The 72,089-nt window shown below is 37.0% G+C and overlaps 1 protein-coding gene across 1 annotated transcript; it reads left to right on the top strand.

The window, feature by feature from the left end:
- The first annotated feature begins 30,965 nt into the window (after window positions 1–30,965).
- On the top strand, window positions 30,966–40,625 carry LOC127957635 (uncharacterized). Its single transcript, XM_052556258.1, has 4 exons — window positions 30,966–31,546; window positions 32,444–34,087; window positions 35,180–39,773; window positions 40,522–40,625. The coding sequence occupies exons 1-4, from the start codon at window positions 31,520–31,522 to the stop codon at window positions 40,623–40,625; spliced, it is 6,369 nt and encodes a 2,122-aa protein (XP_052412218.1). The 5' UTR covers window positions 30,966–31,519.
- The last annotated feature ends 31,464 nt before the right edge of the window (window positions 40,626–72,089 follow it).

Raw genomic sequence — 72,089 nt, forward strand, 5'->3', positions numbered from 1 at the left:
ACTTGGGGTGGAAGAAGAAGAAGAATAAATATAGCTGCAAGCAGCAATCACGGGGCCAAGCATTCCAGCGGCAACATCAGGAGCTAAGCATATGTAGCATCAGACCAAATGCAACAATGAATAATGAAATTAATAATTGCATGGTTGTAATTGAAATGGCTGAAAATCGTTAATAAAAGTTCCACAGCGAGGAGCTAAGCATGGCATGGAGCATCAGACCAAATGCAACGAGTAAGAAAAGCAATTATTGGAAGAGTGTAATTGAAACAGCCAGTAAAACTCCAGTAAAATGATGCATTATCATTTTTGGAAAATAGTTGGCGCTGTAATCAAATCGCTTTGTTGTGTTCTGTGGGAGGTGACAATGTTGTGGGCAATTTCTTTCAAAATACTTACAGACCTTTAGGGCAATGAGTCGAACATGCCCACCGAGTTTCGTTCCGATCGACTTCCATTAACCTTGTCAAATAGGCGCTTAAAGTTGTTTGGCCAATGGCGGCCATGTTTTTTAAGATAAGTGAAATTCCTCATAGACACTTGTGCCACATTGGGCCATACCAATTTTCAAGTTGATTGGATCAACGGTTGCTTAGTTATAGCCATTTGATTTTTTTTCATCCTGTAGCGCCACTAAGTGGCAGATATGGAAAAAAAATAATAATTTGACTAAAGTTTTTGTTCATGCATATGAGTTCTGAGTTTGGTGAAGATATCTCATTTTGTTCCCGAGTTATAGCCTTTTTCGTAAAATTGGTCCACGAATTTGAATGTTTTGGGTCACCTGGTTTTTTGTTCAGTCTTGATCAAACCACTGCAGTAATATTCTCAGGACTCTCTAGATCAATAACTTTGAAAAAATATGTTGTATTTTGTCCTTTGGTTAGATAACATTTAAACAGGCCTAAAAAACAAAAGATTTCTGTTGTGAATGGCATTAAACTGCAAAAAAAAAAAGGGGGTAATATAATCACACATGCATTAGATCTGTATTTTTTCTAAACAATCATGCAAAATTTAACAGAGATTAGGTAAAAAAAGAACACTGTAATATTTATAAAGCTTCAAAACCCAGTGTTGAATAAAAAATTGCAATTATAACCACTAGATGTCACCGGAAGACCACTAATGAGCTCACTAAAGACTAAAACATTACAGTTTATGGGCTTGTTGAGGGATTCATCTAGAAAAAATTTATATTACTATTATTTAATATTACTGTTCAAGCATTTCAGATCACATTGAGTCAAAGTTTACCAATTTATTCATACAGATATATCTAATGTTTATAATTATGCCAGATTATGATTGCAATGAAACCTGGAAAAAGACATAGAAGCCCATAAAAACAGAAGACTTGCAATAGGTTTTATCACCCATCATTTATTTTAATTATCTATATATATAACAAAATGTGTGCATCTGTGTGTGGGTTTAAGCATGCTTATTGAGTATTAATATACTAGTTTAAACATTTCATGTTTGTGTGTGTCTGTAATTCTGTTCTATTATTTTACTGTCAGCCATATCTAGGTTATTTAAAATCAGTGCAGTACTATTATCTAGACTGTGAAATTATACATAAATTGCGTATGCTTCTTTGGAATGAAATTAAGACAACATATAACAGTTATAAAGGTTAAAGAGACAGTGTTGTATGATAAATTGCATTTACGACCACTAGATGTCACTGGAAGACCACCAATGGGCTTTGCAGAGATATAGCCTCAGACTCATTTTGTGAAGATGCCTGACATCTGAAGCAGCGCTGTACAAAAACGGTTTCGTCTATTGACACGAAATCCATAACTTTTTGTCAGCACGGTCTGAAGATGATCTGATTCAATTTTGGTGAAAATCAGACAAACGGTTGAGGATGAGTTTAAAAAAAAAGGTTTTCAACATGAATCAAAATGGCGGACAGGAAGTTTTGCTTAATATGACATAATTGGTATGTATGTTGTCGGCATGTCCCAAGGAACATTTTGAGACATGTTTCATGATAATAGGCTAATGCAATCAAAAGTTATTAGCATTATTGGAAATGTAATAATTAGCGGTTATTGATTGGTTTATTACTCTTGACCAATAGGTGGCGCTGTGACCAAAATGATGTGGCGTGGTCAATGTGATGTGACAATGTCACATATTAAGTTTTGTGTAAATATCTCCAACCTTTGCAGAGATACAGCCTCAGATGCAGTTTGGCATCTTTCCAGCAAATTCGTTGGTACGCTAATTGAAAACGGTTACGTGTATCGACACAAATTCCATAACTTTTTGCCAGCATGGTCTGAAGATGATCCAAATCAAATTTGGTGAAAATCTGAGCAACGGTCTAGGAGGAGTTCGAAAAAGTAGGTTTTCAACATGAATCAAAATGGCGGACAGGAAATTTTGCCAAAATTGACAAATGGGGTATCGGTGTTCTCGGCATGACCCAATGAATCTATCAACATCAGCTTTGTTACAATAGGCTAATGTATGCAAAAGTTATTAGCATTTTTCGAAAAAATCGTTATAACTATTGACCACAAGGTGGCGCTGCCCCCAATTTTTTTGTGTACATTCAGGGCATGGAGCCGGACATTTTTGTAATTATTTGAGAAACGATACGGAACTTCATTCTTAAGATACAGCAATTTACAACTAAATCCAAAATGGCCGACGCCCAAAATGGCCGAATTGGGAAAATTCGGTATCATTCGACTCGGAATGATGCACTGAATCTAAAGACACCACTTTTGTGATTTTTGGCAAAACCGTTCAGAAGTTATGAGCAAAAACATGCATTTTTCATATCTCCTGACCACTAGGGGACACAGCGCCGAAACACTGCAGGTAGTCCCAGGGAATGGTTGTTATAAGACCCACCAAGATTGGTCTCAATAGGCCAAACCGTTGCGGAGATATAGCCTCACGTTCACGTTTGCGTGCTTTTCGAAGAATTCGTTCATGAGCTAATCGGAAACGGTTTGAGAAATCAACTTGAATTCCATAACTTTTTGCCAGCATGGTCTGAAGATTATCTGATTCAATTTTCGTGACAATCGGTGCAACGGCCTAGGACGAGTTAGAAAAAGTAGGTTTTACGAACAATTGATGATAGCGAAAAAACTAAGCCTTGCGATTTTTGAATTTCGGTGTCTATTCGACTCGGCATGAGCCAAGGAATCACGGGAAAAAAGAATTTTCATTTTGTGGCTTACGGTTCAAGAGTTATTAGCATCAAGTTTTTGAAAGTTTAGACAATTGGTGGCGCTAGAGAGTTTGAGTTAGAGACTTCAAATTTGCTATGGTTAATGTTCAGACAGTCCTCTATAAGTGTGCCAAATTATACAACTTTCCCGCAATCGGTTCTATGGGCTACCATAGACTTGGGGTGGAAGAAGAAGAATAATAATAATAAATATAGCTGCAAGCAGCAATTACGGGGCCAAGCACTCCAACGGCAAATGTAGGAGCTAAGCATGGCATGGAGCATCACACCAAATGCATTAATGAGCAATAACAGCAATTTTAGGATGATTGTAATTGAAATGGCTAAAAAAATCATAAATACAACCTCTAGTAGCATGATTTACTGGCTTATCAAAATTGACCAATAGGTGGTGCTGTTATCAAGTCAATTTGGTGTACTCTGTGTGACTTTTCAATGACACAAACAAAGTTTGGTGTCAATATGCCAAAGCATTGCAGAGATACAGCCTCAAGTGTCATTTTGGCATTGTGCCTCAAATTCGTCGCTGTGGTATGCGAAAACGGTTTTGTCTATCGATACAAAATCCATAACATTTTGTCAGTACAGTCTACAGATCATCTGAGTCAATTTTGGTGAAAATCGGACTAACGGTTGATGAGGAGTTCGAAAAAGTAGGTTTTCAACATAAATCAAAATGGCGGACAGGAAGTTCGGCTTACTCTGGCATATATGGTATCTATGTTGTCGGCATAAGCCAGGGAATATTTTGAGGCCAGTTTCATTACAATAGGCTAATGCAATAAAAAGTTACTAGCATTTTTATAAGTGTAATTATTCATAGTTAATGAATGGTTCATTACTCTTGACCAATAGGTGGCGCTGTTACCAAATTTATGTGGCATGGTCAGTGTCAGGTGGCGATGACACATACAAAGTTTGGTGCAAAAATGTCAAAGCGTTGCAGAGATACAGCCTCAAATGCATTTTGGCACCCTTCCAGCAAATTCGTTGATGCGCTAAATCAGAACCGTTTTGTATATCGACACGAAATCCATAACTTTTTGCCAGCATGGTCTGAAGATGATTCACGTCAAATTTGGTGAAAATCGGACTAACGGTCTAGGAGGAGTTCGAAAAAGTAGGTTTTCAACATTAATCAAAATGGCGGACAGGAAGTATGGCCAATTTTGGCATAATTGGTATCTATGTTCTCGGCATGACCCAAAGAATACGGGGAGACCATTTGCATTTCAATTGTCTAATTTACTCAAAAGTTATTAGCATTTTTGTGATAATTCATTATAACTCTTGACCACAAGGTGGCGCTGCCACCAAGCTTTTTGAGTACATTCAGGGCATGGAGCCGAATATTTTTGTAATTATTTGCGAAACGATACGATGCTGCGTTGAAAAAATACAGCATTTTAAAACATAATTCAAAATGGCCGACGCCTAAAATGGCTGACACGGGAAATTTGCATATCATACGACTCAACATGACTCACTGAATCTAAAGAGACCAGTTGTGTGATTTTTGGCCAAACCATTCAGAAGATATAAGCCAAAATATGCATTTTTCATATCTCCTGACCACTAGGTGGCGCTGTGTCGAAACACTGCAGGTAGTCTCAGGTCATGCTTATTATAACACACACCAAGTTTGGTCTCAATATGCCAAACCGTTGCTGAGATATAGCCTCAAGTGCATTTTTGCGTGCTTTTCGTCAAATTTGTTTACGTGTCATTCGACAATGGTTGGACGAATCAACTTGAATTCCATAACTTTTTGCCAGCATTGTCTGAAGATGATCTGAGCCAATTTTCGTGGCAATCGGACTAACCGTCTAGCACGAGTTCGAAAAAGTAGGTTTTTCGAAAAATTGAAAATAGCGAAAAAACTAAACCTTGCGATTTTTGAATTTTGGGGTTCATTCGACTTGGCATGAGCCAAGGATTCAGAGGAAAAAAGAATTTCCATTTTCTGGCTTACGGTTCAAAAGTTATTAGCATACAAACATTGAAAGTTTGGACAAGTGGTGGCGCTAGAGAGTAGGAGCTAGAGACTTCAAATTAGCTATAGTTAATGTTGGGACTGTCCTCTATCAGTGTGCCAAATTATACAACTTTCCCGCAATCGGTTCTATGGGCTGCCATAGACTTGCGGCGGAAGAAGAAGAAGAAGAAGAAGAAGAAGCAGAATAATAATAACGCCAACGATTACAATAGGTGCCTACGCACCTTCGGTGCTTGGCCCCTAATAACGCCAACAAACACAATAGGTGCCTTCGCACCTTCGGTGCTTGGCCCCTAAATATAGCTGCAAGCAGCAATTACGGGGCCAAGCACTCCAACGGCAAATGTAGTAGCTAAGCATCGCATAAAGCATAACACCAAATACATTAATGAGCAATAACAGCAATTTTGGAATTATTGTATTTGAAATGGCAAAAAAAAAAACACCAATACCACCTCTAGTAGCATGATTACTTGGTTTATCAAGCTTGACCAATAGGTGACACTGTTATAAAATCAATTTGGTGTACTCTGTGTGACTTTTCAATGACACACACAAAGTTTGGTGTCAATATGCCAAAGCATTCCAGGGATACAGCCTCAAGTGTCATTTTTTCATTGTGCCTCAAATTCGTCGATGTGGTATGCGAAAACGGTTTTGTCTATCGACTCAAAATCCATAACTTTGAATCAGTATAGCCTGAAGATCATTTGATTCGAATTTGGTGAAAATCGGACATACGGTTGATCAGGAGTTCGAAAAAGTATGTTTTCAACATAAATCAAAATGGCGGACCGGAGGTTCAGCTTACCGTGGTATATTTGGTATCTATGTTATCGGCATAAGCCAGGGAATATTTTGAGCCCAGTTTCCTTCAAATAGGCTAATGCATTAAAAAGTTATTAGCATTTTAAAAAGTGTAATTACTCATGGTTAATGAATGGTTTATTACTCTTGACCAATAGGTGGCGCTGTTACCAAATTTATGTGGCATGGTCAGTGTGAGGTGGCGATGACACATACAAAGTTTGGTGCAAATATGTCAAAGTGTTGCAGAGATACAGCCTCAAATGCATTTTGGCACCCTTCCAGCAAATTCGTTGATGCGCTTAATGAGAACCGTTACGTATATCGACACAAAATCCATAACTTTTTGCCAGCATGGTCTGAAGATGATTCACGTCAAATTTGGTGAAAATTGGGCTAACGGTCTAGGAGGAGTTCGAAAAAGTAGGTTTTCAACATTAAGCAAAATGGCGGACAGGAAGTAAGGCCAATTTTCACATTATTGGTATCAATACTCTCGGCATGACCCACAGAATATAGCGAGACCATTTTAATTTTAATAGACTAATTTATTCAAAAGTTATTAGCATTTATGTGATATTTCATTATAACTATTGGCCACAAGGTGGCGCTGCCACCAAACTTTTTGAGTACCTTCAGGGCATGGAGCCGAATATTTTTGTAATTATTTGCGAAACGATACGATGCTGCGTTCAAAAAATACAGCATTTTAAATCATAATTCAAAATGGCCGACGCCTAAAATGGCCGACACAGGAAAATTGGATATCATTTGACTCGTCATGACTCACTGAATCTAAAGAGACCAGTTGTGTGATTTTTGGCCAAACCATTCAGTAGTTATAAGCCAAAATATGCATTTTTCATATCTCCGGACCACTAGGTGGCGCTGTGTCGAAACACTGCAGGTAGTCTCAGTTCATGCTTGTTATAACACACGCCAAGTTTGGTCTCAATATGACAAACCGTTGCCGGGATATAGCCTCACGTGCATGTTTGCGTGCTTTTCGTCAAATTTGTTTACGTGTCATTCGACAACATATGGACAAATCAACTTGAATTCCATAACTTTTTGCCAGCATGGTGTGAAGATGATCTGAGCCAATTTTCGTGGCAATCGGACTAACCGTCTAGGACGAGTTCGAAAAAGTAGGTTTTTCGAATAATTGAAAATAGCGAAAAAACTACACCTTGCGATTTTTGAATTTTGGGGTTCATTCGACTTGGCATGAGCCAAGGATTCAGAGGAAAAAAGAATTTCCATTTTCTGGCTTACAGTTCAAAAGTTATTAGCATATAAACATTGAAAGTTTGAACAAGTGGTGGCGCTAGAGAGTAGGAGTCAGAGACTTCAAATTTGCTATAGTTAATGGTGGGACTGTCCTCTATCATTGTGCCAAATTATACAACTTTCCCGCAATCGGTTCTATGGGCTGCCATAGACTTGCGGCGGAAGAAGAAGAAGAAGAAGAAGAAGAAGAAGAAGCAGAATAATAATAACGCCAACGGAAACAATAGGTGCCTACGCACCTTCGGTGCTTGGCCCCTAAATATAGCTGCAAGCAGCAATCACGGGGCCAAGCATTCCAGCGGCAACATCAGGAGCTAAGCATATGTAGCATCAGACCAAATGCAACAATGAATAATGAAATTAATAATTGCATGATTGTAATTGAAATGGCTGAAAATCGTTAATAAAAGTTCCACAGCGAGGAGCTAAGCATGGCATGGAGCATCAGACCAAATGCAACGAGTAAGAAAAGCAATTATTGGAAGAGTGTAATTGAAACAGCCAGTAAAACTCCAGTAAAATGATGCATTATCATTTTTGGAAAATAGGTGGCGCTGTAATCAAATTGCTTTGTTGTGTTCTGTGGGAGGTGACAATGTTGTGGGCAATTTCTTTCAAAATACTTACAGACCTTTAGGGCAATGAGTCGAACATGCCCACCGAGTTTCGTTCCGATCGACTTCCATTAACCTTGTCAAATAGGTGCTTAAAGTTGTTTGGCCAATGGCGGCCATGTTTTTTAAGATAAGTGAAATTCCTCATAGAGCACTTGTGCCACATTGGGCCATATCAATTTTCAAGTTGATTGGATCAACGGTTGCTTAGTTATAGCCATTTGATTTTTTTTCATCCTGTAGCGCCACCAAGTGGCAGATATGGAAAAATAATAATAATTTGACTAAAGTTTTTGTTCATGCATATGAGTTCTGAGTTTGGTGAAGATATCTCATTTTGTTCCCGAGTTATAGCCTTTTTCGTAAAATTGGTCCATGAATTTGAATGTTTTGGGTCACCTGGTTTTTTGTTCAGTCTTGATCAAACCACTGCAATAATATTCTCTGGACTCTCTAGATCAATAATTTTCAAAAATATGTTGCATTTTGTCCTTTGGTTAGCTATAAGAGGTCATTTAGGAAAGGGCCGTGGCCACATGTAACCTAAAGCCTATAAAACTGAAACAAAAACTCAAAACTTTATGAAACTTGGTTATAACATGTGAAAGATGACCCACCAAGCATGCAAAGTTTCATTAAGATCAGAAAATAGCTGGTGCTATAACAGTTAAAATGGCCTAAAAAACAAAAGATTTCTGTTCTGAATGGCATTAAACTGCAAAAAAAAAAAGGGGTAATATAATCACACATGCATTAGATCTGTATTTTTTCTAAACAATCATGCAAAATTTAACAGAGATTAGGTAAAAAAGAACACTGTAATATTTATAAAGCTTCAAAACCCAGTGTTGAATAAAAAATTGCAATTATAACCACTAGATGTCACCGGAAGACCACTAATGAGCTCACTAAAGACTAAAACATTACAGTTTATGGGCTTGTTGAGGGATTCATCTAGAAAAAATGTATATTACTATTATTTAATATTACTGTTCAAGCATTTCAGATCACATTGAGTCAAAGTTTACCAATTTATTCATACAGATATATCTAATGTTTATAATTATGCCAGATTATGATTGCAATGAAACCTGAAAAATGACATAGAAGCCCATAAAAACAGAAGACTTGCAATAGGTTTTATCACCCATCATTTATTTTAATTATCTATATATATAACAAAATGTGTGCATCTGTGTGTGGGTTTAAGCATGCTTATTGAGTATTAATATACTAGTTTAAACATTTCATGTTTGTGTGTGTCTGTAATTCTGTTCTATTCTTTTACTGTCAGCCATATCTAGGTTATTTAAAATCAGTGCAGTACTATTATCTAGACTGTGAAATTATACATAAATTGCGTATGCTTCTTTGGAATGAAATTAAGACAACATATAACAGTTATAAAGGTTAAAGAGACAGTGTTGTATGATAAATTGCATTTACGACCACTAGATGTCACTGGAAGACCACTAATGGGCTTTGCAGAGATATAGCCTCAGACTCATTTTGTGAAGATGCCTGACATCTGAAGCAGCGCTGTACAAAAACGGTTTTGTCTATTGACACGAAATCCATAACTTTTTGTCAGCACAGTCTGAAGATGATCTGATTCAATTTTGGTGAAAATCAGACAAACGATTGAGGATGAGTTTAAAAAAAAAGGTTTTCAACATGAATCAAAATGGCAGACAGGAAGTTTTGCTTAATATGACATAATTGGTATGTATGTTGTCGGCATGTACCAAGGAACATTTTGAGACATGTTTCATGATAATAGGCTAATGCAATCAAAAGTTATTAGCATTATTGAAAATGTAATAATTAGCGGTTATTGATTGGTTTATTACTCTTGACCAATAGGTGGCGCTGTGACCAAAATGATGTGGCGTGGTCAATGTGATGTGACAATGTCACATATTAAGTTTTGTGTAAATATCTCCAACCTTTGCAGAGATACAGCCTCAGATGCAGTTTGGCATCTTTCCAGCAAATTCGTTGGTACGCTAATTGAAAACGGTTACGTGTATCGACACAAATTCCATAACTTTTTGCCAGCATGGTCTGAAGATGATCCAAATCAAATTTGGTGAAAATCTGAGCAACGGTCTAGGAGGAGTTCGAAAAAGTAGGTTTTCAACATGAATCAAAATGGCGGACAGGAAATTTTACCAAAATTGACAAATGGGGTATCGGTGTTCTCGGCATGACCCAAGGAATCTATCAACATCAGCTTTGTTACAATAGGCTAATGTATGCAAAAGTTATTAGCATTTTTCGAAAAAATCGTTATAACTATTGACCACAAGGTGGCGCTGCCCCCAATTTTTTTGTGTACATTCAGGGCATGGAGCCGGACATTTTTGTAATTATTTGCGAAACGATACGGAACTTCATTCTTAAGCTACAGCAATTTACAACTAAATCCAATATGGCCGATGCCCAAAATGGCCGAATTGGGAAAATTCGGTATCATTCGACTCGGAATGATGCACTGAATCTAAAGACACCACTTTTGTGATTTTTGGCAAAACCGTTCAGAAGTTATGAGCAAAAACATGCATTTTTCATATCTCCTGACCACTAGGGGGCACAGCGCCGAAACACTGCAGGTAGTCCCAGGGAATGGTTGTTATAAGACCCACCAAGATTGGTCTCAATAGGCCAAACCGTTGCGGAGATATAGCCTCACGTTCACGTTTGCGTGCTTTTCGAAGAATTCATTCATGAGCTATTCGGAAACGGTTTGAGAAATCAACTTGAATTCCATAACTTTTTGCCAGCATGGTCTGAAGATTATCTGATTCAATTTTCGTGACAATCGGTGCAACGGCCTAGGACGAGTTCGAAAAAGTAGGTTTTACGAACAATTGACGATAGCGAAAAAACTAAGCCTTGCGATTTTTGAATTTCGGTGTCCATTCGACTCGGCATGAGCCAAGGAATCACAGGAAAAAAGAATTTTAATTTTGTGGCTTACGGTTCAAGAGTTATTAGCATCAAGTTTTTGAAAGTTTAGACAATTGGTGGCGCTAGAGAGTTTGAGTTAGAGACTTCAAATTTGCTACGTTTAATGTTCAGACAGTCCTCTATTAGTGTGCCAAATTATACAACTTTCCCGCAATCGGTTCTATGGGCTACCATAGACTTGGGGTGGAAGAAGAAGAAGAATAATAATAAATATAGCTGCAAGCAGCAATTACGGGGCCAAGCACTCCAACGGCAAATGTAGTAGCTAAGCATCGCATAAAGCATCACACCAAATACATTAATGAGCAATAACAGCAATTTTGGAATTATTGTATTTGAAATGGCAAAAAAAAAAACACCAATACCACCTCTAGTAGCATGATTACTTGGTTTATCAAGCTTGACCAATAGGTGACACTGTTATAAAATCAATTTGGTGTACTCTGTGTGTCTTTTCAATGACACACACAAAGTTTGGTGTCAATATGCCAAAGCATTCCAGGGATACAGCCTCAAGTGTCATTTTCTCATTGTGCCTCAAATTCGTCGATGTGGTATGCGAAAACGGTTTTGTCTATCGACTCAAAATCCATAACTTTGAATCAGTATAGCCTGAAGATCATTTGATTCGAATTTGGTGAAAATCGGACATACGGTTGATCAGGAGTTCGAAAAAGTATGTTTTCAACATAAATCAAAATGGCGGACCGGAAGTTCAGCTTACCGTGGTATATTTGGTATCTATGTTATCGGCATAAGCCAGGGAATATTTTGAGCCCAGTTTCCTTCAAATAGGCTAATGCATTAAAAAGTTATTAGCATTTTAAAAAGTGTAATTACTCATGGTTAATGAATGGTTTATTACTCTTGACCAATAGGTGGCGCTGTTACCAAATTTATGTGGCATGGTCAGTGTGAGGTGGCGATGACACATACAAAGTTTGGTGCAAATATGTCAAAGTGTTGCAGAGATACAGCCTCAAATGCATTTTGGCACCCTTCCAGCAAATTCGTTGATGCGCTAAATGAGAACCATTACGTATATCGACACAAAATCCATAACTTTTTGCCAGCATGGTCTGAAGATGATGCACGTCAAATTTGGTGAAAATTGGGCTAACGGTCTAGGAGGAGTTCGAAAAAGTAGGTTTTCAACATTAAGCAAAATGGCGGACAGGAAGTAAGGCCAATTTTCACATTATTGGTATCAATACTCTCGGCATGACCCACAGAATATAGCGAGACCATTTTAATTTTAATAGACTAATTTATTCAAAAGTTATTAGCATTTATGTGATATTTCATTATAACTATTGGCCACAAGGTGGCGCTGCCACCAAACTTTTTGAGTACCTTCAGGGCATGGAGCCGAATATTTTTGTAATTATTTGCGAAACGATACGATGCTGCGTTCAAAAAATACAGCATTTTAAATCATAATTCAAAATGGCCGACGCCTAAAATGGCCGACACAGGAAAATTGGATATCATTTGACTCGACATGACTCACTGAATCTAAAGAGACCAGTTGTGTGATTTTTGGCCAAACCATTCAGTAGTTATAAGCCAAAATATGCATTTTTCATATCTCCTGACCACTAGGTGGCGCTGTGTCGAAACACTGCAGGTAGTCTCAGTTCATGCTTGTTATAACACACGCCAAGTTTGGTCTCAATATGACAAACCGTTGCCGGGATATAGCCTCACGTGCATGTTTGCGTGCTTTTCGTCAAATTTGTTTACGTGTCATTCGACAACAGTTGGACGAATCAACTTGAATTCCATGACTTTTTGCCAGCATGGTCTGAAGATGATCTGAGCCAATTTTCGTGGCAATCGGACTAACCGTCTAGGACGAGTTCGAAAAAGTAGGTTTTTCGAATAATTGAAAATAGCGAAAAAACTAAACCTTGCGATTTTTGAATTTTGGTGTCCATTCGACTCGGCATGAGCCAAGGATTCAGAGGAAAAAAGAATTTCCATTTTCTGGCTTACGGTTCAAAAGTTATTAGCATACAAACATTGAAAGTTTGGACAAGTGGTGGCGCTAGAGAGTAGGAGATAGAGACTTCAAATTTGCTATAGTTAATGTTGGGACTGTCCTCTATCAGTGTGCCAAATTATACAACTTTCCCGCAATCGGTTCTATGGGCTGCCATAGACTTGCGGCGGAAGAAGAAGAAGAAGAAGAAGAATAATAAATATAGCTGCAAGCAGCAATTACGGGGCCAAGCACTCCAACGGCAATGTAGTAGCTAAGCATCGCATAAAGCATCACACCAAATACATTAATGAGCAATAACAGCAATTTTGGAATTATTGTATTTGAAATGGCAAAAAAAAAAAAACACCAATACCACCTCTAGTAGCATGATTACTTGGTTTATCAAGCTTGACCAATAGGTGACACTGTTATAAAATCAATTTGGTGTACTCTGTGTGACTTTTCAATGACACACACAAAGTTTGGTGTCAATATGCCAAAGCATTCCAGGGATACAGCCTCAAGTGTCATTTTCTCATTGTGCCTCAAATTCGTCGATGAGGTATGCGAAAACGGTTTTGTCTATCGACTCAAAATCCATAACTTTGAATCAGTATAGCCTGAAGATCATTTGATTCGAATTTGGTGAAAATCGGACATACGGTTGATCAGGAGTTCGAAAAAGTATGTTTTCAACATAAATCAAAATGGCGGACCGGAAGTTCAGCTTACCGTGGTATATTTGGTATCTATGTTATCGGCATAAGCCAGGGAATATTTTGAGCCCAGTTTCCTTCAAATAGGCTAATGCATTAAAAAGTTATTAGCATTTTAAAAAGTGTAATTACTCATGGTTAATGAATGGTTTATTACTCTTGACCAAAAGGTGGCGCTGTTACCAAATTTATGTGGCATGGTCAGTGTGAGGTGGCGATGACACATACAAAGTTTGGTGCAAATATGTCAAAGTGTTGCAGAGATACAGCCTCAAATGCATTTTGGCACCCTTCCAGCAAATTCGTTGATGCGCTAAATGAGAACCGTTACGTATATCGACACAAAATCCATAACTTTTTGCCAGCATGGTCTGAAGATTATTCACGTCAAATTTGGTGAAAATTGGGCTAACGGTCTAGGAGGAGTTCGAAAAAGTAGGTTTTCAACATTAAGCAAAATGGCGGACAGGAAGTAAGGCCAATTTTCACATTATTGGTATCAATACTCTCGGCATGACCCACAGAATATAGCAAGACCATTTTAATTTTAATAGACTAATTTATTCAAAAGTTATTAGCGTTTATGTGATATTTCATTATAACTATTGGCCACAAGGTGGCGCTGCCACCAAACTTTTTGAGTACCTTCAGGGCATGGAGCCGAATATTTTTGTAATTATTTGCGAAACGATACGATGCTGCGTTCAAAAAATACAGCATTTTGAAACATAATTCAAAATGGCCGACGCCTAAAATGGCCGACACAGGAAAATTGGATATCATTCGACTCGACATGACTCACTGAATCTAAAGAGACCAGTTGTGTGATTTTTGGCCAAACCATTCAGTAGTTATAAGCCAAAATATGCATTTTTCATATCTCCTGACCACTAGGTGGCGCTGTGTCGAAACACAGCAGGTAGTCTCAGTTCATGCTTGTTATAACACACGCCAAGTTTGGTCTCAATATGACAAACCGTTGCCGGGATATAGCCTCACGTGCATGTTTGCGTGCTTTTCGTCAAATTTGTTTACGTGTCATTCGACAACAGTTGGACGAATCAACTTGAATTCCATAACTTTTTGCCAGCATGGTCTGAAGATGATCTGAGCCAATTTTCGTGGCAATCGGACTAACCGTCTAGGACGAGTTTGAAAAAGTAGGTTTTTCGAATAATTGAAAATAGCGAAAAAACTAAACCTTGCGATTTTTGAATTTTAGGGTTCATTCGACTTGGCCTGAGCCAAGGATTCAGAGGAAAAAAGAATTTTCATTTTCTGGCTTACGGTTCAAAAGTTATTAGCATACAAACATTGAAAGTTTGGACAAGTGGTGGCGCTAGAGAGTAGGAGTTAGAGGCTTCAAATTTGCTATAGTTAATGTTGGGACTGTCCTCTATCAGTGTGCCAAATTATACAACTTTCCCGCAAACGGTTCTATGGGCTGCCATAGACTTGCGGCGGAAGAAGAAGAAGAATAATAATAATAACGCCAACGAAAACAATAGGTGCCTACGCACCTTCGGTGCTTGGCCCCTAATAATAACGCCAACGAAAACAATAGGTGCCTACGCACCTTCGGTGCTTGGCCCCTAATAACGCCAACGAACACAATAGGTGCCTTCGCACCTTCGGTGCTTGGCCCCTAATAACGCCAACGATTACAATAGGTGCCTATGCACCTTCGGTGCTTGGCCCCTAAATATAGCTGCAAGCAGCAATTACGGGGCCAAGCACTCCAACGGCAAATGTAGTAGCTAAGCATTGCATAAAGCATCACACCAAATACATTAATGAGCAATAACAGCAATTTTGGAATTATTGTATTTGAAATGGCAAAAAAAAAAGACACCAATACCACCTCTAGTAGCATGATTACTTGGTTTATCAAGCTTGACCAATAGGTGACACTGTTATAAAATCAATTTGGTGTACTCTGTGTGACTTTTCAATGACACACACAAAGTTTGGTGTCAATATGCCAAAGCATTCCAGGGATACAGCCTCAAGTGTCATTTTCTCATTGTGCCTCAAATTCGTCGATGTGGTATGCAAAAACGGTTTTGTCTATCGACTCAAAATCCATAACTTTGAATCAGTATAGCCTGAAGATCATTTGATTCGAATTTGGTGAAAATCGAACATACGGTTGATGAGGAGTTCGAAAAAGTATGTTTTCAACATAAATCAAAATGGCGGACCGGAAGTTCAGCTTACCGTGGTATATTTGGTATCTATGTTATCGGCATAAGCCAGGGAATATTTTGAGCCCAGTTTCCTTCAAATAGGCTAATGCATTAAAAAGTTATTAGCATTTTAAAAAGTGTAATTACTCATGGTTAATGAATGGTTTATTACTCTTGACCAATAGGTGGCGCTGTTACCAAATTTATGTGGCATGGTCAGTGTGAGGTGGCGATGACACATACAAAGTTTGGTGCAAATATGTCAAAGTGTTGCAGAGATACAGCCTCAAATGCATTTTGGCACCCTTCCAGCAAATTCGTTGATGCGCTAAATGAGAACCGTTACGTATATCGACACGAAATCCATAACTTTTTGCCAGCATGGTCTGAAGATGATGCACGTCAAATTTGGTGAAAATTGGGCTAACGGTCTAGGAGGAGTTCGAAAAAGTAGGTTTTCAACATTAAGCAAAATGGCGGACAGGAAGTAAGGCCAATTTTCACATTATTGGTATCAATACTCTCGGCATGACCCACAGAATATAGCGAGACCATTGTAATTTAAATAGACTAATTTATTCAAAAGTTATTAGCATTTATGTGATATTTCATTATAACTATTGGCCACAAGGTGGCGCTGCCACCAAACTTTTTGAGTACCTTCAGGGCATGGAGCCGAATATTTTTGTAATTATTTGCGAAACGATACGATGCTGCGTTCAAAAAATACAGCATTTTAAATCATAATTCAAAATGGCCGACGCCTAAAATGGCCGACACAGGAAAATTGGATATCATTTGACTCGACATGACTCACTGAATCTAAAGAGACCAGTTGTGTGATTTTTGGCCAAACCATTCAGTAGTTATAAGCCAAAATATGCATTTTTCATATCTCCTGACCACTAGGTGGCGCTGTGTCGAAACACTGCAGGTAGTCTCAGTTCGTGCTTGTTATAACACCCGCCAAGTTTGGTCTCAATATGACAAACCGTTGCCAGGATATAGCCTCACGTGCATGTTTGCGTGCTTTTCGTCAAATTTGTTTACGTGTCATTCGACAACAGTTGGACGAATCAACTTGAATTCCATAACTTTTTGCCAGCATGATCTGAAGATGATCTGAGCCAATTTTCGTGGCAATCGGACTAACCGTCTAGGACGAGTTCGAAAAAGTAGGTTTTTCGAATAATTGAAAATAGCGAAAAAACTAAACCTTGCGATTTTTGAATTTTGGGGTTCATTCGACTTGGCATGAGCCAAGGATTCAGAGGAAAAAAGAATTTCCATTTTCTGGCTTACGGTTCAAAAGTTATTAGCATACAAACATTGAAAGTTTGGACAAGTGGTGGCGCTAGAGAGTAGGAGTTAGAGACTTCAAATTAGCTATAGTTAATGTTGGGACTGTCCTCTATCAGTGTGCCAAATTATACAACTTTCCCGCAATCGGTTCTATGGGCTGCCATAGACTTGCGGCGGAAGAAGAAGAAGAAGAAGAAGAAGAAGCAGAATAATAAATATAGCTGCAAGCAGCAATTACGGGGCCAAGCACTCCAACGGCAAATGTAGGAGCTAAGCATGGCATGTAGCATCACACCAAATGCATTAATGAGCAATAACAGCAATTTTAGGATGATTGTAATTGAAATGGCTAAAAAAATCAAAAATACAACCTCTAGTAGCATGATTTACTGGCTTATCAAAATTGACCAATAGGTGGTGCTGTTATCAAGTCAATTTGGTGTACTCTGTGTGACTTTTCAATGACACAAACAAAGTTTGGTGTCAATATGCCAAAGCATTGCAGAGATACAGCCTCAAGTGTCATTTTGGCATTGTGCCTCAAATTCGTCGCTGTGGTATGCGAAAACGGTTTTGTCTATCGATACAAAATCCATAACATTTTGTCAGTACAGTCTACAGATCATCTGAGTCAATTTTGGTGAAAATCGGACTAACGGTTGATGAGGAGTTCGAAAAAGTAGGTTTTCAACATAAATCAAAATGGCGGACAGGAAGTTCGGCTTACTCTGGCATATATGGTATCTATGTTGTCGGCATAAGCCAGGGAATATTTTGAGGCCAGTTTCATTACAATAGGCTAATGCATTAAAAAGTTACTAGCATTTTTATAAGTGTAATTATTCATAGTTAATGAATGGTTCATTACTCTTGACCAATAGGTGGCGCTGTTACCAAATTTATGTGGCATGGTCAGTGTCAGGTGGCGATGACACATACAAAGTTTGGTGCAAAAATGTCAAAGCGTTGCAGAGATACAGCCTCAAATGCATTTTGGCACCCTTCCAGCAAATTCGTTGATGCGCTAAATCAGAACCGTTTTGTATATCGACACGAAATCCATAACTTTTTGCCAGCATGGTCTGAAGATGATTCACGTCAAATTTGGTGAAAATCGGACTAACGGTCTAGGAGGAGTTCGAAAAAGTAGGTTTTCAACATTAATCAAAATGGCGGACAGGAAGTATGGCCAATTTTGGCATAATTGGTATCTATGTTCTCGGCATGACCCAAAGAATACGGGGAGACCATTTGCATTTCAATTGTCTAATTTACTCAAAAGTTATTAGCATTTTTGTGATAATTCATTATAACTCTTGACCACAAGGTGGCGCTGCCACCAAGCTTTTTGAGTACATTCAGGGCATGGAGCCGAATATTTTTGTAATTATTTGCGAAACGATATGATGCTGCGTTGAAAAAATACAGCATTTTAAAACATAATTCAAAATGGCCGACGCCTAAAATGGCTGACACGGGAAATTTGCATATCATACGACTCGACATGACTCACTGAATCTAAAGAGACCAGTTGTGTGATTTTTGGCCAAACCATTCAGAAGATATAAGCCAAAATATGCATTTTTCATATCTCCTGACCACTAGGTGGCGCTGTGTCGAAACACTGCAGGTAGTCTCAGGTCATGCTTATTATAACACACACCAAGTTTGGTCTCAATATGCCAAACCGTTGCTGAGATATAGCCTCAAGTGCATTTTTGCGTGCTTTTCGTCAAATTTGTTTACGTGTCATTCGACAATGGTTGGACGAATCAACTTGAATTCCATAACTTTTTGCCAGCATGGTCTGAAGATGATCTGAGCCAATTTTCGTGGCAATCGGACTAACCGTCTAGCACGAGTTCGAAAAAGTAGGTTTTTCGAACAATTGAAAATAGCGAAAAAACTAAACCTTGCGATTTTTGAATTTTGGGGTTCATTCGACTTGGCATGAGCCAAGGATTCAGAGGAAAAAAGAATTTCCATTTTCTGGCTTACGGTTCAAAAGTTATTAGCATACAAACATTGAAAGTTTGGACAAGTGGTGGCGCTAGAGAGTAGGAGTTAGAGACTTCAAATTAGCTATAGTTAATGTTGGGACTGTCCTCTATCAGTGTGCCAAATTATACAACTTTCCCGCAATCGGTTCTATGGGCTGCCATAGACTTGCGGCGGAAGAAGAAGAAGAAGAAGAAGAAGAAGCAGAATAATAATAACGCCAACGATTACAATAGGTGCCTACGCACCTTCGGTGCTTGGCCCCTAATAACGCCAACGAACACAATAGGTGCCTTCGCACCTTCGGTGCTTGGCCCCTAATAACGCCAACAAACACAATAGGTGCCTTCGCACCTTCGGTGCTTGGCCCCTAATAATAATAAGAACGCCAACAAAAACAAGAGGGTCCTACGCACCTTCGGTGCTTGGCCCCTAATAAATATAGCTGCAAGCAGCAATTACGGGGCCAAGCACTCCAACGGCAAATGTAGGAGCTAAGCATGGCATGGAGCATCACACCAAATGCATTAATGAGCAATAACAGCAATTTTAGGATTATTGTAATTGAAATGGCTAAAAAAATCATAAATACAACCTCTAGTAGCATGATCTACTGGCTTATCAAAATTGACCAATAGGTGGTGCTGTTATCAAGTCAATTTGGTGTACTCTGTGTGTCTTTTCAATGACACAAACAAAGTTTGGTGTCAATATGCCAAAGCATTGCAGAGATACAGCCTCAAGTGTCATTTTGGCATTGTGCCTCAAATTCGTCGCTGTGGTATGCGAAAACGGTTTTGTCTATCGATACAAAATCCATAACATTTTGTCAGCACAGTCTACAGATCATCTGAGTCAAGTTTGGTGAAAATCGGACTAACGGTTGATGAGGAGTTTGAAAAAGTAGGTTTTCAACATAAATCAAAATGGCGGACAGGAAGTTCGGCTTACTCTGGCATATATGGTATCTATGTTGTCGGCATAAGCCAGGGAATATATTGAGGCCAGTTTCATTACAATAGGCTAATGCATTAAAAAGTTACTAGCATTTTTATAAGTGTAATTATTCATAGTTAATGAATGGTTCATTACTCTTGACCAATAGGTGGCGCTCTTACCAAATTTATGTGGCATGGTCAGTGTGAGGTGGTGATGACACATACAAAGTTTGGTGCAAAAATGTCAAAGCGTTGCAGAGATACAGCCTCAAATGCATTTTGGCACCCTTCCAGCAAATTCGTTGATACGCTAAATCAGAACCGTTTTGTATATCGACACGAAATCCATAACTTTTTGCCAGCATGGTCTGAAGATGATTCACGTCAAATTTGGTGAAAATCGGACTAACGGTCTAGGAGGAGTTCGAAAAAGTAGGTTTTCATCATTAATCAAAATGGCGGACAGGAAGTATGGCCAATTTTGGCATAATAGGTATCTATGTTCTCGGCATGACCCATAGAATACAGGGAGACCATTTGCATTTCAATTGTCTAATTTACTCAAAAGTTATTAGCATTTTTGTGATAATTCATTATAACTCTTGACCACAAGGTGGCGCTGCCACCAAACTTTTTGAGTACCTTCAGGGCATGGAGCCAAATATTTTTGTAATTATTTGCGAAACGATACGATGCTGCGTTGAAAAAATACAGCATTTTAAAACATAATTCAAAATGACCGACGCCTAAAATGGCTGACACGGGAAATTTGCATATCATACGACTCGACATGACTCACTGAATCTAAAGAGACCAGTTGTGTGATTTTTGGCCAAACCATTCAGAAGATATAAGCCAAAATATGCATTTTTCATATCTCCTGACCACTAGGTGGCGCTGTGTCGAAACACTGCAGGTAGTCTCAGGTCATGCTTATTATAACACACACCAAGTTTGGTCTCAATATGCCAAACCGTTGCTGAGATATAGCCTCAAGTGCATTTTTGCGTGCTTTTCGTCAAATTTGTTTACGTGTCATTCGACAACGGTTGGACGAATCAACTTAAATTCCATAACTTTTTGCCAACATGGTCTGAAGATGATCTGAGCCAATTTTTGTGGCAATCGGACTAACCGTCTAGGACGAGTTCGAAAAAGTAGGTTTTTGGAAAAATTGAAAATAGCGAAAAAAGTAAACCTTGCGATTTTTGAATTTTGGGGTTCATTCGACTTGGCATGAGCCAAGGATTCAGAGCAAAAAAGAATTTCCATTTTCTGGCTTACGGTTCAAAAGTTATTAGCATACAAACATTGAAAGTTTGGACAAGTGGTGGCGCTAGAGAGAAGGAGTTAGAGACTTCAAATTAGCTATAGTTAATGGTGGGATTGTCCTCTATCAGTGTGCCAAATTATACAACTTTCCCGCAATCGGTTCTATGGGCTACCATAGACTTGGGGTGGAAGAAGAAGAGGAAGAATAATAAATATAGCTGCAAGCAGCAATCACGGGGCCAAGCATTCCAGCGGCAACATCAGGAGCTAAGCATATGTAGCATCAGACCAAATGCAACAATGAATAATGAAATTAATAATTGCATGATTGTAATCGAAATGGCTGAAAATCGTTAATAAAAGTTCCACAGCGAGGAGCTAAGCATGGCATGGAGCATCAGACCAAATGCAACGAGTAAGAAAAGCAATTATTGGAAGAGTGTAATTGAAACAGCCAGTAAAACTCCAGTAAAATGATGCATTATCATTTTTGGAAAATAGGTGGCGCTGTAATCAAATCGCTTTGATTAATAATTTGACTAAAGTTTTGGGTCACCTGGTTTTTTGTTCAGTCTTGATCAAACCACTGCAGTAATATTCTCAGGACTCTCTAGATCAATAACTTTGAAAAAATATGTTGTATTTTGTCCTTTGGTTAGATAACATTTAAACAGGCCTAAAAAACAAAAGATTTCTGTTGTGAATGGCATTAAACTGCAAAAAAAAAAAAGGGGTAATATAATCACACATGCATTAGATCTGTATTTTTTCTAAACAATCATGCAAAATTTAACAGAGATTAGGTAAAAAAGAACACTGTAATATTTTTAAAGCTTCAAAACCCAGTGTTAAATTAAAAATTGCAATTATAACCACTAGATGTCACCGGAAGACCACTAATGAGCTCAGTAAAGACTAAAATATTACAGTTTATGGGCTTGTTGAGGGATTCATCTAGAAAAAAATTATATTACTATTATTTAATATTACTGTTCAAGCATTTCAGATCACATTGAGTCAAAGTTTACCAATTTATTCATACAGATATATCTAATGTTTATAATTATGCCAGATTATGATTGCAATGAAACCTGAAAAATGACATAGAAGCCCATAAAAACACAAGACTTGCAATAGGTTTTATCACCCATCATTTATTTTAATTATCTATATATATAACAAAATGTGTGCATCTGTGTGTGGGTTTAAGCATGCTTATTGAGTATTAATATACTAGTTTAAACATTTCATGTTTGTGTGTGCCTGTAATTCTGTTCTATTCTTTTACTGTCAGCCAAATCTAGGTTATTTAAAATCAGTGCAGTACTATTATCTAGACTGTGAAATTATACATAAATTGCGTATGCTTCTTTGGAATGAAATTAAGACAACATATAACAGTTATAAAGGTTAAAGAGACAGTGTTGTATGATAAATTGCATTTACGACCACTAGATGTCACTGGAAGACCACTAATAGGCTTTGCAGAGATATAGCCTCAGACTCATTTTGTGAAGATGCCTGACATCTGAAGCAGCGCTGTACAAAAACAGTTTCGTCTATTGACACGAAATCCATAACTTTTTGTCAGCACGGTCTGAAGATGATCTGATTCAATTTTGGTGAAAATCAGACAAACGGTTGAGGATGAGTTTAAAAAAAAAGGTTTTCAACATGAATCAAAATGGCGGACAGGAAGTTTTGCTTAATATGACATAATTGGTATGTATGTTGTCGGCATGTCCCAAGGAACATTTTGAGACATGTTTCATGATAATAGGCTAATGCAATCAAAAGTTATTAGCATTATTGGAAATGTAATAATTAGCGGTTATTGATTGGTTTATTACTCTTGACCAATAGGTGGCGCTGTGACCAAAATGATGTGGCGTGGTCAATGTGATGTGACAATGTCACATATTAAGTTTTGTGTAAATATCTCCAACCTTTGCAGAGATACAGCCTCAGATGCAGTTTGGCATCTTTCCAGCAAATTCGTTGGTACGCTAATTGAAAACGGTTACGTGTATCGACACAAATTCCATAACTTTTTGCCAGCATGGTCTGAAGATGATCCAAATCAAATTTGGTGAAAATCTGAGCAACGGTCTAGGAGGAGTTCGAAAAAGTAGGTTTTCAACATGAATCAAAATGGCGGACAGGAAATTTTGCCAAAATTGACAAATGGGGTATCGGTGTTCTCGGCATGACCCAAGGAATCTATCAACATCAGCTTTGTTACAATAGGCTAATGTATGCAAAAGTTATTAGCATTTTTCGAAAAAATCGTTATAACTATTGACCACAAGGTGGCGCTGCCCCCAATTTTTTTGTGTACATTCAGGGCATGGAGCCGGACATTTTTGTAATTATTTGCGAAACGATACGGAACTTCATTCTTAAGATACAGCAATTTACAACTAAATCCAAAATGGCCGACGCCCAAAATGGCCGAATTGGGAAAATTCGGTATCATTCGACTCGGAATGATGCACTGAATCTAACGACACCACTTTTGTGATTTTTGGCAAAACCGTTCAGAAGTTATGAGCAAAAACATGCATTTTTCATATCTCCTGACCACTAGGGGGCACAGCGCCGAAACACTGCAGGTAGTCCCAGGGAATGGTTGTTATAAGACCCACCAAGATTGGTCTCAATAGGCCAAACCGTTGCGGAGATATAGCCTCACGTTCACGTTTGCGTGCTTTTCAAAGAATTCGTTCATGAGCTATTCGGAAACGGTTTGAGAAATCAACTTGAATTCCATAACTTTTTGCCAGCATGGTCTGAAGATTATCTGATTCAATTTTCGTGACAATCGGTGCAACGGCCTAGGACGAGTTCGAAAAAGTAGGTTTTACGAACAATTGACGATAGCGAAAAAACTAAGCCTTGCGATTTTTGAATTTCGGTGTCCATTCGACTCGGCATGAGCCAAGGAATCACAGGAAAAAAGAATTTTCATTTTGTGGCTTACGGTTCAAGAGTTATTAGCATCAAGTTTTTGAAAGTTTAGACAATTGGTGGCGCTAGAGAGTTTGAGTTAGAGACTTCAAATTTGCTACGGTTAATGTTCAGACAGTCCTCTATTAGTGTGCCAAATTATACAACTTTCCCGCAATCGGTTCTATGGGCTACCATAGACTTGGGGTGGAAGAAGAAGAATAATAATAAATATAGCTGCAAGCAGCAATCACGGGGCCAAGCATTCCAGCGGCAACATCAGGAGCTAAGCATATGTAGCATCAGACCAAATGCAACAATGAATAATGAAATTAATAATTGCATGATTGTAATTGAAATGGCTGAAAATCGTTAATAAAAGTTCCACAGCGAGGAGCTAAGCATGGCATGGAGCATCAGACCAAATGCAACGAGTAAGAAAAGCAATTATTGGAAGAGTGTAATTGAAACAGCCAGTAAAACTCCAGTAAAATGATGCATTATCATTTTTGGAAAATAGGTGGCGCTGTAATCAAATCGCATTGTTGTGTTCTGTGGGAGGTGACAATGTTGTGGGCAATTTCTTTCAAAATACTTACAGACCTTTAGGGCAATGAGTCGAACATGCCCACCGAGTTTCGTTCCGATCGACTTCCATTAACCTTGTCAAATAGGTGCTTAAAGTTGTTTGGCCAATGGCGGCCATGTTTTTTAAGATAAGTGAAATTCCTCATAGAGCACTTGTGCCACATTGGGCCATATCAATTTTCAAGTTGATTGGATCAACGGTTGCTTAGTTATAGCCATTTGATTTTTTTTCATCCTGTAGCGCCACCAAGTGGCAGATATGGAAAAAAAATAATAATTTGACTAAAGTTTTTGTTCATGCATATGAGTTCTGAGTTTGGTGAAGATATCTCATTTTGTTCCCGAGTTATAGCCTTTTTCGTAAAATTGGTCCACGAATTTAAATGTTTTGGGTCACCTGTTTTTTTGTTCAGTCTTGATCAAACCACTGCAATAATATTCTCTGGACTCTCTAGATCAATAATTTTCAAAAATATGTTGCATTTTGTCCTTTGGTTAGCTATAAGAGGTCATTTAGGAAAGGGCCGTGGCCACATGTAACCTAAAGCCTATAAAACTGAAACAAAAACTCAAAACTTTATGAAACTTGGTTATAACATGTGAAAGATGACCCACCAAGCTTGCAAAGTTTCATTAAGATCAGAAAATAGCTGGTGCTATAACAGTTAAAATGGCCTAAAAAACAAAAGATTTCTGTTGTGAATGGCATTAAACTGCAAAAAAAAAAAGGGGTAATATAATCACACATGCATTAGATCTGTATTTTTTCTAAACAATCATGCAAAATTTAGCAGAGATTAGGTAAAAAAGAACACTGTAATATTTATAAAGCTTCAAAACCCAGTGTTGAATAAAAAATTGCAATTATAACCACTAGATGTCACCGGAAGACCACTAATGAGCTCACTAAAGACTAAAACATTACAGTTTATGGGCTTGTTGAGGGATTCATCTAGAAAAAATGTATATTACTATTATTTAATATTACTGTTCAAGCATTTCAGATCACATTGAGTCAAAGTTTACCAATTTATTCATACAGATATATCTAATGTTTATAATTATGCCAGATTATGATTGCATTGAAACCTGAAAAATGACATAGAAGCCCATAAAAACAGAAGACTTGCAATAGGTTTTATCACCCATCATTTATTTTAATTATCTATATATATAACAAAATGTGTGCATCTGTGTGTGGGTTTAAGCATGCTTATTGAGTATTAATATAGTAGTTTAAACATTTCATGTTTGTGTGTGTCTGTAATTCTGTTCTATTCTTTTACTGTCAGCCATATCTAGGTTATTTAAAATCAGTGCATTACTATTATCTAGACTGTGAAATTATACATAAATTGCGTATGCTTCTTTGGAATGAAATTAAGACAACATATAACAGTTATAAAGGTTAAAGAGACAGTGTTGTATGATAAATTGCATTTACGACCACTAGATGTCACTGGAAGACCACTAATGGGCTCACTAAAGACTAAAACATTACAGTTCATTGTCTCGATGATTGATTCATCTAGAAAAATATATATTACTATTATTTAATATTACTGTTCAAGCATTTAAGATCACATTGAGTGAAAGTTCAACAATTTATTCATACATGTATATCAAATGTTTACTATTATGTCAGAATATGAATGCAATGAAACCTGACATAGAAATGTAAGAAAAGAAGTCTTTCTGTGAGTTGTGTGTCACCTATAATTTATTTCAAATATCTACATACAACAAAATGTGTGGGCATGTACTTCTCTGTGTGTGTGTGTGTGTAATCATGCTTATTGATTATTCATATAATAGTTGAACCATTTCATTTCTGTGTTCAATGACGTCAAAGCTGTAATGTGATTTGTTATTAATGCACATGTGATCCAAGTTGATCATGCATTTCGGAACATACCATAAACCAGAAGTTGTTTACCCGAATGTTTTTTAAGGTAGCAATATGTTCATATTTTGGGCTCTTGTCTGTATGTGTGTTTTATTAATAAGGTGTGCACTGTATTTGGTCATCTGATCAAACAGGGTTGCCAGAGAAAAGCTTTGACGCTGTGTCTCAGGCTTTGACGTTGCCCGTGTAAATTTCACGCGAAAATGGCAACTCTGCTTGTGATACGAAACAAAGTGTAAGCTTTCAGTTTCTGTAAGTTTTAATTCAAATTTCAAACAATAAATAAGCAGTTGTAAGCAATGTAAATGACTGTAAATTAACATAAAAAGCTACTTTTATGCCTTTCTCGTAAGGTCTTGCCAGATAGCAAAGGCTAGTATTATTAAGCAAACTTAAAGATGATACGTTTTAAAAAGTACTATAGTCAGATTATTAAAAAACCGCATGGGGATATACCATTTTATTGTTATTAATGTGTTTTCTTTTACTATCACAGAGGAATTTGTGGACAAATCTAGTTCATAGCACATTAGTGAAAGGTGTTCCTATGTAACAAACATGGATTTTAGTTGTCCATCGTTGTATTTGTTTTCTTTTAAGCTGAAGTGAAATTAAACTTGGAATAATACTTTGTAATAACAGATAGCAGTTGAGATAGTATATGATGCAGGTGTTACCAATCCTAATCTTATAGGTATACCTTCTTGCAAAGTTCAGCTCCATACTCAAAGCAGGTAATAAACATTTTTAGGAGCAGCTGATAATTATACAGGAGTGTGTTGAATTAGAGTTAGACATAGGCTCTACTGGGAGGTAGATCTTTAGAAACAGGATTGGGCAGCTTTGTTATATTGGTTATGTACCATGGAATTTAAATTGTACTATTTTTATTGCAGGTTTTATGAGATCCCCAGTTGAAGACATTGGTGCATTGGGATGTTGGCCTGGACAGTTTTATGACCAATAGAACACACTGACTTGTCTTCTTTTGCATGGATGCCTAGGGACAGTTAGAGACCTGAGGACATTCCCTTTTACAGAATCACTGCAGACACTTCAGATTCCCAGCTTCATGTTGATTAACTCTGTTCTTATGTTTTCCATATAGGGTTCAGGTCTGTGGACAGGAATGGCTATGGCAAATCCATTATTTTGTGCTTAGTTATCCTTTTTTTTTTTTGTATGTGTGTGTGTGTATTGATTATGATTTTTGCTTTGGTTCATTGATATAAGAGGTAATACTGGCCTGTTATAACATTTCTAACAGCATTTAAGTTTAGATTTTTTACTGACTGTAGACTGTAGAACCCAGTTGCAATTGAGGTTCCAGTAGTCTGCCAACTAAATATGGTAGAGTTTACATTTGGATGAGAGCAGTTGATTTTTTTTTTTCTTGAAATGCTGCTATATAAATTGTCGAAGACAGGTTTTTTTTTTGTTTGTTTTTTTGGAATGGAAGTTGAAAGGGTAAAGTAGCTTTTTTCCCACAGAATTCTGTTATATGATTGTGTCATTAAACAACCTAACACCAAGTTTTGAAATGATATTGTAATGTAGAACCATGATTATTATAATCAGTACAAATATAATTTAAAAAAATCAATACTTAACAGCCATTTTCTCACGTCTATTTTTAATGTTTATAAAAGACCTATATGTTTCTGAAATCACTGATGTGGACTAAATGGTGTAGATGATTCATAGAAGTATACATAAGGAATGTGCATGATTGACCAAGTTTAAATCATGTCCAGGAAATAAAAAAAAAAAAAAAAAAAAAAAAAAATATATATATATATATATATATATATATATATATATGTGTGTGTGTGTGTGTGTGTGTGTGTGTGTGTGTGTGTGTGTGTGTTTTATTTAGACTACTTGAGTGTGTTGTAATGGGTTTGCAGTGCATTTTCTGAAAAGTCAGTAGAGGGAGTTGAGTTACTGTGACGTCTGCAGCACATCGTTTAAATAACGAGTTCTGTGAAAGCAACTATTAACTTTTACTTGTATCTCATTTATTGCCAAGGCTAGTTTAATTAATTAAGTCATATCAAACTATAATTTACATGCTTTAATGTAAACATAATTTATGCAATATCTGTGGAAATTGCATTCATACTCGGCGTACTGAACAAAGTCAAAACGCTAAAGCTAAAAACATTCCACAAATTTCTTTACAGATAAGTATTTATGTCATATTAAAACTACATTTTTGCATAAAAATCCGAGAAAATATTTAGATTTAAACAGATTGTAGATTGTATTAGGTTTATTTTCTCCGCATATTACAAGAGTCACCAACCGATAAGAACTGTTATTCAATAAAATTGACGCTACAGATTCGTTTAATTGATTAACGAATAATAAATAGGTGGCGGTAATGCACCACCAAGCTGTATGCCAACCGCCATTAAAATACATAGACGAAGAAGAAGGAAGTGACGTCTGTTTTAGGGGCCGCCATTTTGTGTTGTACCTTCGAAGGTAAGAAATGTGCTCTCGTGGTTTGATTTTAATCTGGTTAATTAGTTCTTTATTTTTGGTCATCCATAATATTAATGCTAATGTTTTAAGTAATTTGATGTTTGTTTGTCCGTTTGTATGGTTATTTTTGTTAATTAGGCATTATTTTTTGATTGAATAAGAGATGTACAGTTTCTGAGGCAGCTATCGCTGTATGGCCTCGTTGTATTAAAAACGTGTTATCGTAAAATTATCCTATGTGGCGTGTGTTATGTACTTCAGACATAGTGAAAGTATCCGATCGGATTCGGCGAAGTACAGAAACTAATGTTATGTATTTTATTACTAACTGAAAGTATTAATCTTGTTTTTTGTAATCCTGTGCTAGTTTAATTGTATGGATGGCTGATATGACTATGTCGAGCAGCACGGTGACAAAATGTGTCATTTATATTTGGGCCATTTTTAGAAGTCATAATATAATAGCTTAGAAATATGGATAGCTTTTGTTGTTGTATTTCGGTTATCAATGACATTAGGATATTGTAACGTTAGCCTGTGTTTAATGTTGCTTTGTAAACCTCGTCGTTTTTTTTGCTCTGTCAGTTTCGTATAGAGGATTTTATACAGTTGTATCTTGATTACTTTTAGAAACTATCGAACTATATCCACCTCCTTTTTTGGCGTAAATGGGCGGTATACAGAAACTGACCGGTTCCTCGGTTTTTTGTGTGTGCAGACGTCACAGTTACGTCACAGCGCTAGCTGAAGGCAAAACTAATGAAAAAGTGGAGGCGGCCATATTCAAAGTAGCACAGATGCGACTGCATGAGGAGCTTAAAATATTATTTTATTGTGTTGCTGTGTGCCAGAATCTACGTAGTGCAGGCTCAAATGTGATATTTTAAGACGTGCTGGCAGACAAAAACCCCGACGACAGCTGTGGATAAACGCTATACAATGCGCAGACTAGACAGAAATTATCGTCAAAACTGCTCGCGTTTGCATAAATAAAGTATTGTTTTTGTTATGAATTATGGTTTGTGTTATGCATCTATTTTTTTTTATACATCTCACGACTATGACGTGCATGAAATGTCTATGTGCATGTGTGTAAACAACAAACTGACGATTAATATAACGTTAATCATCTGTAATTATAGCTAGCGTTAGAGAAGCGGTCAGAGGAATCTTTCCGCGGCCAGAAAAACGTCATCGTGTTTACTAATAGAGAATAGGAACAGTCAGTTCAGTTTAGTCAGTTGTTTCCGGACGGTTCGTTTTCACTGCTGTACACCAATAGAGGACTGGTGAGATTTAGCTATTTGTAATACGTGCAAATTTGTATGTATTTATCACATTGCGGGTGATACTTTTGATGTTTGTAAAGTATAAAGTAATCGCGGTTGTTGCAATGCTGCATTTTAATTTAAGTACAATTAATATGTATTGCATTACGGCAAGGTTTATAATATTATTTGTAATTCTGTATTTGTTTATTCAAACAATATGTCACAGATATATGTTACAATGTCCCTGTTAATTAAACGAGGCTGATTTTGGACAATGACTATGAATGTGCTTGATAAAATAAATGCTAAAGATTATAGAAGTTAAATTAGATTGGTTAAGGGAATATGAGATGTATTTAATTGAATGATTTAATGGAATGTAGCACTGTTGGCTAATTTATGTTTGTTGTCTTTTTATGTGAAATGGGGAACGAATGGAGCAGTTCTGAGGTAAGTTAAATTATACATGCAACAGACCAAGTACGTACAATATTGGTCAGATTGAGTTGAAATGTCTCATATAATATGACTAAAAGATATGCACAGTAGTGTAGTAAATTTTAAAAGTTAGGGTTTAGTTCAATTAAGGTAAAATGTAAGCTTTCTAAAAAAACAACTATATATTATACAGGTAGACAACTATTTAGATACATTTATTGACAGAAAACAAATGATTGTTAGTTTAACATGGTTAGTCTTACTGTCTAGTTATCGTGATTTATTGTGCATAACATGTTTGTGCAATGCTTCAGACATAACACTACAATATCAAGTGGCTAACATAGCATATTCAGAAATAGGTTTGTTTGTAGTAACTGTAATACATTTTCTTTACCATACAATGTTTGAAAAATTAATTTAATGTCATTTAGCAACAGAAATCACAGCTTTTAATCTAATGTTATATGTTAATATGATAATCTGATATCAGTCTAACATATTGCAATGTGTGAAAAGTAACATAATGGATTGCAATTTATGATGGAATGCAGCAGTATTGACTAATTTATGTTTGTTGTCTTTTATGTGAAATGGGGAATGAATGGAGCAGTGCTGAGGTAAGTGAAATCTGACATGCGGTGTACTGTTTAGTGTCAATGCAACTTGTCACAAAGTTGAAATGTATGTTTTGTAGGATGGAATTTTGTGTGTTAAAATTAGTTTATTTTGTATTTATTTATCTCTCATTGTTAAATATAAAAATTAATAAAAACAAATGTAACATTTTTAGATTAAAATATCCTAAACCAGTAGATTTTAACATACATGATAACATGATTCCAAATGTTTTCCAGAATATTTAAATCTATATAAATCAGCATTTTAACTAGTGTTATTGTATTGTGTGTTAATCATGTCATACCTTGATTTCTCTGGTGTAGAATGCATAGAAACATGTCAGATATTTTATGCTATGCTTTGTTTCAAAGATAAGGGCTAAGTTGGTACTACAGTAAAATTTATGTGCGAGTGGTTTTAAGTGAAAGCAGTTTAGACCGTAATATCTGGTGAGCTACATAAAAATTAGATTAGGCCTTACTTCAGTTAATGCAAACTGTAAGGCTTCTCTGTGAAATTAAGCCTATGTGTTGTATTAGATATATGAGCAAGTGTTTAGACATGTTTACCTGACGAAAGTGTCAGGTTTTGTTTTTTGTTTTTTTTTGGTGAGTAATAGGTTTGTGTCATGCTTCAGAGACTGTATTGCCAGCTGGTTAAAATAGCATAAACAGAAATAGGTTTACTTGTAGTAACAATAATATGTTCTCCAACATGCATTGCATTTACAAAATTAATTGCATGTAATTTAGCACATTTCACAGTTTTTAATGTGATATTTTAATATCAATTTAGCTTATTGCAATATGTCTCATAGTAGCCATCAATGCAACACACAGAGTAATGGTGTGTAATAATATAATAATATTCTCTGTTGTGTTTTTATGTCATTGCAGATGCCACGTGGAAAGGGTTTCCGTCGCTCCCAGGCAGCCAAGAAGAGGAATGCTGAGCGTCACACGCTCAGCTCCTTCATAGACTTGGTAGAGGATATCTGTCCTCTACCAAAAAAGGCACCTACTGAAAACTCTGATGCAAATACTTGTGAAAATTCCCCTGAGAAAACTTGTGAAAATTCCCCTGAGAAAACTTGTGAAAATTCCCCTGAGAAAACTTGTGAAAATTCCTCTGAGAAAACTTGTGAAAATTCCTCTGAGAAAACTTGTGAAAATTCCTCTGAGAAAACTTGTGAAAATTCCTCTGAGAAAAATTGTGAAAATTCCTATGATGCAAATACTTGTCCAAATTACTGCCGTAAGGCTCCCAAAACTTGTGAAAATTCCTCTGAGAAAAATTGTGAAAATTCCTATGATGCAAATACTTGTCCAAATTACTGCCGTAAGGCTCCCAAAACTTGTGAAAATTCCTCTGATGCAAATTACTGCCGTAAGGCTCCCAAAACTTGTGAAAATTCCTCTGAGAAAACTTCTAAGAAACGCTGGAGTGATGTTACTAGAGCTTCACTTGTGACCAACTCTGATTATTTCCCTCAGAAAGTCGTACGTGGTTCCTTCCATCAGGGTGATGCTCGGTTTGGCTGGAACAGAAACCGTCAGTGTGCAGTGAACAGTATCACAGCAGTCATGGTGAGTGTGCTGAAGGATGTGCTGACGTGGACAACAGAGGACCTGAATGCTGTGCTGTTCCATGGAGATGAGCTGTACACATCAATGCGACTGCAGGGGCAGATCAACGATCGAACAGGGCTGGGTCATATTTCTGTTGCAGAACTGCCACGACTACACACACTTGATAACACAACATTTTTAATAAAGCATGGAGAATCTTTCTCAGGTGTTTTTGGTGTTGATTTTTATGATGAATCATTGCGAGATGTGTCCATGACTATAGAAGAAGCTCTACAGAGGGCTCTGCTTCAGTGTGGTGCATGTTTGTTAAACATTAAAGCGTACATCTGTGCAGTGATAAAGGCAGGGTCAACATTTGCTGTAGTCGATCCCCATTCACGTAACCGTAAAGGTATGCCTGAAGGTAATGGAAGAAGCATTGTAGTCTATTGTGATGACATATACATGTTGTTTAATCATGTTACTAATCTTGCCATGTCACTGAATGCCCAGGGAACAGATTTTGAAGTGACGTCTGTGAAAGCAACGGTAATTGGTAAGACCACAACTATTGAGACAAGTTCTGAGTCTGATCAGGAAGCCAGTGTCAGTCATGTTTCACCCAGAAGCACAGTGGAGGATCGCGAGTGTGTGCGAGAACATGGTAAACAAAAAGAGAAAGTAGGTGTCGCGCATGATTTAGCTACAAGCACAGCGGAGCACAGTAAGTGTATCAAAGACCACGGTAAACGCAGACGTGGAGACAAGCAAGCAAGTGCGCACAAACTGGATCAGACATACTTGGATTCAAGTAAGAAAAAGAGACGAGTGCGAACTGAGTCAAAACTTGCAAATGTTAGCACGTTGAATGATGTCATTATTGCAGACCCAGTGAATACCGAGTTGAGTTTAAACTCTGCAGATCAGGAAGCGAATTTATCATTGGATGATGTCATCATCATCGGAGATACAGTGAATGCTGAATTCAGTTTCAAACCATTAAATAAAGCAGATAAGGACGCTCTGTGTGCACGTTTACGACTGACTAATGAAAGCGTTGGTGTTCTAGATACACATTCTTCTTCTTTAGGAGTACCGTGCAAAACAAAGTGTATTAAAGGAGATGGTAATTGCTTGTTTAGGTCAATAGCCGAAGCTGTTTGCGGAAACCAAGAGAAACACCTGACAATTAGACGCGCAGTTGTCAAACATCTGGAAGCTAACAGTTCTAGATTCGTGAGATATCTATCAGAAGAATACAGATCAGTGAAAGATTATGTGACTCGATCTAAAATGTATTTTTCTGGAACGTGGGGCAGTCATGTTGAAATATTTTGTGCAGCTGACCTTTTAAAAATAAATATAATGACCTTTAATGATGACAGATGGAATACACACATACCTACCGAACAGTTATTTACAGATAACGCAATCTATTTGAAGCACTGCAATGGAAATCACTATGAAGTTGTTACGTGTGTTAAACATAAAAATCAAGAAAATGTCTGTGCAGAAGCATGTAATACTGAAGTGGATGATCAGAGCAAAAGTCGCAATTTGCGAAAAAGAAAATTAGATGACACTGCAGACTATTCTAAGAGTAAAAGACAACGGGACCGATACCACACCGACTCCGACTTCAGACAGAAAAAAATAGGCAGCTTAAGATCAAAATACTGTGAAGACAGTCATTACAGGAATAAAAAGATTGAGAACATTAGAAAGAAATACTGTGAAGACAGCGATTACAGGCAGAAAAAGATTGAAAACATTAGAAAGAAATACTGTGAAGATAGTGATTTTAAGCAGAAAAAACTTGATAATCTTCGAGATAAATATAAGAAAAATACTAATGTACAGCAGTCAAAACGTGAAAAATCAAAGAATAAATATCGCAAAAACCCAACCTTTAAAGCAAATGTATGTGAATATTCAAAGAATAAATATAAAAAAAACCCCACCTTTAAAGCAAGTGTACGTGAATACTCTAAAACGAAATACCAGGGCAATGCAAACTTTCGAATGAGTGTCATACAAAAAAGATCTGAAATTTCTGCAAAACAGAGGGAAAGACAGAAAGATATCGATTTCACTATTAATCAGTTCCATCAAGAAGTCAGTACAGGTCCAGAATTTGTTTGCTCTGTTTGTCATCGTTTGTTGTTTAGAAAACAGGTTATTGAATGTAAAAGGGATTGCTATAAAATCAGAGGTCAACAAATCACAGATTTGGCTGAAAGATGCATCACAGAAAAGTATTTACACACATGCAATAATGAATGTGAGAATAGATGCCATTTATCAGGTAATGAAGCTCGTAAATTGTGGATTTGCTACACATGCCATCGTAAAATTCTTGGTGGAAAATTGCCTGAAGAGAGTGCCGCAAACAACATGCATTTGGTGGACATTCCCAAAGAGCTAAAAGGTCTAAACTCATTGGAGGAACATCTTATCGCACGCAATATTCCTTTTATGAAGCTGCTTTGTCTTCCTCGTGGAAATCAGAAAGGCTGCCACGGCCCGGTTGTCTCGGTCCCTGTTAATATCGCAGATGTCTCAAATATTCTTCCACGTAATGAATGTGATGACCACATGATAAGAATAAAACTGAAACGAAAATTAACGTATAAGGGCCACTATGAATATAAATGTGTCAGCACTGATCGTGTCAGACATGCGCTGTCTTATTTGGTGAGACATAACAAGTGGTATAATGATGTGGAGTTTAATGAGCAGTGGGTAAACTCTTTAAATGCAGACGATGAAGTAGAGAATGAGGCTGATGATTTTGAAATGGAGAAACAAGATTTAACAGATAAAAATGAAGATGAGGAAGAAGCTGCAGATGATCCAGAGGAAGATATAACATATATTAAAGAACAAAGTGGTCTTTTGTCAGACACATCACTGCAACCTGTTGACATTGGTTCAGAAATAATTGATCAACATTTTCAAGATGTACTAAACGTAGCTCCAGCTGAAGGTAACAGTCCTATTAGGCTGCTGTCTGATAAATCCAATGAGGCAAAGTGTTTCCCTGTTCTCTATCCTACTGGTGGTCCGACATTTCACGATGAAAGACAGGAAAAAATCACATTGACACGATACTTAAAAGCAAGAATACTAAATGCAGATGGACGTTTTGCACAGAGCACAGACTTCCTTTTTTATGCACAATATATATCAGAAGTTGATCAAATTATATCAAATGTCTCAATTGCACTGAGGAAAGGTTCAGAGAAAAACTGTCTAAAGATCACACCAGATATGCTAACAAACTCAGACTCTTTGCAAAGAATACTCAATTATGATGAAGGATATAAGTTCTTAAGACCAGTAAGAGGGACGCCTCCCTATTGGATGTCTACGCAAAAAGATCTGTTTGCTCTTATTAGACAACTAGGCATACCGACATTTTTTGCATCTTTCAGTTCTGCTGATATGAGATGGCCTGAAATGCTCAACACCATCATTAAACAAGAGGGTAAACAAATAAATGTTGATGACCTTGACTGGTCTGAAAAATGTGGACTCATAAGACGAAATCCTGTCACTGCTGCAAGGATGTTTGATCACAGATGGCATTGTTTTCTAAAAGATGTCATAATGTCACCAGCCAAGCCTATTGGCAAGATAAAAGACTACTTTTATCGTGTTGAATTCCAACAACGTGGTTCTCCTCATGTTCACTGTCTGTTTTGGGTGGAAGATGCTCCGAAGCTCAATGATCATGATGCAGATAATGATGCAGTGGTTGCTGATTTTATTGACACCTACATCACTTGTGAGACACCACCAGAAAATGACACTGTACTTTACGAGACAGTGAACAGTGTTCAGAAGCACAGTACAAGACATTCAAAAACATGCCGGAAGAAAAATACAGTTTGTAGATTTAATTTTCCAAGACCGCCAACTAGTCGGACCTTCATTACAAGAGAAAGAAATGCAGATGACTCGAAAGGCAAGGGTGAAGATACCACAGCCAGTGAAATTATAAAGAAAGTCAAAGCTGCTTTAAATTCTGATGTGAATTTTGATTCTGTTGATGCCTTTTTTTCATCTATTGGGATTAATCAAACTATGTTTGAAAAAGCATACAATGAATGTTCCAAAAAGAAAAGCATTGTCTTGAAAAGAAACCCAAAAGATGTTTGGGTAAATCAATACAACAGAGATTTGCTGCGTGCTTGGCAAGGAAATATGGACATTCAGTATGTCACAGATGCCTTTTCTGTAGTGGTCTATATACTTAGTTATATCACAAAAGCAGAACAAGAAATGGGACTTCTGCTTCAGCGTGCACAAAATGAAGCAATGAATGGAAATCTTGAAGCTAAAGCTTCACTAAAACAGTTGGGAAGCATGTATCTGCACAACAGAGAAATTTCTGCTCAAGAGGCGGTGTACAGGCTGACAGGCATGCATTTGAAGGAATGTTCCCGCAAAGTACAGTTTATTCCAATAGGACAAAATCCTGTAAAGATGAGTTTGCCTTTGCATGTGCTTCAAAATAAAGTGGAAAATGACCAGTCTGATGATGAAAGCAATTTTTGGATGACAAGTATCACTGACAGATATAAGAACAGACCAGAGAAAGAACCACTAGAAAATCTATGTCTCGCCAGTTTTTGTTCTGAGTACAGAGTTCTGGCAAAATCAGAGGTTTCCTCACAAAACAAAACAGCAGAAAATGAAATAATTAAACTGAATAACAACAATGGCCATGTAAAACGGAGGACAAGAACTGAACCTGCAGTAGTGAGATATCCTAGGTTTTCTCCCACAAAAGATCCAGAAAAATATTATCATTCATTGTTGCAGCTTTTCTTACCACATTATGATGAGTCTGATCTGAAGCCTAGCAAGTATAACACTTATGAAGAGTTTTACAACAGTGGTGTCATAAAAATTGGTTGTGAACTGAAACAAGTGAAATCAGTTGTTGATGGCAACAGAGCATTATTTGAAAAGGAAAGTGACAAAATAGATGAAGCTAAACAGCTTTTGGAGCAAAATCTTGATTTAGAAGATGCCTGGGCTGAGATATGTCCTGAAACTGAGAAACAGCGTGATGAATGCATAGACCTGATGAAGGACAAACTACTGCTTGATGAAGATGACAGTCAAGAACTTATTCCAGATCTTACAGCAAACCCTCAAACTGTGTGCACCATTGAAACGAATCACACTACAATGCCTAGAGATGAGGCGTTGCATTTACTAAGGTCGTTAAACGAGGAACAATCTGCTGTGTTCTACAAAGTACAGAAGTGGTGTCTACAGAAAGTACTTGGACAAAATCCTGAACCATTTCGATTATTTCTTACTGGTGGAGCAGGCACAGGAAAAAGTCATCTAATTAAAGCAATACAATATGAATCTACTAGACTGTTGTCTCAGCTTTCTGAGAATCCTGATGATATTACTGTACTTTTGACCGCATCGACGGGTGTTGCCAGCTTTGGAATCGGAGGCGGAACTGTTCATAATAATTTCGCAATTGGTGCAAATGTCAGACTGCCATATCAGCCTCTTAGCGATAATAAAATAAACTCATTACGTACAAAATTGGGTTCGTTGCATATTTTGATTATTGATGAAGTGTCTATGGTTGACCATCGTCTTTTGTCATACATTCATGGAAGGTTGCGACAAATAAAACAAACTGGTGACTACTCTCTCTTTGGAAAAGTCAGTATTCTTTGTGTTGGGGATTTCTATCAACTTCCTCCAGTAAAAGGAACTGCTCTGTATGCTGATACAAAAGGAGTGAACCTCTGGGAGAATAACTTTCAAGTTGCAGAATTAACTAAAGTTGTTAGACAACAAGATCCGAGTTTTGCTCAAATGTTAAATCGACTGAGAGTACACAAGAAAGGCGAATCCCTTTTGTCTAATGACATTGCTATGTTGAAAAAATGTGAAACAGGGAAGAAGTGTAATGATATTCACATATTTGCTACAAATGCTGAAGTTGATAAATATAACATCGAAAGACTACATGAATGTTGCCCAGAGGCAATCAGTATATATGCTCAAGATTATGTCAAAAACTCAAAAACTGGACGAATGGAACGTAAAGTTGGATTTCATAGTAAAGTTTTCAACTCGTGTTTGTCTAAATCTGTTTCGCTGGGTATTGGAGCAAGGGTTATGTTAAAAAAAAATATTGATGTTGCTGATGGTCTTGTCAATGGAGCGTTTGGTACAGTTGTCCACGTAAGTGAAAGTCAAAATGATAATGATGATTTCCCATCAGCTATACATGTGGAGTTTGATAATGCAAACGTTGGTAAAATTCAAAGATCTAAAACAAGAAAGAGATTTTCCCAAAATTCAACAGTTATTGAAGTACAAGAAGACCATGTCACAAACGATGGTGGTATAAGACGTCAGTTTCCTCTCAGATTGGCTTGTGCATGTACACTTCACAAAGTGCAAGGACTCACAGTAGACAGAGCAGTTGTGTCACTTAAGAAAATCTTTACAGCAGGGCAAGCATATGTTGCATTGAGCCGTGTAAGATCTCTCAGTGGATTAATAATTGAGGACTTTAAAGAGTCTGCTATATTTTGTAATGACAAAATTGAGTTGGCTATGAAACATATGACAAAATTTCTGTTGGAAAAGGACAGTTCCACTGAGTCCCATGGTACATTCAAAATAGCACTGCTTAATGTACAAAGTCTGAAAGCTCACTTTCAAGATGTTCTTGCGCATACAGTTCTGATGAACACTGACTGTATTTGTTTGACAGAAACATGGCTAAATGCTGACGAGAAAGCACAGGAACCACAAATACCAGAATTTGTGTTCAAGCACAACCCAAGAGCTAAGTGTTATGACAACAGTACAGCTCTTTTTACCCAATTAAAACATCAGAGAGGTGGTGGAGTTGGAATGTATTGTTCTGAGAAAGTCGAGTGTAATGTTTTCACTCCTGAGCGCTGGAACTTAGAATGTTTATACTTTATAGTTCCACATGTCAATTTGACTGCTGCGCTTTTGTATAGGCCCAGTTCATATAAAACTGACATGTTTCGACAGCAGCTAATACATGTTATTGAAGAGATGGAAAAGTATCCGGGACAGAAAATAATCATGGGAGACTTTAACGAAGACATTTTTACTTCATCTACAGTTCTGAAATTCATGGAAGAACATGGATACAATCAACACGTTCAAAGTCCAACCACAGAGAAGGGAACATTAATAGACCATGTTTATACGAAAGATATGGAAGGTATAAGTGTCAATGTTATGCAAACGTACTATAGTTTTCATGAGGCAATACTTGTTTCACTGTTGTGATGTTGAAAATCAAACCATAGAAAAGGGGACATAATAAGGAAGGTATAAGTGTCAATGTTGTGCAAACTTTCTGGCAAAATTTTCGTCAGGAAATACTCATTTCACTGTTGTAATCAAAGTCATGTATGAGGATATGTATGTGAAGATTCCGCCTGCCACTGGGGGAGGGGGTGGGCAGGGAGGCAAGACATAAGACGAGGCGGCTCCCTGGGGACGGGAGGTTCTGGAGACTGGGTTGGCTGACACAGGGGTTGATTGGCACAGGTTTCATTTTTAAATGATTTTAAGTTTGCATCTCAACAACTTCTCAAGTATAACTTAACCAAACTTGCAATTTTTTTATCACTTGTTCTCCAAGTTGGGAATGATTCACTGCCACCATTGAGGACATGTGATTTGGCTCAAGGCTATCTAGAGTTACTCTCACTGCAGGGTCAGGTTGTTGTTTATTTGCATGTATTATCTCTGGAATTAGACCAAATTATTATAATATTTTCATTATCTTAAATTATTATTATAATATTATAAATGCATAATATTTATTATATTTATATTATTAATATAAAATGTGTTTTATAAAGTAACCATATTAATAACTTTATTAGTTAATAAAGTTATAATCAACAAATGTGTTTTCAGACTTCCTAATGTATATTTGCAAAGATGTAAATATTTTGTTTTATTAATTAATTATTATCATCATTATTCAGTATTTTTGTTTATTTTGTGCTGTGTCAATCAACCCCACAATCCATAGTCAGAGAAATGGATTTTGAGTAGGACATGTTGCTGAAATTGATGAATGACATCATGTTAATAAGTGCAAATAATATTTATAGAAATAGATATATACAGACTTTACCAAGCTAATTAATTATGAATTATAAGTCTGCACTTAAAGGCAATTATCAAAACTGTCCAGCACTTCCAATGTTCCAAAACTGCAATGAATTATTGTCCATTTCACAATTTTTATTTTTGTGACTTTTGTTGTTAAACCCTAACAATGGGTAATTTTTCTATTCTATTCTTACCAGTAAACGATAACATAATGCTGTAGGTTATTTATTTTCCCCCATCTTTTGACTGTTATTTTTTATTTATTGACTTATTTATTTTGTGTGATTACGTTTTTTTTTTTTTTTTTTGGAGTCAGCCAACCCAGGTCTCATTTTTGTTTCTTTTTTTTTTTTAAAGCTTGAATCTGCAAGTTTTGGTTATTATGCAAAACCACACCCATTAGTGCAATAACTTTATAGCATGGCCATAGCTTGACATTTGAATGGTACCAGACTATTATATTGGGTCGTCAGATTCTAGGTTTAGGTAGATCAAATTGAATACATTTATTTACTTGACATTTTTAAATAACAGTCTACTATATATATATATATATATATATATATATATATATATATATATATATATATATATATATATATAGTATATTTATATATATGGTGACCCACAAGCTAAATTCATGCTGTAAAGTAGTTGCATTTGGTGAAAATTATGTCAGTGTGTAAGTAGAACCATCTTTTAAAATTAATGTTTTCTTAGATGAATTTACATAAAAAATAAATGTATTGTAAAGTAGGAACATTATACTTTGATTTTCCTGAATTTGCTAAAGTCTGGTTTCTTTATTCAAAATTGCCATTGTACAGAACATTTAATGCTTAATACTTTGCAGCTATGTAGTTCTACTTACAACACTGTTTTAATTATCTACGATGTAATGTCTTTATTAATTTTATGTAGTGCTGATTTTATTTATACATTTCAGTAAATTTTAAAAACAAAATGTAAGATGCCTAAAAAGTGTGGATTTACTTTCACATTTCCCAGCAGAAATCTTTCTCAAGCCACAAAATCTTGAGTTTACGGAAAACTGAACTTCTCAATCTTTGTAAAAAATATTTAAGCATCTGATCCTTTGTCTGCTTAAGTGATATTCTCCTGTTTAAAAAAAAAAAAAAAATGATATTGCATTTACAATTGTATATGCCATTTGGTTTTTTATGTGTACATTACAGTTATATCTAACCACATAATGTCAACTCCCATTGTTGTGGTTTTGCATAATAACCAAAGTTCAAGTGCTGGATTGAAAACTTGGTGGTTCAAGATTCTTTATTTCAGTTAATCTTTATCTCAGTGTAAATTGCTCAGCCCAGCTCATTAGTTTCTTTAGTTTATTACTATTGTCTCAGTTTGCTAAGATGTTTAGTTGTGTTTCATTGTCATTGGCGACCATGGCTTCTTCTTTCTCTGGCTCTACTGTGGCCAGTCATGCCTCTGTTTCACCGGACTCCCTCATCCTTCTGACTCCACCCTGGTTTGTCATCCACTGGGTTCACAATAGACTTCCAGGCCTATGGATATAACTGCAGCCTCAGATCCTTCAGTTCCACTGACATCCTTCATCTCTCTTGCTCCACCATGATCCTCATTCCCATCGGCTCCACATCGGTCTGCACATTTTCTGACTCCACCTTGGCCCTGTGGTTCAACAGCATCCTTGTTGTTTTCTAGCCCTCTATCTCCATGTTAGTGCCCAGCCTTTCTGACTCTGACTTGGTCTTCTGTCTCTCTGGCTCCACCACGGCACCTCATCTGTTTGGCTCCATCAAGGTAACTCTTGCTGAACAAAAATATCATCTTCATAAAGACTTGCTGTGTGTTTTTATTATTTATAATTTAAAAATCCCACTGGCTGCACTTTGTCCACAGATCTTCCATCTCCACTTCGTCCCTCAAGTCCAATGGAATCACCCTGATTATTCATTCTTTTTGCTCCAGACTCCAACAGAGATCTCCAGTCATCTAGCTTCATGAAGACATCCCTCCCTTCTTACTCAACAAAAACATCTTCACAAGGACTGCATGTAAGCATATTTACTATTCACAAAAACTTTAAAATATTATTTATAAATGCTATTTATATGTAAATTATTCATGAATAGATTTAATTGTTGCATAAAACTATACAATAAACAACAATACTTTTGTTTCATTGTGTTGTAAGACTATGAGGAAATGAAATATCATATCACCCTCCAATTCTTCAGCTCCACATAGGTTCTCTATTCCACCAGCTCCGGCTTTTTCATCATTCCCACCGGCTACACCTCGGTTTGCTGATTTTCCTTCTCCACCTTGGCCCTACAGTCCAGTACCATTACGCTGGTTCTCAAGCACTTTGTCAATATCTTGAACTTCAGCCTTCCTGATTTTGCCTTGGTCTTCGACTTCCCAGCTACGTCCTGGTTTGCATCATCTAAGGCTCTACAGTGGGTCTCCATCTCTCCGGCTTGATCAAAGAAGCTTCCAGTATTGCCAAGCAAGATATCTTTATAGAAATATGCTGTAAGTATGCTACTGAAAAATAATGTTTTGCACATGCATATTATTTCTTAATTATCTTAACAATGTATAAATGTGCAATAAAGAAATATGTATTGTGTTTTTGGACTATAGCGCAGTACACATTATGCAACAACTTCTACTTTAAAACAAATGACTTCGCCTGCACTCTCCAATCATTTGGATCTGCTGTACTCCATGTCTTCAGCTGCAGCATCTTCATCACTCCCTCTGGCTATACCTTGGTCTGTAGATCATCTACGTCAACCTTGGCCCTTCAGTCCCGCTGCATCACCGTGGATCTTCATCCGCCTGCCTCTATTAATTTTGGTATACAGCCTTTCTGAGTCTGCACAGTCTGACGCTCCACAATGCAGTATCATAGTTAATAAAGATCAGTCATAATCATCAGTAATAGCCTTTTGGAAGGGTACTGTAATGTTCTGTTTCTGCTGTAGGACTGTTATTGGATTCTTTTTTGTGCCTATATATGTATTTATACTGTGTTCTGATTTGTTTAATCAGTTATCCATTATGCTGACCTGTGTTTGGTTAATTTATGGTTATTTCTGTGTATTTATACTATTTTTTGCAGTTCAATATTAGTGTCTTAGCTTTCCTAAGCTATTTAGTTCTTGTTGGTTTTTTGTTTGTTTGGTTGGTTGGTTTCTATTGCCTGGGCTTTCATTCATCTTCTATATACTGGATTAATAAAAGAAGTGTTTACCAAACCTATGCTTCCCTAGCTGACATAAATATTACAATATGCTTGAGCAAAGCATTTAAGAAGGGCAGCATACAGGTGTTTTGTACCTTAAACTTTGTATTATTTAATAATTTTACTTTAAAACATAAACTTACAGTTTATACAATGTGAAGTTTTAAAAATATAAAACTTTTTTTATTTGTTTTGTTTTTAGAAACACTTTACCTAATGCCAAATTAATCATTGCAGATTAATTATAAAATTGTATGTATGTTCTTTATTATTCTGATTTAATTATTTTAACATTTCTTTAATAAAAAATACTACTTGATGTCAATAAATTCCAAAAAATTTATTTTTTATATAATTTATAAAAAGGTTTGTATTTACTGTTGTTTTTGCCATTGATCTTTTGATTTCAAAATCAATTTGTTGTAAAAGAATGTTGTAACAACAACAGAAGTATTAAATGAAATGAAATGTAAAACGGTTGGGAATTGGTTATTGGTTACTGCATGATGATTGAAATCTCGCAAATGCCTTTTAAAGAAACTGTCAAAAGGATAAAACGAGGGAAATGAGTGCCGAGAGCACTATACCGGCTCGCGGCGCCACCTGCAGGTTGAAATGGTTCAAAGCACCACAGGACAGAATCAGCGCTGAAGGTAACTTTTTTATAAATACTTCAGAGAATATGAGATTGCTTACTACTGTAATGAAATACACAATGGTTGTAATGTAATTATATAAATGCAGGCTATAGTCTGACGCGATGCTTGTTTGCTATAATAGTGCTATGTTTTCAGAGTCGACTAACTGTAAATGCTAGCTGCGGCACAGTTGCTTTAATTTACATTTGGAAACGCAACATTTGTTTTCAAAAAGAAATTTCAGTGATCCATGATGCTTCAGAAATCATTCTAATAGGCTGATTTACTGCTTAACATTTACCATTTATTATCAATGTTAAAAACATTTTTTACTGCTAAACATTTTTGTTGAAACAAAAATGAAGACATTTTTTTTCCAAATATTTCTATTAAATAAATTATTTAACAATTTTAATAAATATATTTGGTAAATGGAAAAAAATGCTGTTTATTAAACTTTTTTATTTATCAAAGAATTCTGAATAATAAAATATGAAGCAGCACGACTCTTTTCAACATTTATAATAATCAGAATTGTTTCTTGAGCATCAAATTATTGTAATGATGTCTGTAAGATCAAGTGATATATTTTATGATACTTTAATATATATATATATATATATATATATATATTTAATATATGTAATAATATTATAGCTTTTACTTTATTTTGATCTAATAAATACAGCCTTAATGACCAAAAGAGATCAACATCATTAATAACTAATGTTTTCAAACTTAGCATGAACTTTAATTACCACAATTCTATTAGTTTAACAGGACAATAGTATTATTACAATATAAGATGCATATTTAAATGTATTAATTTTTAACAATAAGAGCTTCGGAGTGTCATTTGGGTGTAGTCAGATTTTTCTGTGTTTTTCTCTCTAGCTGATGACATACCTGTTTCTCATTTAAAAAGCAAGTGTATGGCAATAGTATAACACTATAGTATATCACTCAGAATGTTTTCAACAGATTGCTAATGACTTTCAAATAATTATCTTCTGCTAACCAAGCCTGCATTAACTGCATTTAACAGCAAAAGCAATAATATTGTAAAATAATATTACTATACTTTAAAATGTAATTAATTCCTGTGAGTTTAAGGCTGTTTTTTTTAATCATTACTCCAGTCATATGATGTTTCAGAAATCATTCTAATATTCTTATTTGCTGCTTTAAAATCATTTAAAGTGTTTCCACAACCCAATGTTGTGACCAATTTCTTTCAAAATACTAGTCGAACATGCCCACCGAGTTTCATTCCGATCGACTTCCATTAACCTTGTCAAATAGGTGCTTAAAGTTGTTTGGCCAATGGCGGCCATGTTTTTTAAGATAAGTGAAATTCCTCATAGACACTTGTGCCACATTGGGCCATACCAATTTTCAAGTTGATTGGATCAACGGTTGCTTAGTTATAGCCATTTGATTTTTTTTCATCCTGTAGCGCCACCAAGTGGCAGATATGGAAAAAAAATAATAATTTGACTAAAGTTTTTGTTCATGCATATGAGTTCTGAGTTTGGTGAAGATATCTCATTTTGTTCCCGAGTTATAGCCTTTTTCGTAAAATTGGTCCACGAATTTGAATGTTTTGGGTCACCTGGTTTTTTGTTCAGTCTTGATCAAACCACTGCAGTAATATTCTCTGGACTCTCTAGATCAATAATTTTCAAAAATATGTTGCATTTTGTCCTTTGGTTAGCTATAAGAGGTCATTTAGGAAAGGGCCGTGGCCACATGTAACCTAAAGCCTATAAAACTGAAACAAAAACTCAAAACTTTATGAAACTTGGTTATAACATGTGAAAGATGACCCACCAAGCATGCAAAGTTTCATTAAGATCAGAAAATAGCTGGTGCTATAACAGTTAAAATGGCCTAAAAAACAAAAGATTTCTGTTGTGAATGGCATTAAACTGCAAAAAAAAAAAAGGGGTAATATAATCACACATGCATTAGATCTGTATTTTTTCTAAACAATCATGCAAAATTTAACAGAGATTAGGTAAAAAAGAACACTGTAATATTTATAAAGCTTCAAAACCCAGTGTTGAATAAAAAACTGCAATTATAACCACTAGATGTCACCGGAAGACCACTAATGAGCTCACTAAAGACTAAAACATTACAGTTTATGGGCTTGTTGAGGGATTCATCTAGAAAAAATGTATATTACTATTATTTAATATTACTGTTCAAGCATTTCAGATCACATTGGGTCAAAGTTTACCAATTTATTCATACAGATATATCTAATGTTTATAATTATGCCAGATTATGATTGCAATGAAACCTGAAAAATGACATAGAAGCCCATAAAAACAGAAGACTTGCAATAGGTTTTATCACCCATCATTTATTTTAATTATCTATATATATAACAAAATGTGTGCATCTGTGTGTGGGTTTAAGCATGCTTATTGAGTATTAATATAGTAGTTTAAACATTTCATGTTTGTGTGTGTCTGTAATTCTGTTCTATTCTTTTACTGTCAGCCATATCTAGGTTATTTAAAATCAGTGCAGTACTATTATCTAGACTGTGAAATTATACATAAATTGCGTATGCTTCTTTGGAATGAAATTAAGACAACATATAACAGTTATAAAGGTTAAAGAGACAGTGTTGTATGATAAATTGCATTTACGACCACTAGATGTCACTGGAAGACCACTAATGGGCTCACTAAAGACTAAAACATTACAGTTCATTGTCTCGATGATTGATTCATCTAGAAAAATATATATTACTATTATTTAATATTACTGTTCAAGCATTTAAGATCACATTGAGTGAAAGTTCAACAATTTATTCATACATGTATATCAAATGTTTACTATTATGTCAGAATATGAATGAAATGAAACCTGACATAGAAATGTAAGAAAAGAAGTCTTTCTGTGAGTTGTGTGTCACCTATAATTTATTTCAAATATCTACATACAACAAAATGTGTGGGCATGTACTTCTCTGTGTGTGTGTGTGTGTGTAATCATGCTTATTGATTATTCATATAATAGTTGAACCATTTCATTTCTGTGTGTGAGTGTCTGTGAGCCTATTCTCCATGTTAGACAATGGCACACACAAGTTTGGCTTAATTACAACAAAGCTTTGCAGAGATATAGCCTCAGACTCATTTTGTGAAGATGCCTGACATCTGAAGCAGCGCTGTACAAAAACGGTTTCGTCTATTGACACCAAATCCATAACTTTTTGTCAGCACGGTCTGAAGATGATCTGATTCAATTTTGGGGAAAATCAGACAAACGGTTGAGGATGAGTTAAAAAAAAAGGTTTTCAACATGAATCAAAATGGCGGACAGGAAGTTTTGCTTAATATGACATAATTGGTATGCATGTTGTCGGCATGTCCCAAGGAACATTTTGAGACATGTTTCATGATAATAGGCTAATGCAATCAAAAGTTATTAGCATTATTGGAAATGTAATAATTAGCGGTTATTGATTGGTTTATTACTCTTGACCAATAGGTGGCGCTGTGACCAAAATGATGTGGCGTGGTCAATGTGATGTGACAATGTCACATATTAAGTTTTGTGTAAATATCTCCAACCTTTGCAGAGATACAGCCTCAGATGCAGTTTGGCATCTTTCCAGCAAATTCGTTGGTACGCTAATTGAAAACGGTTACGTGTATCGACACAAATTCCATAACTTTTTGCCAGCATGGTCTGAAGATGATCCAAATCAAATTTGGTGAAAATCTGAGCAACGGTCTAGGAGGAGTTCGAAAAAGTAGGTTTTCAACATGAATCAAAATGGCGGACAGGAAATTTTGCCAAAATTGACAAATGGGGTATCGGTGTTCTCGGCATGACCCAAGGAATCTATCAACATCAGCTTTGTTACAATAGGCTAATGTATGCAAAAGTTATTAGCATTTTTCGAAAAAATCGTTATAACTATTGACCACAAGGTGGCGCTGCCCCCAATTTTTTTGTGTACATTCAGGGCATGGAGCCGGACATTTTTGTAATTATTTGCGAAACGATACGGAACTTCATTCTTAAGATACAGCAATTTACAACTAAATCCAAAATGGCCGACGCCCAAAATGGCCGAATTGGGAAAATTCGGTATCATTCGACTCGGAATGATGCACTGAATCTAAAGACACCACTTTTGTGATTTTTGGCAAAACCGTTCAGAAGTTATGAGCAAAAACATGCATTTTTCATATCTCCTGACCACTAGGGGGCACAGCGCCGAAACACTGCAGGTAGTCCCAGGGAATGGTTGTTATAAGACCCACCAAGATTGGTCTCAATAGGCCAAACCGTTGCGGAGATATAGCCTCACGTTCACGTTTGCGTGCTTTTCGAAGAATTCGTTCATGAGCTATTCGGAAACGGTTTGAGAAATCAACTTGAATTCCATAACTTTTTGCCAGCATGGTCTGAAGATTATCTGAATCAATTTTCGTGACAATCGGTGCAACGGCCTAGGACGAGTTCGAAAAAGTAGGTTTTACGAACAATTGACGATAGCGAAAAAACTAAGCCTTGCGATTTTTGAATTTCGGTGTCCATTCGACTCGGCATGAGCCAAGGAATCACAGGAAAAAAGAATTTTCATTTTGTGGCTTACGGTTCAAGAGTTATTAGCATCAAGTTTTTGAAAGTTTAGACAATTGGTGGCGCTAGAGAGTTTGAGTTAGAGACTTCAAATTTGCTACGGTTAATGTTCAGACAGTCCTCTATTAGTGTGCCAAATTATACAACTTTCCCGCAATCGGTTCTATGGGCTACCATAGACTTGGGGTGGAAGAAGAAGAAGAATAAATATAGCTGCAAGCAGCAATCACGGGGCCAAGCATTCCAGCGGCAACATCAGGAGCTAAGCATATGTAGCATCAGACCAAATGCAACAATGAATAATGAAATTAATAATTGCATGACTGTAATTGAAATGGCTGAAAATCGTTAATAAAAGTTCCACAGCGAGGAGCTAAGCATGGCATGGAGCATCAGACCAAATGCAACGAGTAAGAAAAGCAATTATTGGAAGAGTGTAATTGAAACAGCCAGTAAAACTCCAGTAAAATGATGCATTATCATTTTTGGAAAATAGGTGGCGCTGTAATCAAATCGCTTTGTTGTGTTCTGTGGGAGGTGACAATGTTGTGGGCAATTTCTTTCAAAATACTTACAGACCTTTAGGGCAATGAGTCGAACATGCCCACCGAGTTTCGTTCCGATCGACTTCCATTAACCTTGTCAAATAGGTGCTTAAAGTTGTTTGGCCAATGGCGGCCATGTTTTTTAAGATAAGTGAAATACCTCATAGAGCACTTGTGCCACATTGGGCCATATCAATTTTCAAGTTGATTGGATCAACGGTTGCTTAGTTATAGCCATTTGATTTTTTTTCATCCTGTAGCGCCACCAAGTGGCAGATATGGAAAAAAAATAATAATTTGACTAAAGTTTTTGTTCATGCATATGAGTTCTGAGTTTGGTGAAGATATCTCATTTTGTTCCCGAGTTATAGCCTTTTTCATAAAATTGGTCCACGAATTTGAATGTTTTGGGTCACCTGGATTTTTGTTCAGTCTTGATCAAACCACTGCAATAATATTCTCTGGACTCTCTAGATCAATAACTTTGAAAAAATATGTTGTATTTTGTCCTTTGGTTAGATAACATTTAAACAGGCCTAAAAAACAAAAGATTTCTGTTATGAATGGCATTAAACTGCAAAAAAAAAGGGGGTAATATAATCACACATGCATTAGATCTGTATTTTTTCTAAACAATCATGCAAAATTTAACAGAGATTAGGTAAAAAAGAACACTGTAATATTTATAAAGCTTCAAAACCCAGTGTTGAATAAAAAATTGCAATTATAACCACTAGATGTCACCGGAAGACCACTAATGAGCTCACTAAAGACTAAAACATTACAGTTTATGAGCTTGTTGAGGGATTCATCTAGAAAAAATGTATATTACTATTATTTAATATTACTGTTCAAGCATTTCAGATCACATTGAGTCAAAGTTTACCAATTTATTCATACAGATATATCTAATGTTTATAATTATGCCAGATTATGATTGCAATGAAACCTGAAAAATGACATAGAAGCCCATAAAAACAGAAGACTTGCAATAGGTTTTATCACCCATCATTTATTTTAATTATCTATATATATATAACAAAATGTGTGCATCTGTGTGTGGGTTTAAGCATGCTTATTGAGTATTAATATACTAGTTTAAACATTTCATGTTTGTGTGTGTCTGTAATTCTGTTCTATTCTTTTACTGTCAGCCATATCTAGGTTATTTAAAATCAGTGCAGTACTATTATCTAGACTGTGAAATTATACATAAATTGCGTATGCTTCTTTGGAATGAAATTAAGACAACATATAACAGTTATAAAGGTTAAAGAGACAGTGTTGTATGATAAATTGCATTTACGACCACTAGATGTCACTGGAAGACCACTAATGGGCTTTGCAGAGATATAGCCTCAGACTCATTTTGTGAAGATGCCTGACATCTGAAGCAGCGCTGTACAAAAACGGTTTCGTCTATTGACACGAAATCCATAACTTTTTGTCAGCACGGTCTGAAGATGATCTGATTCAATTTTGGTGAAAATCAGACAAACGGTTGAGGATGAGTTTAAAAAAAAAGGTTTTCAACATGAATCAAAATGGCGGACAGGAAGTTTTGCTTAATATGACATAATTGGTATGTATGTTGTCTGCATGTCCCAAGGAACATTTTGAGACATGTTTCATGATAATAGGCTAATGCAATCAAAAGTTATTAGCATTATTGGAAATGTAATAATTAGCGGTTATTGATTGGTTTATTACTCTTGACCAATAGGTGGCGCTGTGACCAAAATGATGTGGCGTGGTCAATGTGATGTGACAATGTCACATATTAAGTTTTGTGTAAATATCTCCAACCTTTGCAGAGATACAGCCTCAGATGCAGTTTGGCATCTTTCCAGCAAATTCGTTGGTACGCTAATTGAAAACGGTTACGTGTATCGACACAAATTCCATAACTTTTTGCCAGCATGGTCTGAAGATGATCCAAATCAAATTTGGTGAAAATCTGAGCAACGGTCTAGGAGGAGTTCGAAAAAGTAGGTTTTCAACATGAATCAAAATGGCGGACAGGAAATTTTGCCAAAATTGACAAATGGGGTATCGGTGTTCTCGGCATGACCCAAGGAATCTATCAACATCAGCTTTGTTACAATAGGCTAATGTATGCAAAAGTTATTAGCATTTTTCGAAAAATCGTTATAACTATTGACCACAAGGTGGCGCTGCCCCCAATTTTTTTGTGTACATTCAGGGCATGGAGCCGGACATTTTTGTAATTATTTGCGAAACGATACGGAACTTCATTCTTAAGATACAGCAATTTACAACTAAATCCAAAATGGCCGACGCCCAAAATGGCCGAATTGGGAAAATTCGGTATCATTCGACTCGGAATGATGCACTGAATCTAAAGACACCACTTTTGTGATTTTTGGCAAAACCGTTCAGAAGTTATGAGCAAAAACATGCATTTTTCATATCTCCTGACCACTAGGGGGCACAGCGCCGAAACACTGCAGGTAGTCCCAGGGAATGGTTGTTATAAGACCCACCAAGATTGGTCTCAATAGGCCAAACCGTTGCGGAGATATAGCCTCACGTTCACGTTTGCGTGCTTTTCGAAGAATTCGTTCATGAGCTATTCGGAAACGGTTTGAGAAATCAACTTGAATTCCATAACTTTTTGCCAGCATGGTCTGAAGATTATCTGATTCAATTTTCGTGACAATCGGTGCAACGGCCTAGGACGAGTTCGAAAAAGTAGGTTTTACGAACAATTGACGATAGCGAAAAAACTAAGCCTTGCGATTTTTGAATTTCGGTGTCCATTCGACTCGGCATGAGCCAAGGAATCACAGGAAAAAAGAATTTTCATTTTGTGGCTTACGGTTCAAGAGTTATTAGCATCAAGTTTTTGAAAGTTTAGACAATTGGTGGCGCTAGAGAGTTTGAGTTAGAGACTTCAAATTTGCTACGGTTAATGTTCAGACAGTCCTCTATTAGTGTGCCAAATTATACAACTTTCCCGCAATCGGTTCTATGGGCTACCATAGACTTGGGGTGGAAGAAGAAGAATAATAATAATAATAATAACGCCAACGAACACAATAGGTGCCTTCGCACCTTCGGTGCTTGGCCCCTAAATATAGCTGCAAGCAGCAATTACGGGGCCAAGCACTCCAACGGCAAATGTAGGAGCTAAGCATGGCATGGAGCATCACACCAAATGCATTAATGAGCAATAACAGCAATTTTAGGATGATTGTAATTGAAATGGCTAAAAAAATCATAAATACAACCTCTAGTAGCATGATTTACTGGCTTATCAAAATTGACCAATAGGTGGTGCTGTTATCAAGTCAATTTGGTGTACTCTGTGTGACTTTTCAATGACACAAACAAAGTTTGGTGTCAATATGCCAAAGCATTGCAGAGATACAGCCTCAAGTGTCATTTTGGCATTGTGCCTCAAATTCGTCGCTGTGGTATGCGAAAACGGTTTTGTCTATCGATACAAAATCCATAACATTTTGTCAGTACAGTCTACAGATCATCTGAGTCAATTTTGGTGAAAATCGGACTAACGGTTGATGAGGAGTTCGAAAAAGTAGGTTTTCAACATAAATCAAAATGGCGGACAGGAAGTTCGGCTTACTCTGGCATATATGGTATCTATGTTGTCGGCATAAGCCAGGGAATATTTTGAGGCCAGTTTCATTACAATAGGCTAATGCATTAAAAAGTTACTAGCATTTTTATAAGTGTAATTATTCATAGTTAATGAATGGTTCATTACTCTTGACCAATAGGTGGCGCTGTTACCAAATTTATGTGGCATGGTCAGTGTCAGGTGGCAATGACACATACAAAGTTTGGTGCAAAAATGTCAAAGCGTTGCAGAGATACAGCCTCAAATGCATTTTGGCACCCTTCCAGCAAATTCGTTGATGCGCTAAATCAGAACCGTTTTGTATATCGACACGAAATCCATAACTTTTTGCCAGCATGGTCTGAAGATGATTCACGTCAAATTTGGTGAAAATCGGACTAACGGTCTAGGAGGAGTTCGAAAAAGTAGGTTTTCAACATTAATCAAAATGGCGGACAGGAAGTATGGCCAATTTTGGCATAATTGGTATCTATGTTCTCGGCATGACCCAAAGAATACGGGGAGACCATTTGCATTTCAATTGTCTAATTTACTCAAAAGTTATTAGCATTTTTGTGATAATTCATTATAACTCTTGACCACAAGGTGGCGCTGCCACCAAGCTTTTTGAGTACATTCAGGGCATGGAGCCGAATATTTTTGTAATTATTTGCGAAACGATACGATGCTGCGTTGAAAAAATACAGCATTTTAAAACATAATTCAAAATGGCCGACGCCTAAAATGGCTGACACGGGAAATTTGCATATCATACGACTCAACATGACTCACTGAATCTAAAGAGACCAGTTGTGTGATTTTTGGCCAAACCATTCAGAAGATATAAGCCAAAATATGCATTTTTCATATCTCCTGACCACTAGGTGGCGCTGTGTCGAAACACTGCAGGTAGTCTCAGGTCATGCTTATTATAACACACACCAAGTTTGGTCTCAATATGCCAAACCGTTGCTGAGATATAGCCTCAAGTGCATTTTTGCGTGCTTTTCGTCAAATTTGTTTACGTGTCATTCGACAATGGTTGGACGAATCAACTTGAATTCCATAACTTTTTGCCAGCATTGTCTGAAGATGATCTGAGCCAATTTTCGTGGCAATCGGACTAACCGTCTAGCACGAGTTCGAAAAAGTAGGTTTTTCGAAAAATTGAAAATAGCGAAAAAACTAAACCTTGCGATTTTTGAATTTTGGGGTTCATTCGACTTGGCATGAGCCAAGGATTCAGAGGAAAAAAGAATTTCCATTTTCTGGCTTACGGTTCAAAAGTTATTAGCATACAAACATTGAAAGTTTGGACAAGTGGTGGCGCTAGAGAGTAGGAGCTAGAGACTTCAAATTAGCTATAGTTAATGTTGGGACTGTCCTCTATCAGTGTGCCAAATTATACAACTTTCCCGCAATCGGTTCTATGGGCTGCCATAGACTTGCGGCGGAAGAAGAAGAAGAAGAAGAAGAAGAAGCAGAATAATAATAACGCCAACGATTACAATAGGTGCCTACGCACCTTCGGTGCTTGGCCCCTAATAAATATAGCTGCAAGCAGCAATTACGGGGCCAAGCACTCCAACGGCAAATGTAGGAGCTAAGCATGGCATGAAGCATCACACCAAATACATTAATGAGCAATAACAGTAATTTTGGAATTATTGTAATTGAAATGGCAAAAAAAAAATCATAATACCACCTCTAGTAGCATGATTACTTGGCTTATAAAGTTTGACCAATAGGTGGCACTGTTATGAAATCAATTTGGTGTACTCTGTTTGACTTTTCAATGACATACACAAAGTTTGGTGTTAATATGCCACAGCATTCCAGAGATGCAGCCTCAAGTGTCATTTTGTCATTGTGTTTCAACTTCGTCGCTTTGGTATGCGAAAACGGTTTTGTCTATCGACACAAAATCCATAACTTTGTGTCAACATAGTCTGAAGATCATCTGATTCGAATTTGGTGAAAATTGGACATACGGTTCATGAGGAGTTCGAAAAAGTAGGTTTTCCACATAAATCAAAATGGTGGACCGGAACTTCAGTAAACACTGGCATATTTGGTATCTATGTTATCGGCATAAGCCAGGGAATATTTTGAGCCCAGTTTCGTTGCAATAGGCTAATGGACTAAAAAGTTATTAGCATTTTAAAAAGTGTAATTACTCATGGTTAATGAATGGTTTATTACTCTTGACCAATAGGTGGCGCTGTTACCAAATTTATGTGGCATGGTCAGTGTGAGGTGGCGATGACACATACAAAGTTTGGTGCAAATATGTCAAAGTGTTGCAGAGATACAGCCTCAAATGCATTTTGGCACCCTTCCAGCAAATTCGTTGATGCGCTAAATGAGAACCGTTACGTATATCGACACAAAATCCATAACTTTTTGCCAGCATGGTCTGAAGATGATTCACGTCAAATTTGGTGAAAATTGGGCTAACGGTCTAGGAGGAGTTCGAAAAAGTAGGTTTTCAACATTAAGCAAAATGGCGGACAGGAAGTAAGGCCAATTTTCACATTATTGGTATCAATACTCTCGGCATGACCCACAGAATATAGCGAGACCATTTTAATTTTAATAGACTAATTTATTCAAAAGTTATTAGCGTTTATGTGATATTTCATCATAACTATTGGCCACAAGGTGGCGCTGCCACCAAACTTTTTGAGTACCTTCAGGGCATGGAGCCGAATATTTTTGTAATTATTTGCGAAACGATACGATGCTGCGTTCAAAAAATACAGCATTTTGAAACATAATTCAAAATGGCCGACGCCTAAAATGGCCGACACAGGAAAATTGGATATCATTCGACTCGACATGACTCACTGAATCTAAAGAGACCAGTTGTGTGATTTTTGGCCAAACCATTCAGTAGTTATAAGCCAAAATATGCATTTTTCATATCTCCTGACCACTAGGTGGCGCTGTGTCGAAACACAGCAGGTAGTCTCAGTTCATGCTTGTTATAACACACGCCAAGTTTGGTCTCAATATGACAAACCGTTGCCGGGATATAGCCTCACGTGCATGTTTGCGTGCTTTTCGTCAAATTTGTTTACATGTCATTCGACAACAGTTGGACGAATCAACTTGAATTCCATAACTTTTTGCCAGCATGGTCTGAAGATGATCTGAGCCAATTTTCGTGGCAATCGGACTAACCGTCTAGGACGAGTTCGAAAAAGTAGGTTTTTCGAATAATTGAAAATAGCGAAAAAACTAAACCTTGCGATTTTTGAATTTTAGGGTTCATTCGACTTGGCCTGAGCCAAGGATTCAGAGGAAAAAAGAATTTCCATTTTCTGGCTTACGGTTCAAAAGTTATTAGCATACAAACATTGAAAGTTTGGACAAGTGGTGGCGCTAGAGAGTAGGAGTTAGAGGCTTCAAATTTGCTATAGTTAATGTTGGGACTGTCCTCTATCAGTGTGCCAAATTATACAACTTTCCCGCAAACGGTTCTATGGGCTGCCATAGACTTGCGGCGGAAGAAGAAGAAGAAGAAGAAGAATAATAATAACGCCAACGAAAACAATAGGTGCCTACGCACCTTCGGTGCTTGGCCCCTAATAACGCCAACAAACACAATAGGTGCCTTCGCACCTTCGGTGCTTGGCCCCTAATAACGCCAACGATTACAATAGGTGCCTACGCACCTTCGGTGCTTGGCCCCTAATAACGCCAACAAACACAATAGGTGCCTTCGCACCTTCGGTGCTTGGCCCCTAATAACGCCAACGAACACAATAGGTGCCTTCGCACCTTCGGTGCTTGGCCCCTAATAATAACGCCAACGAACACAATAGGTGCCTTCGCACCTTCGGTGCTTGGCCCCTAAATATAGCTGCAAGCAGCAATCACGGGGCCAAGCAGTCCAGCGGCAACATCAGGAGCTAAGCATATGTAGCATCAGACCAAATGCAACAATGAATAATGAAATTAATAATTGCATGATTGTAATTGAAATGGCTGAAAATCGTTAATAAAAGTTCCACAGCGAGGAGCTAAGCATGGCATGGAGCATCAGACCAAATGCAACGAGTAAGAAAAGCAATTATTGGAAGAGTGTAATTGAAACAGCCAGTAAAACTCCAGTAAAACGATGCATTATCATTTTTGGAAAATAGTTGGCGCTGTAATCAAATCGCTTTGTTGTGTTCTGTGGGAGGTGACAATGTTGTGGGCAATTTCTTTCAAAATACTTACAGACCTTTAGGGCAATGAGTCGAACATGCCCACCGAGTTTCGTTCCGATCGACTTCCATTAACCTTGTCAAATAGGTGCTTAAAGTTGTTTGGCCAATGGCGGCCATGTTTTTTAAGATAAGTGAAATTCCTCATAGAGCATTTGTGCCACATTGGGCCATATCAATTTTCAAGTTGATTGGATCAACGGTTGCTTAGTTATAGCCACTTGATTTTTTTTCATCCTGTAGCACCACCAAGTGACAGATATGGAAAAAATAATAATAATTTGACTAAAGTTTTTGTTCATGCATATGAGTTCTGAGTTTGGTGAAGATATCTCATTTTGTTCCCGAGTTATAGCCTTTTTCGTAAAATTGGTCCACGAATTTTAATGTTTTGGGTCACCTGGTTTTTTGTTCAGTCTTGATCAAACCACTGCAATAATATTCTCTGGACTCTCTAGATCAATAATTTTCAAAAATATGTTGCATTTTGTCCTTTGGTTAGCTATAAGAGGTCATTTAGGAAAGGGCCGTGGCCACATGTAACCTAAAGCCTATAAAACTGAAACAAAAACTCAAAACGTTATGAAACTTGGTTATAACATGTGAAAGATGACCCACCAAGCATGCAAAGTTTCATTAAGATCAGAAAATAGCTGGTGCTATAACAGTTAAAATGGCCTAAAAAACAAAAGATTTCTGTTGTGAATGGCATTAAACTGGAAAAAAAAGGGGTAATATAATCACACATGCATTAGATCTGTATTTTTTCTAAACAATCATGCAAAATTTAACAGAGATTAGGTAAAAAAGAACACTGTAATATTTATAAAGCTTCAAAACCCAGTGTTGAATAAAAAATTGCAATTATAACCACTAGATGTCACCGGAAGACCACTAATGAGCTCAGTAAAGACTAAAACATTACAGTTTATGGGCTTGTTGAGGGATTCATCTAGAAAAAATGTATATTACTATTATTTAATATTACTGTTCAAGCATTTCAGATCACATTGAGTCAAAGTTTACCAATTTATTCATACAGATATATCTAATGTTTATAATTATGCCAGATTATGATTGCAATGAAACCTGAAAAATGACATAGAAGCCCATAAAAACAGAAGACTTGCAATAGGTTTTATCACCCATCATTTATTTTAATTATCTATATATATAACAAAATGTGTGCATCTGTGTGTGGGTTTAAGCATGCTTATTGAGTATTAATATACTAGTTTAAACATTTCATGTTTGTGTGTGTCTGTAATTCTGTTCTATTCTTTTACTGTCAGCCATATCTAGGTTATTTAAAATCAGTGCAGTACTATTATCTAGACTGTGAAATTATACATAAATTGCGTATGCTTCTTTGGAATGAAATTAAGACAACATATAACAGTTATAAAGGTTAAAGAGACAGTGTTGTATGATAAATTGCATTTACGACCACTAGATGTCACTGGAAGACCACTAATGGGCTCACTAAAGACTAAAACATTACAGTTCATTGTCTCGATGATTGATTCATCTAGAAAAATATATATTACTATTATTTAATATTACTGTTCAAGCATTTAAGATCACATTGAGTGAAAGTTCAACAATTTATTCATGCATGTATATCAAATGTTTACTATTATGTCAGAATATGAATGCAATGAAACCTGATATAGAAATGTAAGAAAAGAAGTCTTTCTGTGAGTTGTGTGTCACCTATAATTTATTTCAAATATCTACATACAACAAAATGTGTGGGCATGTACTTCTCTGTGTGTGTGTGTGTGTGTGTGTGTGTGTGTGTGTGTGTAATCATGCTTATTGATTATTCATATAATAGTTGAACCATTTCATTTCTGTGTGTGAGTGTCTGTGAGCCTATTCTCCATGTTAGACAATGGCACACACAAGTTTGGCTTAATTACAACAAAGCTTTGCAGAGATATAGCCTCAGACTCATTTTGTGAAGATGCCTGACATCTGAAGCAGCGCTGTACAAAAACGGTTTCGTCTATTGACACGAAATCCATAACTTTTTGTCAGCACGGTCTGAAGATGATCTGATTCAATTTTGGTGAAAATCAGACAAACGGTTGAGGATGAGTTTAAAAAAAAAGGTTTTCAACATGAATCAAAATGGCGGACAGGAAGTTTTGCTTAATATGACATAATTGGTATGTATTTTGTCGGCATGTCCCAAGGAACATTTTGAGACATGTTTCATGATAATAGGCTAATGCAATCAAAAGTTATTAGCATTATTGGAAATGTAATAATTAGCGGTTATTGATTGGTTTATTACTCTTGACCAATAGGTGGCGCTGTGACCAAAATGATGTGGCGTGGTCAATGTGATGTGACAATGTCACATATTAAGTTTTGTGTAAATATCTCCAACCTTTGCAGAGATACAGCCTCAGATGCAGTTTGGCATCTTTCCAGCAAATTCGTTGGTATGCTAATTGAAAACAGTTACGTGTATCGACACAAATTCCATAACTTTTTGCCAGCATGGTCTGAAGATGATCCAAATCAAATTTGGTGAAAATCTGAGCAACGGTCTAGGAGGAGTTCGAAAAAGTAGGTTTTCAACATGAATCAAAATGGCGGACAGGAAATTTTGCCAAAATTGACAAATGGGGTATCGGTGTTCTCGGCATGACCCAAGGAATCTATCAACATCAGTTTTGTTACAATAGGCTAATGTATGCAAAAGTTATTAGCATTTTTCGAAAAATCGTTATAACTATTGACCACAAGGTGGCGCTGCCCCCAATTTTTTTGTGTACATTCAGGGCATGGAGCCGGACATTTTTGTAATTATTTGCGAAACGATACGGAACTTCATTCTTAAGATACAGCAATTTACAACTAAATTCAAAATGGCCGACGCCCAAAATGGCCGAATTGGGAAAATTCGGTATCATTCGACTCGGAATGATGCACTGAATCTAAAGACACCACTTTTGTGATTTTTGGCAAAACCGTTCAGAAGTTATGAGCAAAAACATGCATTTTTCATATCTCCTGACCACTAGGGGGCACAGCGCCGAAACACTGCAGGTAGTCCCAGGGAATGGTTGTTATAAGACCCACCAAGATTGGTCTCAATAGGCCAAACCGTTGCGGAGATATAGCCTCACGTTCACGTTTGCGTGCTTTTCAAAGAATTCGTTCATGAGCTATTCGGAAACGGTTTGAGAAATCAACTTGAATTCCATAACTTTTTGTCAGCATGGTCTGAAGATTATCTGATTCAATTTTCGTGACAATCGGTGCAACGGCCTAGGACGAGTTCGAAAAAGTAGGTTTTACGAACAATTGACGATAGCGAAAAAACTAAGCCTTGCGATTTTTGAATTTCGGTGTCCATTCGACTCGGCATGAGCCAAGGAATCACAGGAAAAAAGAATTTTCATTTTGTGGCTTACGGTTCAAGAGTTATTAGCATCAAGTTTTTGAAAGTTTAGACAATTGGTGGCGCTAGAGAGTTTGAGTTAGAGACTTCAAATTTGCTACGGTTAATGTTCAGACAGTCCTCTATTAGTGTGCCAAATTATACAACTTTCCCGCAATCGGTTCTATGGGCTACCATAGACTTGGGGTGGAAGAAGAAGAATAATAACGCCAACAAACACAATAGGTGCCTTCGCACCTTCGGTGCTTGGCCCCTAAATATAGCTGCAAGCAGCAATCACGGGGCCAAGCATTCCAGCGGCAACATCAGGAGCTAAGCATATGTAGCATCAGACCAAATGCAACAATGAATAATGAAATTAATAATTGCATGATTGTAATTGAAATGGCTGAAAATCGTTAATAAAAGTTCCACAGCGAGGAGCTAAGCATGGCATGGAGCATCAGACCAAATGCAACGAGTAAGAAAAGCAATTATTGGAAGAGTGTAATTGAAACAGCCAGTAAAACTCCAGTAAAATGATGCATTATCATTTTTGGAAAATAGGTGGCGCTGTAATCAAATCGCTTTGTTGTGTTCTGTGGGAGGTGACAATGTTGTGGGCAATTTCTTTCAAAATACTTACAGACCTTTAGGGCAATGAGTCGAACATGCCCACCGAGTTTCGTTCCGATAGACTTCCATTAACCTTGTCAAATAGGTGCTTAAAGTTGTTTGGCCAATGGCGGCCATGTTTTTTAAGATAAGTGAAATTCCTCATAGAGCACTTGTGCCACATTGGGCCATATCAATTTTCAAGTTGATTGGATCAACGGTTGCTTAGTTATAGCCATTTGATTTTTTTTTTATCCTGTAGCGCCACCAAGTGGCAGATATGGAAAAATAATAATAATTTGACTAAAGTTTTTGTTCATGCATATGAGTTCTGAGTTTGGTGAAGATATGTCATTTTGTTCCCGAGTTATAGCCTTTTTCATAAAATTGGTCCACGAATTTGAATGTTTTGGGTCACCTGGTTTTTTGTTCAGTCTTGATCAAACCACTGCAATAATATTCTCAGGACTCTCTAGATCAATAATTTTCAAAAATATGTTGCATTTTGTCCTTTGGTTAGCTATAAGAGGTCATTTAGGAAAGGGCCGTGGCCACATGTAACCTAAAGCCTATAAAACTGAAACAAAAACTCAAAACTTTATGAAACTTGGTTATAACATGTGAAAGATGACCCACCAAGCATGCAAAGTTTCATTAAGATCAGAAAATAGCTGGTGCTATAACAGTTAAAATGGCCTAAAATACAAAATATTTCTGTTGTGAATGGCATTAAACTGCAAAAAAAAAAGGGGGTAATATAATCACACATGCATTAGATCTGTATTTTTTCTAAACAATCATGCAAAATTTAACAGAGATTAGGTAAAAAAGAACACTGTAATATTTATAAAGCTTCAAAACCCAGTGTTGAATAAAAAATTGCAATTATAACCACTAGATGTCACCGGAAGACCACTAATGAGCTCAGTAAAGACTAATACATTACAGTTTATGGGCTTGTTGAGGGATTCATCTAGAAAAAATGTATATTACTATTATTTAATATTACTGTTCAAGCATTTCAGATCACATTGAGTCAAAGTTTACCAATTTATTCATACAGATATATCTAATGTTTATAATTATGCCAGATTATGATTGCAATGAAACCTGAAAAATGACATAGAAGCCCATAAAAACAGAAGACTTGCAATAGGTTTTATCACCCATCATTTATTTTAATTATCTATATATATAACAAAATGTGTGCATCTGTGTGTGGGTTTAAGCATGCTTATTGAGTATTAATATACTAGTTTAAACATTTCATGTTTGTGTGTGTCTGTAATTCTGTTCTATTCTTTTACTGTCAGCCATATCTAGGTTATTTAAAATCAGTGCAGTACTATTATCTAGACTGTGAAATTATACATAAATTGCGTATGCTTCTTTGGAATGAAATTAAGACAACATATAACAGTTATAAAGGTTAAAGAGACTGTCTTGTATGATAAATTGCATTTACGACCACTAGATGTCACTGGAAGACCACTAATGGGCTTTGCAGAGATATAGCCTCAGACTCATTTTGTGAAGATGCCTGACATCTGAAGCAGCGCTGTACAAAATGGTTTCGTCTATTGACACGAAATCCATAACTTTTTGTCAGCACGGTCTGAAGATGATCCGATTCAATTTTGGTGAAAATCGGACAAACGGTTGAGGATGAGTTTAAAAAAAAAGGTTTTCAACATGAATCAAAATGGCGGACAGGAAGTTTTGCTTAATATGACATAATTGGTATGCATGTTGTCGGCATGTCCCAAGGAACATTTTGAGACATGTTTCATGATAATAGGCTAATGCAATCAAAAGTTATTAGCATTATTGAAAATGTAATAATTAGCGGTTATTGATTGGTTTATTACTCTTGACCAATAGGTGGCGCTGTGACCAAAATGATGTGGCGTGGTCAATGTGATGTGACAATGTCACATATTAAGTTTTGTGTAAATATCTCCAACCTTTGCAGAGATACAGCCTCAGATGCAGTTTGGCATCTTTCCAGCAAATTCGTTGGTACGCTAATTGAAAACGGTTACGTGTATCGACACAAATTCCATAACTTTTTGCCAGCATGGTCTGAAGATGATCCAAATCAAATTTGGTGAAAATCTGAGCAACGGTCTAGGAGGAGTTCGAAAAAGTAGGTTTTCAACATGAATCAAAATGGCGGACGGGAAATTTTGCCAAAATTGACAAATGGGGTATCGGTGTTCTCGGCATGACCCAAGGAATCTATCAACATCAGCTTTGTTACAATAGGCATTTTTCGACAAAATCGTTATAAATATTGACCACAAGGTGGCGCTGCCCCCAATTTTTTTGTGTACATTCAGGGCATGGAGCCGGACATTTTTGTAATTATTTGCGAAACGATACGGAACTTCATTCTTAAGATACAGCAATTTACAACTAAATCCAAAATGGCCGACGCCCAAAATGGCCGAATTGGGAAAATTCGGTATCATTCGACTCGGAATGATGCACTGAATCTAAAGACACCACTTTTGTGATTTTTGGCAAAACCGTTCAGAAGTTATGAGCAAAAATATGCATTTTTCATATCTCCTGACCACTAGGGGGCACAGCGCCGAAACACTGCAGGTAGTCCCAGGGAATGGTTTTTATAAGACCCACCAAGATTGGTCTCAATAGGCCAAACCGTTGCGGAGATATAGCCTCACGTTCACATTTGCGTGCTTTTCGAAGAATTCGTTCATGAGCTATTCGGAAACGGTTTGAGAAATCAACTTGATTTCCATAACTTTTTGTCAGCATGGTCTGAAGATTATCTGATTCAATTTTCGTGACAATCGGTGCAACGGCCTAGGACGAGTTCGAAAAAGTAGGTTTTACGAACAATTGACGATAGCGAAAAAACTAAGCCTTGCGATTTTTGAATTTCGGTGTCCATTCGACTCGGCATGAGCCAAGAAATCACAGGAAAAAAGAATTTTCATTTTGTGGCTTACGGTTCAAGAGTTATTAGCATCAAGTTTTTGAAAGTTTAGACAATTGGTGGCGCTAGAGAGTTTGAGTTAGAGACTTCAAATTTGCTACGGTTAATGTTCAGACAGTCCTCTATTAGTGTGCCAAATTATACAACTTTCCCGCAATCGGTTCTATGGGCTACCATAGGCTTGGGGTGGAAGAAGAAGAATAATAATAAATATAGCTGCAAGCAGCAATAACGGGGCCAAGCACTACAGAAGCAAGCTTCAGACGAACGGCAGGAATGAGTAATTAAGACAGTTTTAAGATTATTTTAGGCAAAATGGCTTGAAAACAATAAACACAACAACTAGTAATAGGATTTATTGGCTTATCACGTGTAACCAATAGGTGGCGCTGTTACCAAATTAGTTTGAAATGGTCAGTGTGAGGTGACGATGACACATACAAAGTTTTTTGCAAATATGTCAAAGCTTTGCAGAGATACAGCCTCAAATGCATTTTGGAACCCTTCCAGCTGATTCGTTGATGCGCTAAATGAGAACCGTTTCGTATATTGACACGAAATCCATAACATTTTGCCAGAATGGTCTGAAGATGATCCATGTCAAATTTGGTGAAAATCGGACTAACGGTCTAGGAGGAGTTCGAAAAAGTAGGTTTTCAACATTAATCAAAATGGCGGACAGGAAGTTCAGCCAAATAAGGAAAACTTGGTATCTATGTTCTCGGCCTGACCCAAGGAATCTATTAAGATCAGCGTCATGTCAATAGCCAGATCTTTTTAAAAGTTATTAGCCTTTATGTAAATTGAGTTATAACTTGACCACTAGGTGTTTCAAAATATTTTGAGTACCTTCAGGGGATGTTGTTGTTGGCACATTCTGAGTTTCGTAATATTACACAAATGCATTTGTTTAGTATAGCATTTTATTTCACAAAACTGTATTGAAGTCAATGGGAATTTCATGTTTTGTTCTATTATAGCGCCACCAAGAGGCTCAGTCCAACCATTTGTTTTATGTGTCCTCAGAGTGAGCCCATACATATGTGTGTCAATTTTGGTGAAAATATCTCAATTCACTTCAGAGTTATAGACATTTACATGAAAAAGCATGTAAAAAATGACTGACTCTTGACTTTGATTGAATATTACTACCCCTTACTATCAATATTTTGGCATTTGGGCATTGGCGTCTAGCTATCGACCTATGTTTCCGAACTTCTGATGGTGGTTTCGTCTCGATCAGACAAGCGGTTTCGAAGATATAGCCAAATGTTTTTTAAGCGCTAAATCACAACGCTACACAAACCGTAAGGCGAAACCTAGCATGTTTGGTATCGTAGGACTCTGTAAGGTTTCAGGAGTCCAATTTAATGAGTCTGGTGAAAATAAGTCGACCACACCCAAAGTTATAAGCATTTAAAAAAAGAAGATCACCACTAGGTGGCGCTGTTTCGAAACTTCTCACGCTCCTTCAGGACATTGTGCTGATGACCCATACCAAGTTTCGTAACAATCCGTTGATGTGTTCTTAAAATACAGCATTTTAGCACAAAATTCAAAATGGCCGACAGTCAAAATGGCCAAAATGGTAAAATTGGATATCAGTCGACTTGGCATGTAGCCCTGAATCTAACAAGACAAATGTTATGATTTTTGGACAAACTGTTCAAAAGTTATAAGCAAAAATAGCAATTTTTCATATCTCTGGACCAGTAGGTGGCGCTGCGCCGAAACACAGCATGTAGCCTCAGGTCATGCTTGTTATGACATGTACCAAGTTTGGTCAGAATAGAATAAATCGTTGCATAGATACAGCCTTACGACTGTTTTTGCAAGCGTTACGTAAAATTTGTTTGGCGTTTATCGAAAACGGTTTGACGAATCAATTTGATTTGCATAACTTTTGGTCAGCACTGACTGAAGATGATCTGGTTCAATTTTCGTGTGAATCGGACAAACCGTCTAGGACGAGTTCGAAAAAGTAGGTTTTTAAAAAAATTCAAAATGGCGGCCACATTTCTATGACGGAAAATGATTTGCTATGGTGCAATCGAATCGGCATGAGCTCAGAAATCAGATGAAAAAAGAATTTTGATGATTGGCCTTACGGTCAAAAAGTTATTAACAAAATTAAAGTGAAATTTTGGACAGTTGGTGGCGCTAGAGGGAATGTCTTAGACACACCAAAATTGGTGTACTTAATGTTGGCACTGTCCTCTATAAGAATGTCAAACCATTACAACTTTCCCGCATTCGGTTCTATGGGCTGCCATAGACCCCCAGTCGGAAGAATAATAATAATAAATATAGCTGCAAGCAGCAATTACGGGGCCAAGCACTCCAACGGCAAATGTAGTAGCTAAGCATCGCATAAAGCATCACACCAAATACATTAATGAGCAATAACAGCAATTTTGGAATTATTGTATTTGAAATGGCAAAAAAAAAAAAACACCAATACCACCTCTAGTAGCATGATTACTTGGTTTATCAAGCTTGACCAATAGGTGACACTGTTATAAAATCAATTTGGTGTACTCTGTGTGTCTTTTCAATGACACATACAAAGTTTGGTGTCAATATGCCAAAGCATTCCAGGGATACAGCCTCAAGTGTCATTTTCTCATTGTGCCTCAAATTCGTCGATGTGGTATGCGAAAACGGTTTTGTCTATCGACTCAAAATCCATAACATTGAATCAGTATAGCCTGAAGATCATTTGATTCGAATTTGGTGAAAATCGGACATACGGTTGATCAGGAGTTCGAAAAAGTATGTTTTCAACATAAATTAAAATGGCGGACCGGAAGTTCAGCTTACCGTGGTATATTTGGTATCTATGTTATCGGCATAAGCCAGGGAATATTTTGAGCCCAGTTTCCTTCAAATAGGCTAATGCATTAAAAAGTTATTAGCATTTTAAAAAGTGTAATTACTCATGGTTAATGAATGGTTTATTACTCTTGACCAATAGGTGGCGCTGTTACCAAATTTATGTGGCATGGTCAGTGTGAGGTGGCGATGACACATACAAAGTTTGGTGCAAATATGTCAAAGTGTTGCAGAGATACAGCCTCAAATGCATTTTGGCACCCTTCCAGCAAATTCGTTGATGCGCTAAATGAGAACCGTTACGTATATCGACACAAAATCCATAACTTTTTGCCAGCATGGTCTGAAGATGATGCACGTCAAATTTGGTGAAAATTGGGCTAACGGTCTAGGAGGAGTTCGAAAAAGTAGGTTTTCAACATTAAGCAAAATGGCGGACAGGAAGTAAGGCCAATTTTCACATTATTGGTATCAATACTCTCGGCATGACCCACAGAATATAGCGAGACCATTTTAATTTTAATAGACTAATTTATTCAAAAGTTATTAGCATTTATGTGATATTTCATTATAACTATTGGCCACAAGGTGGCGCTGCCACCAAACTTTTTGAGTACCTTCAGGGCATGGAGCCGAATATTTTTGTAATTATTTGCGAAACGATACGATGCTGCGTTCAAAAAATACAGCATTTTAAATCATAATTCAAAATGGCCGACGCCTAAAATGGCCGACACAGGAAAATTGGATATCATTTGACTCGACATGACTCACTGAATCTAAAGAGACCAGTTGTGTGATTTTTGGCCAAACCATTCAGTAGTTATAAGCCAAAATATGCATTTTTCATATCTCCTGACCACTAGGTGGCGCTGTGTCGAAACACTGCAGGTAGTCTCAGTTCATGCTTGTTATAACACACGCCAAGTTTGGTCTCAATATGACAAACCGTTGCCGGGATATAGCCTCACGTGCATGTTTGCGTGCTTTTCGTCAAATTTGTTTACGTGTCATTCGACAACAGTTGGACGAATCAACTAGAATTCCATAACTTTTTGCCAGCATGGTCTGAAGATGATCTGAGCCAATTTTCGTGGCAATCGGACTAACCGTCTAGGACGAGTTCGAAAAAGTAGGTTTTTCGAATAATTGAAAATAGCGAAAAAACTAAACCTTGCGATTTTTGAATTTTGGGGTTCATTCGACTTGGCATGAGCCAAGGATTCAGAGGAAAAAAGAATTTCCATTTTCTGGCTCACGGTTCAAAAGTTATTAGCATACAAACATTGAAAGTTTGGACAAGTGGTGGCGCTAGAGAGTAGGAGATAGAGACTTCAAATTTGCTATAGTTAATGTTGGGACTGTCCTCTATCAGTGTGCCAAATTATACAACTTTCCCGCAATCGGTTCTATGGGCTGCCATAGACTTGCGGCGGAAGAAGAAGAAGAAGAAGAAGAAGAATAATAATAACGCCAACGATTACAATAGGTGCCTACGCACCTTCGGTGCTTGGCCCCTAATAATAATAAGAACGCCAACAAAAACAAGAGGGTCCTACGCACCTTCGGTGCTTGGCCCCTAAATATAGCTGCAAGCAGCAATTACGGGGCCAAGCACTCCAACGGCAAATGTAGGAGCTAAGCATCGCATGAAGCATCACACCAAATTCATTAATGAGCAATAACAGCAATTTTGGAATTATTGTAATTGAAATGGCAAAAAAAAAATTATAATACCACCTCTAGTAGCATGATTACTTGGCTTATCAAGCTTGACCAATAGGTGGCGCTGTTATAAAATCAATTTGGTGTACTCTGTGTGACTTTTCAATGACACACACAAAGTTTGGTGTCAATATGCCAAAGCATTCCAGGGATACAGCCTCAAGTGTCATTTTCTCATTGTGCCTCAAATTCGTCGATGTGGTATGCGAAAACGGTTTTGTCTATCGACTCAAAAGCCATAACTTTGAGTCAGCATAGTCTGAAGATCATTTGATTCGAATTTGGTGAAAATCGGACCTACGGTTGATGAGGAGTTCGACAAAGTAGGTTTTCAACATAAATCAAAATGGCGGACCGGAAGTTCAGCTTACTATGGTATATTTTGTGTCTATGTTATCGGCATAAACCAGGGAATATTTTGAGCCCAGTTCCATTCGAATGGGCTAATGCAATAAAAAGTTATTAGCATTTTTACAAGTGTAATTATTCATGGTTAATGAATGGTTTATTACTCTTGACCAATAGGTGGCGCTGTCACCAAATTTCTGTGGCATGGTCAGTGTGAGGTGGCGATGACACATACAAAATTTGGTGCAAATATGTCAAAGCGTTGCAGAGATACAGCCTCAAATGCATTTTGGCACCCTTCCAGCAAATTCGTTGATGCGCTAAATGAGAACTGTTTCGTATATCGACACAAAATCCATAACATTTTGCCAGCATGGTCTGAAGATGATTCACGTCAAATTTGGTGAAAATTGGACTAACGGTCTAGGAGGAGTTTGAAAAAGTAGGTTTTCAACATTAAGCAAAATGGCGGACAGGAAGTAAGGCCAATTTTCACATAATTGGTATCAATGCTCTCGGCATGACCCACAGAACATAGCGAGATCATTTTAATTTTAATAGTCTAATTTATTCAAAAGTTATTAGCATTTATGTGATATTTCATTATAACTATTGGCCACAAGGTGGCGCTGCCACCAAACTTTTTGAGTACCTTCAGGGCATGGAGCCGAATATTTTTGTAATTATTTGCGAAACGATACGATGCTGCGTTCAAAAAATACAGCATTTTAACACATAATTCAAAATGGCCGACGCTTAAAATGGCCGACACAGGAAAATTGGATATCATTCGACTCGCCATGACTCACTGAATCTAAAGAGACCAGTTGTGTGATTTTTTGCCAAACCAATCAGAAGTTATAAGCCAAAATATGCATTTTTCATATCTCCTGACCACTAGGTGGCGCTGTGTCGAAACACTGCAGGTAGTCTCAGGTCATGGTTATTATAAGACACACCAAGTTTGGTCTCAATATGCCAAACCGTTGCCGAGATATAGCCTTACATGCATTTTTGCGTGCTTTTCGTCAAATTTGTACACGTGTCATTCGACAACGGTTGGACGGATCAACTTGAATTCCATAACTTTTTGCCAGCATGGTCTGAAGATGATCTGAGCCAATTTTCGTGAAAATCGGACTAACCGTCTAGGACAAGTTCGAAAAAGTAGGTTTTTCGAAAAATTGAAAATAGCGAAAAAATTAAACCTTGCGATTTTTGAATTTTGGGATTCATTCGACTTGGCTTGAGCCAAGGATTCAGAGGAAAAAAGAATTTCCATTTTCTGGCTTACAGTTCAAAAGTTATTAGCATATAAACATTGAAAGTTTGGACAAGTGGTGGCGCTAGAGAGTTGAAGTTAGAGACTTCAAATTTGCTATAGTTAATGTTGGGACTGTCCTCTATCAGTGTGCCAAATTATACAACTTTCCCGCAATCGGTTCTATGGGCTGCCATAGACTTGCGGCGGAAGAAGAAGAAGAAGCAGAATAATAAATATAGCTGCAAGCAGCAATCACGGGGCCAAGCATTCCAGCGGCAACATCAGGAGCTAAGCATATGTAGCATCAGACCAAATGCAACAATGAATAATGAAATTAATAATTGCATGATTGTAATTGAAATGGCTGAAAATCGTTAATAAAAGTTCCACAGCGAGGAGCTAAGCATGGCATGGAGCATCAGACCAAATGCAACGAGTAAGAAAAGCAATTATTGGAAGAGTGTAATTGAAACAGCCAGTAAAACTCCAGTAAAATGATGCATTATCATTTTTGGAAAATAGGTGGCGCTGTAATCAAATCGCTTTGTTGTGTTCTGTGGGAGGTGACAATGTTGTGGGCAATTTCTTTCAAAATACTTACAGACCTTTAGGGCAATGAGTCGAACATGCCCACCGAGTTTCGTTCCGATCGAGTTCCATTAACCTTGTCAAATAGGTGCTTAAAAATGTTTGGCCAATGGCGGCCATGTTTTTTAAGATAAGTGAAATTCCTCATAGAGCACTTGTGCCACATTGGGCCATATCAATTTTCAAGTTGATTGGATCAACGGTTGCTTAGTTATAGCCATTTGATTTTTTTTCAT

The sequence above is a fragment of the Carassius gibelio genome, chromosome B5 (assembly GCF_023724105.1).
Source record: "Carassius gibelio isolate Cgi1373 ecotype wild population from Czech Republic chromosome B5, carGib1.2-hapl.c, whole genome shotgun sequence".
In the NCBI taxonomy this organism is placed as follows: Eukaryota; Metazoa; Chordata; class Actinopteri; order Cypriniformes; family Cyprinidae; genus Carassius; species Carassius gibelio.

Bases quoted from the DNA above. Each gene is read 5' to 3' on its own strand.
- LOC127957635 (XM_052556258.1), top strand. From the start codon at position 31,520: ATGGGGAATGAATGGAGCAGTGCTGAG. The intron at 31,547-32,443 runs GTAAGTGAAATC...ATGTCATTGCAG, and splicing joins ATGAATGGAGCAGTGCTGAG to ATGCCACGTGGAAAGGGTTT. The intron at 34,088-35,179 runs GTGAATGCTGAA...TCTGCAAAACAG, and splicing joins TCATCATCATCGGAGATACA to AGGGAAAGACAGAAAGATAT.